General features: G+C 41.4%; 2 protein-coding genes across 2 annotated transcripts in view; both read right to left on the bottom strand.

The window, feature by feature from the left end:
* Nucleotides 1–293: 293 nt before the first annotated feature.
* HORMAD1 (HORMA domain containing 1) lies at nt 294–37,069 on the bottom strand. The gene is made up of 14 exons (XM_030187967.1): nt 37,037–37,069; nt 36,369–36,513; nt 34,834–34,897; nt 32,095–32,131; nt 30,868–30,888; nt 30,755–30,781; nt 23,271–23,338; nt 22,283–22,434; nt 20,291–20,541; nt 16,755–16,818; nt 6,998–7,077; nt 6,771–6,851; nt 3,214–3,303; nt 294–380 (listed from the first exon to the last, which is right to left on the bottom strand). Exons 1-14 carry the CDS (start codon nt 37,067–37,069, stop codon nt 294–296), a joined length of 1,200 nt encoding a protein of 399 aa, XP_030043827.1.
* A 10,976-nt stretch (nt 37,070–48,045) lies between these two features.
* Nucleotides 48,046–60,948, bottom strand: part of CTSS (cathepsin S) — a 17,501-nt gene continuing 4,598 nt past the window's right edge. The window contains 5 exon segments of the mRNA XM_030187880.1: nt 48,046–48,239; nt 52,088–52,190; nt 54,519–54,681; nt 54,771–54,995; nt 56,017–56,169. Of these exon segments, the coding sequence (XP_030043740.1) occupies nt 48,140–48,239; nt 52,088–52,190; nt 54,519–54,681; nt 54,771–54,995; nt 56,017–56,169 (744 nt within the window). The 3' untranslated portion in view covers nt 48,046–48,139.

Below are 60,948 nucleotides of genomic sequence, written 5' to 3'. Positions count from 1 at the left end.
TAATTTTCTTTTGGGTCCGTTGATTTCATCCTTAATTTTGAATAGGTCCTGAATAGATAAAGTATGGGAAACTCTACACTCCAGTTGCCTAGTAACAAATGCACTATTCACAGTATTTCTCAAGGCCAAGGCACAAATGCTTTTTATGTCACATAAATGACATGTATGAAAGTTGTTTGAGAATCCCACCTCACTTCTCAAAGCTACTGTAAGGTACATAAGAATGTCAATCAGTTTTAAGGTCAAAGCAGTTCTACTTAGAATTGCACACCCCAGCAGGAGTGTGTTGGTGCTTAAAACTGCTCCCTTGGTTCACTAAATCTTCTCCTTTTTGGCACAGAGACTTCTTCTTGGCTGCAGGGAATGTCAAACGGTTGGGCCTGTTAAAAGAAAATAAGACAGATATCTGACACACGTAAACAGCATGCTAGCACTCGTACGCCTCACTCTTCCTGGATCTACCATGAAAGGAATGGAGTATTTAGATGCAACTGTCACAACCATATGGAATGAACAAACTTATATTTGGTAACAAAGACATGCTGTGTACTTCAATTATATCCATAACAACTAAGAATGAATGGACAGTTCTTAGTCTCAATTAACATTTATGTGAAATTTTCTTTAGTACATGGAGGGTATTAAATACAGGCTAAGAGTTACATGCAGATTATGCACATTATTCTTTAGAGTAATGGTATTTATGTGCCTATGTGTGCATATATGTGCATAAATGCCAAAATTCATCTAAGTTCTATTCTGTAAATATGCACACAACTTACAAAGTAGAAATTAGGTCTTAACTGCTATTTTTCTTTCCTTGACTTCCTCCAAACCAGTCCAGTTGAATGGATATGTCTTCTGCCAGCAGATGGAAACTGAAAACTACTGAACTAAGGCTGTCATGCTGTAAGTATCCAGTAACTATTTCAATAACAAAGCAGAAAAGTTTATAAAAACCCTCTGTATTCCTGGGAACTAGAAACAACCAAACCGAAAAGAGAATTCAACAATTCAAACACCGAAGACAAGTATATAGTTGTGAGAGCTTCTTAAAAATCCAGAGTTTTCTTTTTCTTCCTTTTTCTACACCACGGTCAGGTTCTGGACTGGTCTGGAGGGACTCAAGGAAAGAAAATTAGCAGGTACAACTTCATTTCTCCTTCCTTATCGTTCCATCAGACCAGTCCAGATCAATAGGAAGTACTAAAACAGTAATTACTGAGGGTACCAGACAAACCTGAACAGTACTTTCCTTTTTGGTGCCACAATGTAAATAGAATAATGACCTCTGTAGGGAATGGGAACAACTGCTCTCACTACAAAAGCCTGTCCAACGTAGTTTCACTGCCATTACCTTGATAGAGGATCAACAAGGAGACACCAAGAAGATGTCTACTACTACTACTACTTGACATTTCTAAAGCGCTACTAGGGTTACGCAGCGCTGTACAATTTAACATAGAAGGACAGTCCCTTCTCAAGGAGCTTACAATCTAAAGGACAAATGTACAGTCAGTCAAATAGGGGCAGTCAAATTGGGGCAGTCTAGATTTCCTGAAAGGTATAAAGGTTAGGTGCCGAAAGCAACATTGAAGAGGTGGGCTTTGAGCAAAGATTTGAAGATGGGTAGGGAGAGGGTTGGGCAAATCTGAGGGTGTAGCCTTATGAACAACTTTCAGGACCCAACAATCAAGTTATTTGGGCCCACCTCCAGTAAACTTGCCTTAAGCATCCCCCTACCAGGGGAAACAGAGCCGGGCCCCCAAAACCTCCACAGCTGGCCTCTAGCTCCAGCTGTGACTGCCATACCAGAGTCATGACCTCCTCTACAACTCCTCCAAAGGGATGCTCCCGGGATGGAAAGCTACGCGGACTCTTCCTGGCCTATACCTTCTGGTATTCCTGAAACAAATCCATAACCAACTGGAAAGACCTAGAGTGGTCTTCTGGAAGTCTGGATGTCTTAAAAACCTGTGCCTTTTCCATGCCAACCGCAAGTACCCCATGGAGAGGCTATGGCCTGATACAATGAGCACTCATAGGATTGCCAACTTGACAAGGCTGCATGGTAAGGGCCACAAATTAAATACTTCCTGCTCTGTTTTCATGCATTCATACATGCTGTGGTCTGAGCCACACTGCCACTGACCACGGTGACCTACCTCACCTCAGAGCTGCCAAAATAAGAATAACATTACTTCAGACCCCCTCCCCCAGAGCAGCCTACATTTGCTCCAGTATTGCTGCAACTGCAACATGCAGTCAAAACAAAACCCCAGACCAGCTGCAGTGGTGGCATTGGGGGGAGGGGGGAGACCCAGACCATTTCATTTTCATTTGAAATGATCTGGGGGCTAGATGAAACAGAATGTGCATATCATAAACAAAAAAACTCAGACTTGGCCTACCTAACTAGCCCAAACTGCACAAACGTTTCACCTACCATCTGAAGAATACTAAGAAATACTGACTGGTAAAGGACTACATTGGATATCTATAGCATGACATCATCAGTTCAGTAGTTCTCAGTCTCCATCTGCTGGCAGAAGGAATACCCATTCATCTGGACTGGTCTGATGGGACAATAAGAAAGCACATATATGACAGATGGATGTACACATAGGTGGAGTCTGGGCAGAGCATGGGCAAGATTCACACACACATAAATTATAGACTATTATAAGCTATGCACATATCACCAGAACACGCTTAACATCAGCTCTACAGCTGGTCTAAGTGCTCATGCCTATCTTATAGGTGTATATTTTTGCTGTTATGCTAGTATTCTATAAAGGAAAGTAGGGGGCCTACATTTCTTTATAGAATAGGTTCCTACCAGGTTCCCTCTGGGTGCCTATTTATAAGTACCTTGTTACAGACTTGCCCCTCTCCATCAGAAACCAACCAATCCTCACTTCTTTTAAGAAACTACTTAAGATCTACCTTTTCCTAGAGTCCTTCCCCTCCTCCACTACCTAGATCTCTGCTCAGCTATATTATGTCTTGTACCTCCTTTTCTCTTAACTCCTTTTTATTGTAATCTGCCATGTTCCCTATGCTGAGGCTAAGGTGAGGTAGATCAAGTGGCATAAATAAATTACCCCTACAGAGTTTCAAAAAGCATAATTTGTGAATGAAATTTACACTATTACTGTACAACTGTGATAAAACATGCAGGATATATTCTCCAGAAATGCTATAACCCCTTACCGGTTTGCTTAGATTGGATCTTTTCTTCCTTGCTTTAGGGGTTGAGGTAGGTTGATTTTTCCCACCTCTCTGAGCTTCATGTCCACCAGCCTTTATAAAGACAGAATAAGTGCAAGTGGACAAAGATTCAGACTGGATCCTTATGGCATACCAGCTATATTACTGCTACATCCTAACTTGTGGTAAAAGTTAATCAAGAAAGGCTTGCCTGTCATCACCTCATGTACTGCGACAAGCATGAACAATATGATTTAACAATATTGTATTTCTACCACATCATGTTGGAAAATCAAGGTTCGAATCACTTCTGGTGTTTCGTGTATTTAAAAAAAAATACAAATTAAATTTATGAACAGATTTGTACTAATAGCTCCAAAATAATATAGCTAAAAACTTTCTCTGTTGTAAGTAAAGAGACTAAGAGATGACATCTTTATAAGGATAAAAAAATGTTTTAGATTGTTGAAGTCCTTTCTCAGTCCTACTAATTGTCTTTCCTTTAGTAGCATCAGACTCAGAACTTGTGGGTTGGTGCCCATCAACCAGCGGATGGAGATGGTACAGAATTGTGCTGTGCCTTATAAGGAACCTGTGCAGCTTAAATAATTAGGTATGTAGTTTTCAAAGCAGTGAAAATTATTAAAACAACAATGAAAATAAACTTCCTTTACTGCCAAGACTAATGAAGAAAAAACACTTGTTCAATATAGAACCCAGAAAACGCAGAGCAAAGAGTGGGGAAGGTAGCTATAATGATCTGGTTCAACTTAAGGAAAGAAAATTAGCAGGTAAGATCTAATTTCTCCTTCCTTGGTGTCAGCACCACACCAGTCCAGGAACTCATAGGATGTAACAAAGCAGTCTGCAAAACAGGGAGGGAAACAAGATGCCCCTGCTCTGATTAGTGAAGCACTGAAAAAAGAACAGAAGAACTAGCTAAATGCCATGACAAACAATTTTGTCTGCAACAATTTCCTAAACTGTGTTACACTACTACATTGCCAAAGCTGACCTGGCAGCACATTCCACAGCATTATCCCAGCAGGAATAAAAGCAGTAGCACATGTTTCTGAACACCGAAGTTGAGTTACTGTATCAGTTGAAAGTCTCAGAGCAGCCTCAGACCGCAATTCACGTCTTGGATGGTAAACAGTCAACATATGTTTCACATAGAATGGAGCAACTGCAAACAAAGCCTGACGTATAAATGTCAAAACTTTAAATTGGATCCTTTGAAAAACAGGAAGTCAGTGTAGTTCTTTAAGCATCAGTATTACATGGGAAAACTTTGCCACCCCCATTATTGTTCTTGCTGCTGCATTCTGAACCACTTGCAATGCCTTGACACTCAAAGATGACAAACTAATGTACAGGGTATTGCAGTAGTCCAAATGTACCATAACCATACACTGAACAATACATCGGAAATCATAAGCGGAAAGAATAGGTTTCAATCAATGCAACATATACAAATGTTTAAATGCCACCTGAATCACATTTGCAACCTGTTTGTTTTAAAAGTATTTGCATATAACTTCATTGAGTGTCGTCCCCTAATCTTTGTACTTTTGGAACGAGTAAAAAAATCGATTCACTTCTACTCGTTCTACACCACTCAGGATTTTGTAGACTTCAATCATATCTCCCCTGAGCCATCTCTTTTCCAAGCTGAAGAGCCCTAACCTCTTTAGCCTTTCCTCATATGAGAAGAGATCCATCTCCTTTATCATTTTGGTCGCTCTTCTTTGACATAGTTATCATGACTGAAACCTTGAGTGAGATTGGAATTACAGGGAAAGTATGGACTTGTTTTAGAGTGTTCCTATATACAAGAACTTATAGAGTTAAAATGTCTGGCTTGGTATCTAAGTCTTGGGATGTAGTGTGTGGAGTTCCCCAAGGCTCCCCAATTTCTCTTCTATTCAACATCACAATGTCATCTTTAGAGTTAAAATTAGATGAACTTGGTGTATTTTCATTTGTTTATGCTGATGACATCACACTGTTGTTACCATTTGTTCAAGACATAGATGAAGTAACATCTAGAATACATCTTGATTTGGTAAAAGACTGGGTTACATCTTATTTGCTAAAATTGAATAGGGAATAAACCAAATTCCTTATATTAAGTTCATCTTATAATGTTCCAGTTTGCTTAGAATTGAAAATTGGTGATAATTTATTCAAATTAGAATGCATTTTAAAAATACTGAGAGTAGTTGTTGATAATACATTATTATTATTAGAGACTCAAGTGCACTGTTTAACTAGGAAATCATTTGAGACACTGCAAATCAGACGAATAAGAACATTTTTCGAATTCGAACAATTTAGATGGGTGGTTCAATCACTAAGACTATTGCAATGTGTTATATGTAAATTGTCAGGAAACACTATATAGAAAACGTCAGACTTTGCAAAATACAGTGGCCTACCTATTACAGTCTGCAAAAATGTCAGAGAATTACTCCTTATTTTGTCAAAATACATTGGCTGCCAGTAGAAACCATTTTTAAATTGTATATGATGCTCTTTATAAAAGTACACGCATAAGCTCCATTATATTTAACAACATTTTTAGTCTTTCCAACTTCATATAGTTGTAGATTTAATAGATAACAAATGCTATTTAGCTGGATCCAAAAGGGGTTAAGTATATTGATAGGGATGAAATGTTTGATTACCAAGCAGCAAAAATATGGAATTCACTTCCAGAAAGTATGAGATCTATATTGAATTAAAAATATTTTTGAAAATCACTTAAAACTTATCTATTTCAGAAATATGTAATATCTATTTCAGAAATATGAAATATCAAGGTTTTAAAATGGTATGACATTACTATTAAATGTACATTCCCGAGTATGCCTGGTTATTCTTATTGTTAAACTACACTGAGCAGTATATAAGAAATGTTATGTACTTGACTTGCACACAGCACAGCTCCCCGACACTGCCTGATGTACTCCACACCGTGGGAGTAGTGTTTAAAATTTGCAGCAGGAGCCGCCATTACAACACAGCTGCAGCGAAGGCACAGCTCAGAAGAACTCCACATGGAGGCATATTTTCAAAGAACTTAGATTACTATGGAATTTTGTAAGTCTAAGTGCTTTGAAAATTAGCCCCATGGTCTCCTCACCAGGGAAAGGATGTAACACTCACCCAGAAATCTTCTAAAAAAAAATACCCTGCTCTTCTGTCAGCAAGGTTATGGCAGAAAAGTATTAAAGAAACTGAATGGAAATAATAATCCTGCTCCCTAGCTAAACTGGCACCAGTCACCAACTGGTCCAGGAACGCCAGAGAAATTCCAGAGTTGTCAGCCACCCACCACCTGCTGGAAAAAGAATACTACTGATTTGAGCTACACAGGTTTCTTAAGGCTTAAAAGGCACAGCACAATTTTGTACTCTGTACCTTCATCTGCTGAGCAATGGGCACACAACCCACAAGTTCCTGGAATGGTCTGATGTTGACGCCAAGGAAATATTAATTTCAACTTGGAATTTAGAACAAAAATTGCTGATGGAATAAAAAAAAAACTTGCTACTAACAGTGTTTGGAAATATTTTACCACTTCTTGTTCTGGGCACAGATACTTCAAGTTCAGAGGTTTTATTTATCAGCTGTTCAACCTACAAGAGGAAATAATGAACTGTAAAAGCCTCAGGAAAAGTAATTTTCATGGAGATCAGAATTAAAGTCAATTAGATCTAACTAAAGAAAGACAAAGGATACTTCCCTTCCCCAAATAAAAAAAGGAATAATCTTTCTCTTATACCTGAAAATTAGAATCCAACTGTAGACTCTGGCTTTCTCCAGACTTCACGGTCATATCTTCTTCACAAGTTAAACTTACTTCTAAAAGATATTCAGTCAGTATAAGAAATTAACACCAGTATGCAGGCAGTAAATAGTGAAATGTAGTCATACCTGTTAATTTCCTTTCCTTTAGTCCAGTCCAGCCATATGAATCTGTATGAATGGGTTATGTCCCTTCTCTACCAGCAGATAGACATAGAGAGCTGAGTTTTTCAGTGACATCACTGGATATAGGCTACTGCTCTGCTGAATCTTTCCAGTATACTACTTCCAAAGCAGCATAAAGTCCTGTCAGCCACCCCAAAGCTCAATCCACCAATGGAGCATCATCAAATAAATAAATAATTCACTAAAACTGAACCTTAAAAACATTAAGGGGCCCTTTGACTACGCTACAGTAAAATGGACCTTGTGCTAGTGGCCCTGTTGTTTTTCTCCACAGCAGGTGAAAATAACCAAAAATGAAATGACCGTACTAACCTGGCGGTAACCGGGCAGCGATTACCACCAGGTAATCCCCTGAGGAAATATTTTTTCAATTTTTCCGCTAGCACTAGAAATGACGTGCACTGGGGATGGAACTACCGCCAGCTTCTGTACTGGGCCGGCGATAGATCCGGGTTGCCACATGGCAACCCTTTAGTAAAAGGGCCCCTAAGTGAATGGCAGAGAGCCCAGGGAGTTCCCAGGCCACTGTCTTCTAGGGCGGGAACACAGATTCAAACGGCTGGAGTAAATGAATGGAAATTAAAAGGGTATGACTAAATGTCACCTTCTTTAGCATCTCAGCCACATGAATCTATATGAATGGGATGTACAGTGCTGTGAAAAAGTTTTGCATCACCTAAGCAAAATTTCACATTTATATGTTTAGTTGGCTCATAGTCAAAGTATGTCACAGAAATATATATGCAGTATACATCATTTCATTCAGAAATTAATATTACATTCATTTTGAGTGGTTTTACAAACTTTTATGGTACTTTATATATGTTATGCCAGATGCATTGTAGAGTTTGTAGAATGCATGGATTCTGTGCCATACTAGGATTGAAACAGATTAATCAAATAATAGGATTGACAAAACATTCTGCATTTCTATTGGAAGACAATCACACTACTGCTAGAAACACAACTGAAGTCATTTTGGTGGGAATTACCAAAACATTTAATGCTTGATGGCCAATATGGAAAGTGATTCAAAGTGCAAGCTGCATTTATCTCAAGAAGACTGGGTTCATGTGGTAATTTTGCATGAGGAGGGGTAGTCCGATCGGGAGATTGCTGCAAGATTGGATGTAATCGAGGTACAGCCTTAAGAATCATACAAAAGCATAAAGAAACTGGCAGCAAGGCTGACTGGAGCCTTGTGCACCGGCACCTCTTTCAAAGAGGAGGAGCGCACCTCCCAGTGCTTCTCAGATACCGGTGATGCCGATGCCCCCAATGCTTATTGGGCTTCCCCCAATGATCAAACTTGTAGATGTCCTCTGTGTTCTGTCTGATGCTAACCAGTCCGGCGACCTACTCTCCCTGCGCCCGATGTCAAGAGAGATGGAGACCTTGATGCTACTTCACTCCCAGTGGATGTTGAAGTCTTGGCAGCCATTGAGGTCGATGCTTCCATAAGTACATAAATGTTGCCATACTGGGACAGATATCCTGTTTCCAATAGTGGCCAATCCAGGTCACAAATACCTGGCAAGACTCCAAAACAGTAGCGTGACCAGCAAGGCAACTTCAGGAACAACAGGACGACGGAGTCCCGTTAAGTTGCCTTGCTGGTCACACTACTCCTTTGTTTGGCTTCCTGTTACGTAGTGGATCACAGTCTTCCACTTCTGCGGCTTTATTTGTTAAGATCCCAAAACAGTACAATACATTTTATGCTGCTTATCCTAGAAACAAGCAGTGGATTTTCCCAAGTCCATTTTATGTTTCAACGGTTTTTATTTGATGACAAAACAAGATATACAAATCAATCTCAATACACTGATTGTAGAACAATAATACAGCACATAAGATAGTAACACCACAAATATAGAACACTGCTTACAGTCATCAAACATTTTTTATCCCTCTCCCTCCTATTTTGAGTGTTTCCCTCCACATGAAGCTTTTACCACACTCAATACATATAAATAGCTTTTCTCCTGTATGGAGTCTCTGATGTATGGTCAGTGTTTCCCTCTCAGGAAAGCTTTTACCACACTCACTTACATGTAAATAGCTTCTCACTTGTATGGATTTTCTAGTGTCTGATCAGTGTTTCCTTTTTATGTGTCAACAATTTTGATTGATGAGTCAACTGTGACAATAGAACCTTTAAATTCAACTGAACTCACACACGATAACCTGTCCTAGTCATGTATGAAAAACATTCACTTATGCCATAGTTTGATATTATATCCCTCCCTCCCCCCAATCAACATCCCAAGTCCATTTTAATAATAGCTTATGGACTTTTCTTTTAGGAAGCTATCCAAACCTTTTCTAAACCCCACAAAGCTATCTGCTTTTACCACGTTCTCTGACAACAAATTCTAGAATTTAATTACACATTGAGTGAAGAAATATTTTCTTTGATTCGTTTTAAATTTACTACTTTGTAGCTTCATTGCATGCCCCCTAGTCCTAGTATTTTTGGAAAGAGTAAGCAAGTGATTCATGTCTACCTGTTCCACTCCACTCATTATTTTATAGACATCATATCTCCCCTTAGCTGTCTTCTCCAAGCTGAAGAGCCCTAGCCGTTTCAGCCTTTCCTCTTAGGGAAGTTGTCCCATCCCCTTTATCATTTTTGTCGCCCTTCGCTGTACCTTTTCTAATTCCACTATATATCATTTTTGAGATGCGATGACCAGAATTGAACACAATATTCAAAGTGTGGTTGCACCACGGAGCGATACAAAGGCATTATAACATCCTAATTTTTGTTTTCCATTCCTAATAATACCTGACATTTTATTTGCTTTCTTTGCCACAGCAGCACTCTGAGCAGAGGGTTTCAAAGTACTGTCAACGATAATTCCTAGATCCTTTTCCTGGTCGGTGACTCCTAATGCAGAACCTTGCATTAGGTAGCTATAGTTCAGGTTCCTCTTTCCCACATGCATCACATTAAACAACATCTTCCATTTGGATGCCCAGTTTCCCAGTCTCATAAGGTCATCTTGCAATCTTTCACAATCCTCTTGCGATTTAACAACTTTGAATAACTTTGTGTGGTTGGCAAATTTAATGACCTCACTAGTTATTCCCATATCTAGATTATTTATAAATATGTTAAAAAGCATCAGTCCCAACACAGACCCCTGTGGAACCGCTGTGAACCTCATGAAAGACTCCAGAGGAAATTGGAGAGTCATGGGATAGGAGGTAGTGTTCTATTGTGGATTAAATACTGGTTAAAAGATAGAAAACAGAGAGTAGGGTTAAATGGTCAGTATTCTCAATGGAGAAGGGTAGTTAGTGGGGTTCCCCATGGGTCTGTGCTGGGACTGCTGCTTTTTAACATATTTATAAATGACCTAGAGATGGGAGTAACTAGTGAGGTAATGAAATTTGCTGATGACACAAAGTTATTCAAAGTCGTTAAATCGCGGGAGGATTGTGAAAAATTACAAGAGGACTTTGGGAGACTGGGTGTCTAAATGGCAGATGACGTTTAATGTGAGCGAGTGCAAAGTGATGCATGTGGGAAAAAGGAACCCGAATTATAGCTATGTCATACAAGGTTCCACGTTAGGAGTTACAGACCAAGAAAGGGATCTAGGTGTCTTCGTTGATGATACGTTGAATCCTTCTGCGGCTAAGAAAGCAACTAGAATGTTAGGTATTATTAGGAAATGAATGGAAAACAAAAATGAGGATGTTATAATGCCTTTGTATTGCTCCATGGTGTGACCGCAACTCGAATATTGTGTTCAATTCTGGTCGCCGCATCTCAAAAAAGATATAGTGGAATTAGAAAAGGTGCAGAGAAGGGCAACGAAAATGATAAAGGGGATGGGATGGCTCTTCAGCTTGGAGAAAAGGGCGGCTGAGAGGAGATATGATAGAGGTCTATAAAATAATGAGTGGAGTTGAACGGGTAGATGTGAAGTGTTGGTTTACGCTTTGCAAAAATACTAGGACTAGGGGGCATGCGATGAAGCTATAATGTAGTAAATTTAAAACGAATTGGAGAAAATGTTTCTTCACTCAATGTGTAATTAAACTCTGGAATTTGTTGCCAGAGAATGTGGTAAAGGTGGTTAGCTTAGCGGAGTTTTAAAAAGGTTTGGATGGCTTCCTAAAGGAAAAGTCCATAGACCATTATTAAATGGGGAAAATCCACTCTTTCTGGGATAAGCAGTATAAAATGTTTTGTACTTTTTTGGGATCTTGCCAGGTATTTGTGACCAGGATTGGCCACTGTTGGAAACAGGATGCTGGGCTTGATGGACCTTTGGTCTTTCCCAGTATGGCAATACTTATGTACATCTGTCTCTTCATCCTGGCCAGGTGGACGGTAAATACACTCCTATCATTACCTTTTCCGCTTTACACATGGAATTTCAATCCATAGGGATTCCAAGATATGTTTTGTGTCCTGTAGAATTTTTAGTCTATTCGATTCAAGGCCCTCCTTAACATACAATACTACCCCTCCACCAATTCAATCAATGATATAATTTGTATCCTGGTATGACAGTGTCCCACTGGTTATCCTCCTTCCACCAAGTCTCAGAAATGCCTATTATATCTATTTTTTCATTTAGCACAATATATTCTAACACTCCCATTTTATTTCTGAGGCTTCTGGCATTCGCATATAGACATTTCAAACTATGTTTGTTGTTCCTATTTACATATTGCTCAGCAGTTGACAATGACGACGTACCAGCCTTTGAGGAGCCAAAAAGTCTCTCTTGTTGGACCTGCCGTACCCTCTGTGTTCTCAACTGCATTTTTAAACAGAGAGAACAAGAGATAGGCTCATGGTCAGGCTCAAGGCACCTGATGCACCAAGAGTGTGGGTCCATCACAGAAATCACTCGATTACATTGGGGAACTTCTGGGACATCAAGAAAAGAATCATGGCCAAATCAAACTCCTCAATTGTTAACAGAAAAAGAGGCAGCATTCAGATTGAGGTTGGTGCTCCAGCCTAAATGGACCTAGCTAGTTGTGTAAAAGAAAGGGAATTTAAAGAGCCAAAAAAAGTACTAAAATTAAAGGGAAATAAAATACGAAAAAGAAAAAAAATTCAAATAAAGAAAAAAAATACTCAGACGGGTAGGCAATGCAAAACACTGCATCCTGGTTTGCCTGAATGTCCAACTTATAATGATACATAAAGCAATGCAATAGTGCCCAGGTAGCTGCTATACTCATTTCCTGAGGTGGAATCAGCCTATCATCCACCAAGGAGAAAGCCATTCCATAGGTCAAGTGCACCTTCAAGACTGTAGGAACCAGGCAACCTTGTACAATGTGGGCAGAAGCAATGGCCTCAATACATCTTCCGCTGGGGTATGCTTCAGTGAGACAGCAGAATACCGTGCCCACACTGAACATCGGTATCCAGAAATCCAGTGGTAATCAATTCCAGACCTCCAATTCAAAAAAATGCCTTCAGTGTGGAACCTAAACTTAGTTTTGACTCAACTTATGGAGCATCCGTTTTGAACCATTCTTAACTGCCCACCAAAGATTTATTTCATTCAAAGCATGTTCCTAGTAGCTGTCACACCTGCAGGCAGGGTTGGTGAACTACAAGTACTAATTCATTACCAAACCTGCTTGCAGATTTACAATGGCCAAGTAGCAGTGGCGTTCCTAGGGGGGCTGATACCCGGGGCGGATCGCCGATGCGGCCCGCCCCCTCCCCCCCTGGTGAAAGGACACCCCCCACGAAAGAACCCCCCCCAGGTGCACGCCGCTGGGGGGGGGGGGGGGGGGGTGCCGCGCGTGCCTGTCCTTCGTTTGTTCCATGCTCCCGCCCTGCCCTGGAACAGGAAGTAACCTGTTCTGGGGCAGAGGGAGCATGGAACGAATGACGGACAGGTGCGCGCGGCACCCCCCTTAGGCGTGCACCCGGGGCAGACCGCACCCACCGCCACCCCCTAGGAACGCCACTGCCAAGTAGTTCTTTTAATTAATCTTAAGTTCTTACCAAGGTGGTATCTTATTTCCACATCAATCAACTCTTACTGCTCCATCTGCCACATAAGGATGAACAAGAAAGCCAGTACTGCACTCTGCACAGTAAGCAAGCACTTCAGATATATTTTAAATATGCCTTTTCAAATACTTCTTTCCAGCTAAAAAGAGAACTTTATCCAGATGGAATTCGGACTACATATAATTGTGTTATGAAAGAGCAAATGCCATACTTCTGGCAAAATTAACAGCTCATCAATTAAAGAAGACAGTGAGAACCATAGCTCAGCTGCATCTTTCATCGACAGAGGAAATCTGCAAGGCATCAATGTGGTCCTCAGTGCACACCTTCACAAAGCATTACTGTCTTGATCAGGCAACCATGACAGATAGTTCATTTGGTCAAGCAGTGCTTAGTAACCTGTTAATATAGAGGACAATTTAGGCGCCCTATTGATTCTACTATAGAATACTAGCGTAACCTGGTATCTGATACACCTTACATTTACACACCCACAGCTGGACCAGCCATAAGTGGGAGTCCTGTTCATTACCTCCCATATATGGTAAAATTAGGTCCTACCTGATAATTTTCTTACCTTTAGTAGCAGCAGATGAATCCAGGAACTTGTGGTTGTATCCACCTACCAGCAGGTGGAGATAGAGAACACTGAATAGAAAGCAGTGACACTGGACGCCCAGCTCCCTGTCTCCTCAGTATAGATCGTATTCCAAAGCAGATGAAAGGAGTCATAACTAGCAGAAAATACTCTCCTCACAGCAACAACAAGTGAACATTCAAGGAAATAACAAAAAAGAATAATGACTCAACAAAACAAAGGAGTCAAACTTCGGAATCCATCAACTTGTATAAGAAGAAATTCCTCTTGGTTTCTTAAAGGCTCCCCTGTAAAGACCAGAAATAAGGCGAGAAATCAATAGATCGAGGGAAGGATCCTGGATTCATCTGCTACTACTAAAGGAAAGAAAATTATCAGGTAGGACCTAATTTTACCTTCCTTAGCATAAGCAGCAGATGAATCCAGGAACTTGTGGGATGTAAAAAAGTAATCCCTAAAATAGGGTGGGAAGCTGCCACTCCCCGAAAGAGCACCGTAGCTCCAAAATGCGTATCCTGTCTCGCCTCCACATCAAATCTATAGTGTTTAACAAACGAATGGCGAGAGGCCCAGGTAGCCGCTCGACAAATGTCATCCAAGGAATCCACTCGTGTCTCCGCCCAAGAAGCAGCCTAAGCCCGAGTCGAATGAGCTCGCAAACCTTCCGGAGAACCCGAACCCTACACCTGGTACACCAAAAAATGGCTTCCTGAACCCAATGCGCTTGGACGCTGCGTGACCCTTTCTAGATCCAGGAAACAGAACAAAAAGATGATCAGACACGCGGAACTCATTAGTCACGTGAACATCTAAAAGATGCAAATGAGCAAAGTTTTCAGGAAAATCCGCTCTCCGAAAGGAAGGAAGAAAAAGAGGCTGAATTAAAAGAAAAGCAGACACCACCTTAGGCAAAAAAGAAGGAACCATTCTCAAAGAGACACCAGACTCAGAGAACTAAGAAAAGGCTCTCGACATGACCGAGCCTGCAATTCTGAAACTCTTCGAGCAGAGAACATAGCCACCAGGAACATCGTCTTCAAGAAGCGATCCTGAACTGAAGCGGAATGCAACGGTTTGAAAGGAGGGATTTGCAATGCACTAAGAACCAAACTCAACTACCAAGAAAAGGACAAGGACGCCGAAGGGGAGGACGAAGATGCAGGGAGCCTCTCAAAAACGCACCACGTCTGAATGGACAACGAGGGAGGCACCAGCCAGACGCCCCTGAAAACAGGCAAGAGCTGCAACCTGCACCCGAAGAGAGTTAAAAGACAACCCTCTCTGAGAAACCCTCCTGCAGAAAGACCAAAATCTGCGAAACAGAAGCCTTAAAAGGAGACCAGGCACACCCAGTGCGCCACGTCTCAAACTAACGCCAAACCCTAGCCTAAGCCGAGGTAGTGGAACGCATACGAGCCCTAAGCAAGGTGGCAATCACAGAATCCTCAACCTCGCCCTCTCAAGAGCCTCTCCAGCAGATCCTGAAACTTCCTGAGAGCCAGACTGACTGCCCTCACTCCAACCGCTTGATGGACCACTTCGTCTCCATTAGAGACCACTGGCCCTGCGCCACCCGCAGAAGACCATGGGCTCCCCATTCCGAGAGACTGGCATCCAACACTACAATTATCTAGAGAGGGGAAGTCAAAACCATCCTCTTGTGAAGGTAGTCAGCACACAGCCACCAGCACATGCTGTCTCTCGCTAACGTAAGCCATGCCAGACGGCAACAATAATCCTGGGACACTGGAGACCAGCGACTCAGCAAGGCTCGTTGAAGGAGCGCCGAAGAGTACTCGCCCAAGGAACAACTTCTAGAGTGGCTGACATCGAACCCAGGACCTGAACGAAATCCCAGGCCCAGGGGCGAGAGGAGCACAACCCAAGAAAAAGTCACAATCGTGACAACCGGCATTGCAGGGAAGGCAAAACACGGAACGGTCACTCTCTGAGGGAGCCCAAACGGCGCTCCAGTCCTCCACTCAGCCTAGCCGCAAATTGCATACCAAAGAGGCAGATCACACAGAAAATAAAAATAAATTCTCTGTTTCTCCTTGGCTGCCTTCCCAAAAAGCTTTGAGGAGAGAAAACTTTTTTTTTTTTACAGACTGCTAGGAAGGAAGAGGGTAGGACAGGGACCTGCAGCACAAGTATGTCCTCAAGTTCGGCACCCTCAGCCAAACGCCCCTACACTCAACTGGCCAAACAGCCCAGGAGCTCCCCAAGAATCCAGGAACTGGGAGAAATCCGTCCACCACCTGCTAGAGATATACTGAGGAGACAAGGAGCTGGGCATCCAGTGTCACTGCTTTCGATTCAGTGTTTTCTATCTCCACCTGCTGGTAGGTGGATACAACCACAAGTTCCTGGATTCATCTGCTGCTTATGCTAAGGAAATGCCCCTTTGCATTTATACACTATTCCACTTACATGCAGAAGTGCTAGCATTCTGTATATTTACGTGCACAGCAGTTACAGAATTCACCATGTACTGGTTCAATTAGCTGCCTTCACAAGCTTTACCAAAAAAGGTTGTGAATTAAAAACGGAAACATTATTAGATTACACAAGCCTCAGCTTGGGAGTCACCATTTATGTGGCTGTGGTGATGAAAGCGTAGTTGTATACCTGTAATGGGTGTTCTCTGTGGACAGTAGGATCCTACAGCCACCTAATCCCTCTTGCCCATTCAAAATTGAAGCATGATAGAAATAAGATTAAGAGGAACACTATCAAGGGAGATAGAACAGGAACAACTTTCCAAAGGTTTATGTGTTCTGGCATCTCCATTTGTGTGGCCGTAGGACCCTGCTGTCCATGGAAAACATCAATTAGAGAGTATGCAGCTACACTTTCCTTCTAGTTAACACACTGTTTTCATTAGTCTATATTTTACATGTCTGCCTGAATAACACTGATATACTATCACAAATGTGGCATATGCTTTACCTTCATCTTTCAAAGATTCACTATCATGTTTCTGTTTTTCCATTTTATCTGAAATGAGATCTTCCTAAAAGGTGATGACATAAAGAAATGTATTAAATTATAAGAATATAGAGAGAATACATATTGTCCTACTATATGTGGGGCCCTACTTAAACTGTGGGATGAAATTCAATAGCTGTGTCTGGGTAGCAGATAAGACTGACAAAATTGTGAGAAAAAAAAGATCAGGAAGCCCCTTCTAAAATTGTGATACTGGGGAAACTTCAAATCCTGCTACATCAGGCCTCTACCACAATTTAAACAGGGTCTTAAATATATGATCCTGAATCTGTATTCTGAAAATGGGCTAACAGAAGACAGGAAGAAGGCTGTAAAAGAATTTCTCTCTAATAATGGCATATCAAGCAGCCTTAATTTGGAATGTACTGCCACTGGAAATATATCTTTGTAAATACGCCTCTATATGATTTTTTCAGAAAAAGTTGAAAACTTATCTTTTTAAGAAATATTTACTTGATTGATTATGTTTTAAATTTTATTTGTTTAATCTATCTCAAAAATATACCATAGTAACACAGTAGATGACGGCAGAAAAAGACCTGCATGGTCCATCCAGTCTGCCCAACAAGATAAACTCATATGTGTATACCTTACCTTGATTTGTACCTGCCTTTTTTTCAGGGCACAGACCGTACAAGTCTGCCCAGCAGTATTTCCCGCCTCCCAACCACCAGTCCCGCCTCCCATCACCGGCTCTGGCACAGACCGTATAAGTCTGCCCTCCACTATCCTCGCCTCCCAACCACCAACCTCTCTTCCCCCACCTGCTCCGCCACCCAATTTTGGCTAAGCTTCTGAGGATCCATTCCTACTGCATAGGATTCCTTTATGCATATCCCACGCATGTTTGAATTCCGTTACCGTTTTCATCTCCACCACCTCCCGCGGGAGGGCATTCCAACCATCCACCACCCTCTCCATGAAAAAATACTTCCTGACATCTTTTTTGAGTCTGCCCCCCTTCAATCTCATTTCATGTCCCTATGGGAAAACAAACTGATATATTGTCAATGCTACAAAACTACTGCCAGTGTGTGTATAAAGCCTATATTCTCTCACAGTTACATCAAGAATATAAATATTAAACAGAAGAAACCTCAAAGCTTCCCAGTGAGGACATTCAATGTTGAATAACAGTACCACTACTGGGTACACCTGAACTGCAAGTAGAGCAAGGTCATATCATTGGCTTCTATAATAGCTACAGGGAAAAAAAGGACCAATGCAAAAAACTCCTACAGAGGAGGAAAAGCTTTGCCCCCCCCCCCAAAAAAAAACCTTTTTAATTCTTAAAAAACTATAGCTCTGAGAGAAAATGCTACAATCTTAAACAATGGTGTTTCACAACTACACTTAGAAATACCCTTACAAGAAACTCACCTGCAGGCCTGCATAAAAAAGCACATTAAGGAAAGGTGCACCAATTAGTACTTATCCAACTTTCAACACAATCACCATCCTGTCCCATCTCCAATGCAATGCCAGCTTTAGCTTCAATCAAAAAAATCTTCAACAAGAGCGCCATGTTTCACTGGAACTCGATGCTTCCAAATATTTTTCTTAGTCACCAAAACTGACTTCAAGATGGCTGTGGATTAAAAAAGATGCCAATCCCAGGATCCTCCAATCAAAACCAAGAATGGACTAGGAATGCCTAGTTTCTATTTTGTGATTCGCATAAGACCACTTTTTGCAGATTATACATTTTATTTGTTCTGTATTGTAATGCCCACTCTTATCTGAGTCAACTATTAAATATACCAGTGCTTTCAAAACTAATTCAACCATGTTGAAAACCATCAGTGGCAACTCGCTTCATATAAGCATGCAGCTCATGACTCGCTTTAATCTTCATCGGTTCAAAAATTACTCGTGGTTGTTATATTATTTTTAATTTTCTTTTGCAATCAATCATGCTTTAATCCCTTACATAACGATCCAAATGCATATTTATATATGTTGCATTTATCAGAAATGTGCGGACCGATCGACATGGGCCATGTTTCGATTCTGAATCAGGGAAGGTCCTGTGTATATCAACACTAAAACTAATTCACTATAAAAAAAAGTTGACTATTGTTGCCCCTGCAAAAAGATCTACTCCAACTATTATAATTTGAAATCTGAGAGCATCCTCTTCTTGTTTCTGCCACCATTCAGCCTCTCACAACTGCTGGACATCAGTAGCTGGTGGGTGCCAGTATTTTTAATACCAGACACATGCCATAAGTTGCTCAGATGGCAGGTGGTCACCTAGCTGTAATCTCCAGTTTTGCTGTGCACATTGGAATGCCAGGAAGCCTGTTCCACTTTAGGCTTTCAGGAGCCTTTTTTTCCCCTGTGGCAAATTTTACCAGTTAAACAATAATAATTACAAATTTCTATGTGCCTTGAAAAACGTTAAGACATGCCTTCAGGCACATGTCACTTTCTCAACATTTTGCTTTCTGGGACAATTCACCTTGCCTGTCCTGGTCTTCTCAGCAAATGTTGTATGGTGATACTCATATAAGACAACACTTTTGGACTAACTTTATAAAGGTTCTTCCATGTGTAAAGGCCTTTTATAAATCTACCCTATACAGCATGCACATGTAAGTACATATGCTAACAAAACAGTACGTACTTGTACATGTGCTACATGTAGGCATTCTCAGGAGGCATAGTTTTTGTGGAGCATGTGTGCATTAGCATTTGCACACTTTCGGGGCTGGTTCAGGTACAAACTTAAGTGTCAGCCCTTTGGGGGACAGAAAAAATACCTACTGTACCTGAATGTAACTGAGCCTTGAGCTACAACTGAAAAGGCAAGAGCTAAATCCAAACTTTCTTCTGGGAGCCTAATTTATACTAACATATAGGCTCCCTGTGTGCCTTTATAAAATAGGCTTTAAACAGATATTATTTTAACTTTCCACATAGGCATCCTATTATAAAATCAGCTCTTTTGTCTCTTACCTATCTATATGTTCCATCTTTCCTTATACCCTACACTGTCTATTAAAATGTTGTTACATATTGTATTGACATTGTAAGCAGTACACTGGGTAGGAATGGTTAATATGTGATGCTGTTGCCAAATGCTAAAAAAGGAAAAATTTGGTCATGTTAGTTTTCTTTCTTTGAGTCCCAGTAGACCAGTTCATACATACGAGTTTTGCCCATCTACCAGCAGATGGAGACAGAGAACATTTTGTGAGCCCTGCCCTGTATTGAGCACCTTGCAGCTCTCCAGTATTTTTATAACAAAGTAAATGTAGACCCCTCCCAATTTATTCAATAGGTGGAGGGGAGAGGGCATGAGGAAACACCCCTGGGAGAACACAGTCCCCATAACTGGCATATACCAATCAACAATTAACCACTGTAATTTCAAAAAACACCTATGTTCTTCTAATTATTTCTGACTTTGTAGGAGCTTGGGATGATTTGGATGTATATTACAGGAAACTGCTCAAGTCTGAAATCACCCTTACATTCAGGTGCTGGTCTTTTGGCTCATCCTTGTCGAGACTGATTGCATTTAGAGGTACTTTGGCTCCTCCTTCTTTTAGTAGAGCTGCATCTAAGTGTTCCATTCTGTCCTTCTCTGTTGTTACTTTGACTTTCAAGACATGAAAAGGTGTGGCCACCTCACCTACATTTAAGTGCATAGGATCCCCTTCAAACATCATACCCTCACAATCCCCCTCTTTAAATCCTGGAGGCTGGTAGTCGAACGGCGTAACTGTAAACAAGATAGCACAAAGTTAATTAAACTAATGCCTGTAGCATTTAAGGAGGCTTTACTTTATTGGACTGAGGATCACCTGGCATCGACCCTTTTCCCCAAAGATCTCGCTAAGATCACTCTTACACCTATTTTGAAAAAGCCTTCTGGTTCTAAAAGTGATACAGCTAACTGTTGACCTGTTGCATCTATTCCCTATTTTGTCAAAATTACGGAGGCTCTGGTAACCAAGAAACTAGTGATATACTTAAATCAGTTTAATTTTTTACATATGTCTCTGTCGGGTTTCTGTGCTGATCATAGTACAGAAACCTTATTGATAGCATTATTGGATTATGTGAGGAATCTCTTAAGTAGAAGATATGGTGCTCTTGTTATGCAACTGGATTTATCCAATGCATTCAACTTGGCAGATCATAAAATACTGCTAGATATCCCTGACGAATATGGTGTATCTGGTAGTGTTTTATCACGATTTAGGGGATTTTTGATTTCTCAATCTTATTGTGTTAAATTTGCGGGACAAATATCCAAAGACTGGTGTATACCTTCGGGTATGCCCCAAGGTTCACCGTTATCTCCAGTATTATTTAATGTTCTCATGTCCTTTCTGGGTAGATATTTTGAGAAAGAAGGTTTACAGGATCTATATGATAATATTTCTATTGTTTTTCAATTATCACAATGTCGATGCCATCCCATTATTTGAAATTGAATAGCAAAAAAACTAAATTCTTATTGATAGGAACAAAAAAGACTCAGAAACTAAAACCAGATCTGATTATAGATGGGGAACATTTTGTATTAGAACAATCCATAAAAGTTTTAGGCATAATTTTGGTCAATAAATTATCTATGGTGCATCAGATAATTGCACTCATAAAGACTTCATTATAAGGAAATTAAGGGCCATTCGTAAAGATTTATTCAGACTTGTGGTACCAGTCGTTGATTCCTAGAAGTGTAAGCCCATAGGTAAGATGGATTATTGTAATGTTATCTATCTGAGGATATCAAAATATTTGTTGAAAAAGATTCAAACAAATCAAAAGGTGGTTGTTCATCTGATTTTGTCGCTTAAGAAATCAGAGAAAATTACAGATTATTTTGTTGAAGTTCATTGGCTCAATGTTGAGGCTAGGATCATTTTTAAATTAGGCTGTTTGCTGTGGAAGATAGTATAGGGAACAGTACCACTGTATATGATTTCCCTTGTGCATTATTCATTAGTGGGACAATTTTATAATACCCATAATTCCTTCTGATTAGGTTATTCAAGTTTTTGAGGCATTAGCTCTGGGAAACTCTTTATGTGTTTATTTGCATTTCAGGCTGTTAAACTTTGGGAATACTTACCATCTAACAAGATTTATACCTAGTTATAATATGTTTAAATTTCACAAGTATGTGATCAAGAAATAACTACTTGTAGTTTAAACAATATCTAGTATTTTAACTCAGGATTATTTTTATTAAATTGTTACATCCTAGATGGTTTGTGTTCTAGAGTCTTGTGTAACCTGCTGTGAGCTATGTAAATGGTATTAGCGGGCTATAAATAAGTGAACTAACTGTAACTGTAAATAAAAAGGAAAGAATGTAGTAATTCTACACAGGCCTCACTGAGCAAGTCTACAGTAGATTCCTTGTGGTATTCTGAACATTTTACAGCTAGAACAGAGAGCAAGTTTTAGACAATCATAATAATGAGATAAATGAAACTGCATGGAAATAGTACCTTCATCGTAGTAAAAAAGTTTCATAGTTAGGCAGACATCATTAGGTAGAGGGCCCAGGTTCTGCATAAGAACATAAAGTTTGCGAACCAGAACAATGCTAGATTTCCTGATGTCCATACACATCATACTGGAGTCATTCTTCTTGTTGCTGCTAAGAATGGATGTTATTAAAATCCTCATAGAAATAAATCACTGCTTTGATGTTTTATGTACATATTTCTGTTGCTTCATAGCTGATAAATACTTTCCATAACTTCACACCAATACATAGGTCAATACCTCTTAAAACAGCAATTAAGTATAAAGGAAAAAATAGTTGTAGGTATTTTAATCTTCACAATAAGCATAAAATTATTAGGAAGTACTAAAATCATTATTTCAATTATTAAAGCAAACCTGTCGTATACAACTTTCTTATCACTCATTTGACAAAGGGTCATGGATTTGATATGCCGCCTTTCTGTGGTACAATGAAAGTGGTTTACATTTATGATTATATGCAAGTACTTCCTCTGTGGGCTCATGATTTAAGCTTTTGTGCCTGAGACAATGGAGGATTTAAGTGACTTGCCCAGGATTACAAAGATCCATGGTGGGAACTGAACCCAGCTCCCTAAGTTCATGACCCATTGCACTAACCATTAGGCTACTCCTCCACTCCTCTATCTGGAGGGTCTGCTCCTCATTGGGACATCAGTGAGAGCCCAATACATATTATAAGGGAAAAAAATAGAAAGACCTGGATGAGACTGAGTTAGGCTTGTGGCTCAATGGCAGTGCTGTACATCACTATGAAGAGGACTTGCGCTCAGTTCTTAAGCCTGGATGCTACGCCTTGGATAAACTAGGTTGGGGATACTGAGGATAGCTGGTGTATCATGTGCTATAAGGTCTCCAAATATGAAGTCAGATATCTCTGTCTTTCAGGCTTTAGCACAGTAAATTGGGGTAAAAAGCAGTTGATGAGACACAATATACAGATATTACCTTGTGAAGTCCATGACTGGCCCATCAGTGGTGTACTTGAATTTAAAGTGGTAACATTCTGTTATAGTCTAAATAAAGCAAAGCAGAGCTTAAATGAGGTCTCTAAAGATATAAGCCACTCAGAGCTGTGTGACATAGAGGAGGTAATTCTATAGCTTTGTACACCACCTAGGACAGTTGGAAAATGCGGTTTAAGAAATGTTGAAATAAATAAATAAACTTTGTGCATCAAATTAAGAACCACAATGGGGCACGATGAGTGCTAATTCTAGGTGCATCTAAGACATTATAGAAAACTAGCCTAAACTTGTTTGGTGTGACAAAAGTTAGGCATGATCACTTATGCCAGGTCAATGGCTGGGGTAAGTGGGTGACCCTAAGTGTGCCATGCAACGTGCACAATTGATAGTATGGTATAAGGTGCACACATCACTTGGCACCACACTCATGGACTGCCCATGCTCTGCTCATGTGTACATCCCCCTTAGCAGTTACATGCCATAGCACTTAGTTAATTTTGCCACAAATCTGCATGGGCGCATTTATAGAATTGCCTCCATAATGTAATAACTAACTTTCCAGGTATCATCCTATTTTCTTTTCAATGTTTTGTTTTATTTCTATTTATTACCAGAATCACATAACATGAGCTACTAGGAAAAGCTCTACAAGATACCAATGTTCACGAAGTTTACCATTGCTAAATAGTAAATAAAATCCGGAAAATATCACTCTTCAGATTCTGCTTCACACTAATAAACTTTATGGGGACTACTTTCAAAAAATTTCCCCTTAGGTGCTATTGACAGAACTCATTTGCAAGGACAGACTCATATAAGCCATGACTAATGAAAAATGTGGTCATATCGGCTAATTTTCTTTCCTTGAGTCCTACCAGATCAGGCCAGGACCAATAAATTATGCCCACCAAACAGCAGATGGGGACAGAGAACAAAAGGTTTTGAACTCTCTTCTTATATAGGGTATCATGCAGCATCTGCTCTTCAGTATTTCTGCAACAAAGCAAAACTGGCACATTTCCTCCTAAACCCTTCCAGAAGAGGATCTGCAAATCTCAGTTGGTGACAATACATGTAACGCCACTCATGAAGTTGCAAATCCTGTGGTCAAGTGAGTCTTGGGGGACCTTAGGTGGAACCTGACCTCCGAAGAATATAGGTTTATTCACAACATCTGATAAATCGCCAGAATTTGGACTAGCCAAATCTCAGCGATGTACAACAAAAAAATAAATTAAAACTAATAAAAGCAACAGAAAAGAATTCCAATAAAAACAGGAAAGCATATCAGACCACAAAAGAAAAAAAGGATCTAAAATGCAGTGAGTGAGATAGCCTCTTTAACCCAGTGCAAAATGGTGGCCTTTGAAGATCTGTCTTTTTTCTCAGTTCCTCCTAAAAGCACAAACAACTTATCTGACTTTCAAATTAATTGGTTACTTCCAAGTAACATGACGACTCTTCAAACATCCAGAAGATGGAGGAGAAAAAATTAAGGTTGAAACTACCTTCAGCAGAAAGGAATTGTTCAGGTGGAATCAGTAAGCTTCATAAAAAGTAAACACAGTTTCCAACAAAATAGAGCTTGCAATTTAGAAAGTCACCCTGCCGAACAAAGAGCCTCAAGGAAAACTGTCTTCAGTGTAAGATACTTCAGGGATGCCCTTTTCAATGGCTCAAAAGATGAAACACCCAAAAGAACCAAATTCAGGTTCCATGTCTGAAAACTGCTCTTAATTATTATTTATTATTATTATGTTACATTTGTATCCCACATTTTCCCACCTATTTGCAGGCTCAATGTGGCTTACATTGTACCGATGAGGCGTTCGCCATCTCCGGTATAGAAACAAACACACGGAGTTACTGTGGTCGGATAAGGATCATGTGTTAGAGACACATTGGGAATCATAGAGAGGAAGAGTTATGAATAGTCTGTTACAAGCTTTGATATCGTTGGGTCGATGGGGTATGCCTTTTTGAACAGGTTGGTTTTTAGTGATTTCTGGAAGTTTAGGTGGTCGTACATTGTTTTCACAGCTTTTGGTAGGGCAATCCACAGCTGTGTGCGTATATAGGAGAAACTGGACGCATAGACTGATTTGTATTTAAGTCCTTTGCAGCTTGGGTAGTGGAGATTTAGGTATGTTCGTGATGATCCGATTGTGGTAGGTCTATGAAGTCTGTCATGTATGCCGGGGCTTCACCGTAGATAATTTTATGGACCATGGTGCAGATTTTGAAAGCAATACGCTCTTTGATTGGTAGCCAGTGTAGTTTTTCTTGGAGGGGTTTGGCGCTTTCGAATTGCGTTTTTCCAAATATAAGCCTGGCTGCTGTGTTTTGAGCAGTCTGAAGTTTCTTTATGAGTTGTTCTTTGCATCCCGCGTAGATTCCGTTGCAGTAGTCTGCATGGCTTAGTACCATTGATTGTATCAAGCTGCGGAATGTTTCCCTCGGGAAGAATGGTTTCACTCATTTGAGTTTCCACATTGCTTGGAACATTTTCTTAGTTGTAGAGTTAACTTGGCTCTCAAGTGTAAGGTTACAGTCAATAGTAACGCTGAGGATTTTCAGGCTGTCTGAGATTGGGAAGGTGTGGTTTGAGGTGTTTATACTAGTGGGTTTGTTCAAATTGTATTGGGATGAGAGGATGAGACAGTGTGTTTTATCTGTATTGAGTTTTAGTTGGAACGCATTCGCCCATGAGTTCATGATCTTTAGGCTGAGTTTGATTTCCTTGGTGATTTCTGTCAGGTCATGTTTGTAAGGTATGTATATTGTGGCGTTGTCTGCATAGATGAATGGGTTGAGGCCTTGGTTGGACAGGGCCTTGGCTAGTGGTGTTATCATGAGTTTGAAGAGGGTCGGTGATAGTGGTGACCCTTGAGGTACTCCACAGTCGGCCTTCCACGGTGGTGATATGTTTGAATTTGCTAGTGGTTAGGAAGCCCTTGATCCAACTAAGTATGTTTCCTCCAATACCGAAGTAATCTAGGAGCCTTAGTAGTATATTATGGTTTACCATGTGGAATGCACTAGATATGTCGAATTCGAGGAGAAGAATGTTTTTGCCTGTTGCTATTTTCTGCTTGAATTTGGCCAGGAGTGTAATGAGTACTGTTTCAGTGCTATGGAGGGGGTGAAAACCTGATTGTGATACATGTAAGATTGAGAATTTGTTTATGTAATCACCGAGTTGTTTGGTTACCATGCTTTCCATCAGTTTGACTACTAGTGGGATAGATGCTACTGGGCAGTAGTTGGTGAGTTCACTTGTTTTTTTCTTTGTGTCTTTGGGAATAGGGGTGAGTAGGATGTTGCCATTTTCCTTAGGGAAGAGACCTTGTCGGAGCAAGTAGTTTAAATGGGATGTAAGGTCTACTATAAAGCGGTCAGGAGCGGATTTCAATAGGTAACTGGGGCACGTATCCAGTTTACAGTGAGTGTTGGAGAACTTATGGATCGCTTGGGTAACAATTTCGGTGGTGAGTGGAGCGAAGTTTGTCCAGATTCGGTCCGATGGGTATTCTCCGGGGCTTGAGTCCAGACTGTCAATGAAGTTTTCAATATCAGTATTGTCAAGAGGGAGTGTATTGTGTAGATTTGTAATTTTCTCGTTGAAGTATTTAGCAAGTTTGTCTGCAGATGGGATGTCTGTATGGGTTGTGGTGACCGTGGTGGTGTCTAGTAGTTTGTTTACGAGTTGGTATAGTTTCTTAGTATCTTGGTAGTCTGGACTTATTTTGGTTCGGTAATATGACCTTTTGGCCTGTCTTGTTGCGTATTTATATTTTCATTGTAACTGTTTCAAAACGTTGAGTGTGTGTTCATCTTTTAGTTTTTTCCAAGCTCTTTCGAGTTTCCTGGATTGTGTTTTTAGTTTTTTTCAGTTCGTCGTTGAACCATGGTATCGAGATATGTCTTTGTGATGTTCTTGTTTGTAAGGGTGCTATTTCATCTAGTATGCTTCTGCATATTTTGTCCCAGTTGGAGAGATGGTGTATGGAATCCGTTTGTGCTGTCCATTCACTATTATATATTTGTTGCCAGAATGTTTTCGGGTCTATTTGGCCTCTTGTGGTGTAGGTTGTGTGTTCTTGTATGTAGTGTGAGCCTTTCTTCCGCCAGTTTAGGGATAGATTTAGTTTGTAATGGTCGGTCCATGGTGTTTCTGTCCATTTAATATCAGTTATCACTAGGTTTTGGTCTGTGGCCAATTTATGTGAGATGAGGTCGAGTGTGTGTCCTTTGGTGTGGGTTGCTTGCATATGTGGCCATTTAAGATCCCATTGTTGGAGGAATCCCTTGCATTCTCGTGCGTTGGCAGATTGTGGTTTTAAGTGCAAAATCCTCTTCAAGAAATGAGCTACATCAGGATGGCAAGCTAAGAGTGCTCCTTTTAGTCAATCTCTGTAACAGGCCAGTGCCACAATCTAGATTTTCAAGGAACCAAATGGCAAATCTCTTCTGAGACCCTCATACAAAAAGAACAGAATATGAGGGGCTGACACATGAAACAGAGAGTAAGGCCAGTCTACGCTTCAACTTTCACAGACCCTCCAGACTCTAGCATATGCTAAGGAAGTAGGTGTCTTATGCACCTGCAATAAGTTCATAGTGATTTCCTCCGTATAATCTCAGTGTCTCAAATGCAATCTTTCAAGGGCCAAGCTGTAAGATAAAAAGTGAGACAGGTCATTCATTGAAACCAGTCCTTCAACCAAGACCTCTCCTACTTTAAGAAGTATTAGATATGCGTATTATGACTTTCTGGGCCAGTCTGGAGCTACCAGAATGACGAGCCTTGTATGAGTAGCTATCCTTTGCAACAACTGACCCAGCAGTAGCCAGAATGGAATACACAGATAACTCCAACCAGTATCAATCCTGAAAGAGGACATCCAAGTCTGCCGATCCTCATTCCTTCTGCCAACTGAAGAAAAGAGGCAAAGTTTCAGGACACTAAGCAGTATCAGTCAGGTAGATCTGGTTCCTTTCAAAGTTCCAAGTTTCAGTCAAAGTCATCTTCCTTTCATACTAACAAGAGAGGTGCAGGCCCAGGTACAAGGAATTCAGGTATGTCCAGGACTGCACAATGAGGTAAGATGGCCCTGTTCCTCGATAGACACAGGGTCACCTAACCAAATTTTAAGAGGAATGAGTCCAAATTACAGTCGGTTAGTGGGCACAGGATGCAATTAGATTTGAATGCAGGCTGATGTTTTCCCATTAATTCACAGATTTATTTTTGGTATCGCATTGTCAGGCTCCTGCCAAAATTCAGAGATATCTGTTCCCAGAGGCAGATTTACTTCATTGTGCCAAAGAAGGAAGGGTCCGTTCACTCAATACTCAGTTTGAAAGTGTGATAATGCGTGAACTGAGCTCAGCAGAAGGCCCTCATAAACGTACAGCCAGACCAAGGGGAAGTGAAACAAAACTATTTTATTAAACTATTACTGCAGCCTGTTATCCCACAGGTACAGTGAACAACAAGTATAGGCTCTTTTATTCCAGAGTCAACTGTGCAGGCTGGATGGAAACTCTGTAGTCCAACATAAGCATGAGCAGGGCAAGGTGACTGTACACACCTGCTATACACAGCCACAGGCAGGAGCTGGACTCTCACCCTGGGGATTTACCCCTGCTGGCTGTGGAGATCAGCACCGTCAACCAGGTACTTCTGAGCCCTGGCTCTGAGTCTGGGGGGGGGGGGGGTGTCACGGTGGCACTAATGGCACACAGACAGCACAGACGGGAGAGAAGCAATGGTAGCTCTTGGGGGGAGGGAGGTCGGTGTCACCCCTGCCTCTCTGCTTTCACTTCCGGAGCACATCTATTGCTCCCTCCTCTCTTACTTCTTGAGTACCTTTAGGCAAATAAATTAGGTAAAACCACTTGGAAACTGAAACACATCTCGTAAGTACATCCTAAATAATTCCAAAGGAGAAAGATAATGAGTCACAGAAAATTTACTAATCTCAAATTACTTGCACGGCCTAAGTTTTCAATAGATTCTATTTGTAAATGAATCAAGGTAATAAACAGAAATAAATCAAAACAGAGAAAAGAAAGTAAGATGAAACCTTTTTTATTGGACTAATTTAACACATCTTTTGATTAGCTTTTGAAGGTAACCCTTCTTCTTCAGATCGGAAATAAGCAAATGATGACAAATATCAATATATATAAATGGCGAGTGTCGTACTCACTCGCAAATGCGCAGTAGAGACCCTCTCTGCCCCGCCCCCGCGTCAATACGTGATGACGGGGGCGGAACAGAGAGGATGAAGTACTGAAAGAGATATTCCCAGCCCTACCAGTGCTGGCCCTACAAGTGTCCTCCAAAATTGCCGCTGCAATTGCCCTGGAGGTGGAGGGGATGGAGTGAGGATCCATCCTCCGACCCCCTGTCAGGTCCCCCCAAGACCAGCTGCCCCACAGAAGACAGAGGGTCCTCTCTCATCATGACCGCTGGGGGGGGGGGGGCTGCTGTACCTCATCCCTGAACCTAGCTACTGGCTCTGGGAGCTGACCAGAGCCATTAGATGCTGTGTCTGATGGCCTAGCCCCACAACTGGGGAATGTCAAATCAGCAGCTGCAGAGAGTCACATTCCCCCACAATGCCCACAGTGGTGCATGGAAACGGCACCTGCTCTCAACACTTACCAGCCCTCGTGCCCCTAAAGGAGACACAGGCAAAAGAGACCTCGGAGCCAAGCTGAGACTGCAGTCCCCACTACTCCCCAACTCTGAGGCCTACCAAAGAGTCCCCTTTTGTTTTCCTTGCTCTTCTTCTTTTTCATTGACCTTTAATGGTGCAAACAGCAGCTTAGTCCTCATAACTTTTTTTCTTTCTTGTGGGGGGCTCCAGAAAAAGGGCACAGCTGAGGTGTGTCACCTAGAGGCGCCCGCAGCACCTCTGGGGCCTGTGCTAGCCATTCCTAGAAGTGCAAGCCCATAGGTAAAAGCTTCGAGCAGGGGAGAGGGGTTAAGCCCTTGATGACCTGGGAAAGGTCTGTAGACCTATCCAGGGAGAGCAGCCACCCAGACAGCAGAGGCCAAGGCCCCAGTCCCAGGGAGGCAGCTTGCAGTAAGCAAAAAACAAACAAACATCTGCACCAGTCCAAACTATACCATCTGCTGAAGGTAGAGAAATACTGACTGGTTCCAGGCTGCACCCTGTCATTTTTCTCTAACTCCATCTTCTGGTAGGGGGATATAATCTATTAGTTTGGATTGGTCTAGCTGGATGATAATGAAATAAGTTTAAGAATGTAATATTGTCCAGTGGAGGCAGAACTGTGAGATGAAACAGGTTAAATTATCAATCTTTTAAAAAGTGAAGCAGAAGACAGACGTGTGAGAGGAAAGAAAACACAGTAGTCATAACTTGTTTTGTTTGTATATTCTCTAATCATTCTAAAAACATTTTAAGTAAAACATATATTTATGCTTACCTGAGGATCTTCTGGATTGGTATAAATCTGCATTAAAAAAGATATATTTAAATCCTATTCTTAAATTAGATTATTTGGAAAGCTTGAAGGTACAATGTCTTCATAATACTTACTGCTAGGACAACCATTCTTAGCTGTGTAAATCATGACATAGAAGAAATAAAACAAATATGGTGTTTACTTATATCTAATAGACAAATACAGTGAAATCCAGCTTACTCTTCATGTAAATTTTTTGGCTGTGAATGCCTTACCATGGTAGTTTATTGCAATTCCAGCTTTATTGTTATTATAGCTGGAGTCACAGGTCTTTGCAGCTATTGGCCAGATGTAGTAAGCATTTTTCCCATAGGAAAAAAAACCCTGGAAATTTCCTTTTAGAAGACCTATTTATAATTTGCACATTTAAATACTGGCATTTACATATGCGTCTCGAATAAACATAGAAATCCCGGGTACGATTTCTAGATGCAAATTGTGAATATGTACGTGTGGAAAAGGGGTGTGGCTTGGGCATGGGTAGGGTGGGACCAAAATATACATGGGTATTCCCTATTTCCCTATTCTGAACACTGTGATTTATAGCTGTCCAGGGAATGTCTAGGGTTTTTTTTTTTTTAGAGTGCTCATTTTGAGCAGTGTTCAGCAGGAGGAATTAGAGGAAGCTGCCCCCTTAATCTCCCTGTTCCCCCTCCCCCCCAAAAAAGTCAAATTCTGCTGAATGACTGCATGCTTTGTTCTTAACTGAGTACATATACATGTTTCTAAAAGTGGCAAGCATATATATCTATATAGTGGTAATATATAAACATACATATGTAAGTGGCAGCACTTAGATGTGTACGTTGCCACTGTTAAAATGAATGCTCCCACCGCATGTAACTGGCACATACACATCTATTCCTGTACGTATTTTAGAAAAAATTCTATATCTGCAGATCCTTTTTAAAATACTAGCAAAAACTGACATGTCCTCTCCTGGATGTTTCAACATTCTGTCTGAAATGGGGTTTTGGGATCTATAGTGTGATACTGCATCTTGAACAGCCAAGACCCATAAAAGCAATACCAAAACCAAACCAGGCATGTTTACATTTACGCCCATCAGGAAGAGTTTTCCAACAGCTGCCCTACTTCTAAAATTTTTAGGATTTTTTTTGTCCTTCTTGAGGTTGTCTAAAATAATTATTTCCTTTTGTAGTTTGATTTGTTTCTGATACAGGCTCAGGGCAGGACAAATTAGAATAAAGATTCACAGAAAGGAAATGCAAAGGAAACAAAACACAATTTGTAAAATAAATTTATGTACAATAACAATAAAATCATATGAAAAGACTTACATATTTTTTCTGCAAAGCATCATAGCATCCTAGCATCCTGTAAAAATCAGCAGCTACTGTTTATTTTTTGATTCATTCCAACTTTTTATGTTCTTGAAACAAAGGCTGCGTTATGACACAAGTGAATCTCATCATAGTGTTCTCATACACTTGAAACAAAGGCTGACATATTATGAAACTATGGCATCACATAATACTGTTTTATACTATTCTGTGGCTAAAGAAGACTGACTGCTCTAATTAAGCGGTACTTTGTCAGTCTATGATTAAACCATCTTGCTTTTTTTTTTTAACATTATCACACTTGATTATTATTGCGCATTCTTGCTACCATCTAATAGGTAGGATCTGCTGATGGTTGCATTAGAAAAGCAGAAGAAAACAATTTGCTAAAATTGTAGTAAAAATAAGTAAAACTCACAACCTTAGAAATCCCATTGTCTTCAGCTGGTGAACAGATTTTGGTACAACCACAGCCCCCAGCCTCCTACAGCAGATAGGGGTAGATTCCAGAGCCACACGTAAAACATTCTGTGGCAAAGTTTCAGAAATTCTGCATCAATTGTGCAGTGCATGTGCATTATGAATTATCTACTGTTAAGATGTATTATTTTACCACTACCTTGTGTTATTTTGGCACAAGACCCATTTTATGCAATGAGACCTAGGGCCCTGTTTACTAAGCCGTGCTGTAGGCGACGTCGAGGGAGGTAGAGACCTCCTCAATGATGGCTGCCCAGTAGCAGATGAAGTCTGGGCAGCCATCAAGGACAATGCTTCCTGTGCCAATGTCGATGGACCAGCCTTTGAGGAGTTAACATTTTCTCCTGCTGGACCTGACGCGCCCTCTGTGTCCTCAGCTGTATTTGTAAACAGAGAGAACAAGGATCAGGTGGTCAGGCCCAAGACATCTGATGCACCAACTGAGCGGGTCTGAGGCAGAAATCACCCGAATATATTGGGCACACTTTTTGAAGCCAGTGAGGGTCTTCTTAGACAGCGGAAAAAGAATTGCGGCTAAATTAAATTCCTCAGTCTCGAGCATCAAAAAGGGGCAAGGCTCAAATTGAGGTTGGTGCTCAGGCAAAAACAGGGCCTAAAGGGCCGCGTGAAAAAGAAAGAAAACTTTAAAAGTCAATAATTTAATAAAATAAAGGGAAAGATACTGAAAATAAAAACAATGAAAATGAGAGAAATTAAAGAGAAACCCACATGGAAAGGTACTGAAAAAAAATATCTGTTAATATGCGCTGAAGAGAGACCACAAAGACATGACCTCACAGCTCTGCGAAAAACAAACAAACTGAGGAACCTGTACGTGCGATCGGGCAGGAAGGCACCTGAGCATGCACGGTGGGATGCTGCTACAACTTTCTACTTGCTGTATACACTAGGCAGCATCCGCAACGGGCTCCGTTGGATGATGTTACCCAGATGTGAGAATACCAATGGTCTGCTTGTCCTCGGCAAATTATATTACAATAATCCAATTATGGAAACCTTTTTCACTTAGAAATGGATGTAGGCTACACAGTAGAAGCCAAAATGATTGGGGATGCTAAACAAAACATAAATTAACCTCCCCAGGACATAAAGCAAGAGCTTGCTCTATATTTGGGGGTACTATGCAGCCACTGAGCTGGCACCTATGGCCAACACAATATTCTCATCTTATGGAAGACTGCTCAAATAAGCCTATGTTAACTGCCATGGGGTTGATATTAAATACTGAAATACTGGTCTGTAATTTGTAGTTTGTATTTAAGCATGGGGGTATTAATGATGTACAGGCTGAAACACTGAGTTATTGAAACTGTTTGAAGTATGTTTAATAAATTTCATAAATTAAAAAAAAAAAAGCCTATGTTAACTGCGGATCTAGGACTACACCTAATTAGAGAAGTTCTGACTTAGCTGATAATTCCATATCCTTTATATTTTACACCACTGCAGGAACAAAGAATCCTGGGAAACAAACAGCACTTGAGTTTTTTCACAATTAACTGCAAATCTTGGGGAGGAGTTGGTGATGGAATCACAGAGGGATATAGAGGGGTGAGAAAGGTTCTGAAGAGAGGAGACTGAGTTGTCCAGCCCTGCTCTTGTTCATATCTCTACTTTTCACCCCATCTTTTCTCTCCCTTCCTCTTTCCACATTCCAGGTGCCCATACATACACAGTCCATTCCCAAGTTCCTATGTCAATCAATCCCCATACTCTCTCTTCAAAACGCCTTGATATGCCCTTTATCACACCATATCCCACATCTTTTAACTCTTATTTTAAATAACCCCACCAGCTCTCTGTCCCAGTTCCCTCCTTCCACATCTTAATTCCTCTGCAAGAGGAGAGCAGCTGCAGCTGGGCTTGACTGCTGCTGCCAGCCTCACAGAGTTGGGGTCCTGGGCGGCAGAGGAGGAAGATGGAGACCGGTGTACCACATGGTCTCTTCCTTCTCCTGTTGCATGATCAATTGGGGGGGGGGGGGGGAGAGAACTAGGAAGAGTGAAGGAAATGGCCTGGAATCAGTGCTATGGAAATACTGTAGATGGTCCCTCAGCTCTGGGGCCTACTTGGATTTACCCCCCTTGTTTCTTGTGGTGATACTGTAGGGACCAGGGAATTCTATGGAAGGGACAGATTTTGTTTCCTTTCCTGCTGCAACGGAATTGCAGGACACTGGATGCCCTGGCTATAACTGCAGCTCATAACTCTTTTAAATTTATCTGTGCATCATACCATTTCACAAGTTGGGTGGAGCCAGGACAGCTTTTGTCTTCTCTCAGAATTTTTACACAAATATCTACAAGATAAAAATTGCAATTTTCTAATAAAGGAAGATATAATTCTTACCTCATTTTAAGAACATGTTAATCTACAACAAACTGAAAGTCAGTTATGCAATGAGCAGAACAATTTTCAAAGGCATTTATTTAGTTAAAAGAACCTGACGTATCAAATACAGCTAACAATATGCATGGATTCCACAGTGTGGCATTCCTGAGGCTGTCAGATTTTCAACTGTACATGCACTATTTTGCATGCTTCTCTGCCACTAATACAAGTGGCAACTGTCACATATGCAGATGCTTTTAATCTGTGTAATTTTATAAAACATTTCAGGGTGTAAACGTTTTTCATCTGGAAAAGGGCTCTTATCCAACAGATGGTGCATACTAATACATGCAAGTCACGTAGGCATTCCTACGTGACTCATCTCTTTGATAAAACTTACTGCAAGGAGCAATACACATGAAGTCCACACTCACTATTCCAGAAATACACCAATACATTCTTTTCTGAACTCTAATCCTCCGTAATCCCATCACACTTAAACCTTCACTCACAGAAAATGTTATATCGAATGTCTTTTGCTAAGGTTTTATCACCCTACCGATTTCCAGTTGTCTCTTTCCATTGTTCTTTTCCTTGACCTTTTCCCTAACGACACCTTGACTTTGTCTCGCTTAACTTCTCACAATGGAATCCATAACTGATTGTAACAAACTGCATTTCCACGATTTACAATGTATTGTAAGCCACACTGAACCCGCAAATAGGTGGGAAAATGTGGGATACAAATGCAATAAATAAATAAATAATTTTATAAAACATTTCAGGGTGTAAAAGTTTTTCATCTGGAAAAGGGCTCTTATCTAACAGATGGTGCAAACTTATACATGCAAGTCACGTAGGCATTCCTAGGGGTAAAGTTTGGGTGGAACTGTGATGTAAATGCATATTTTCTAAAAATAAACAATTTCATAATAGAATATATGCATACAATTACATTTTCTTTGAAGCAGGTGTAAATCTGTGCGCTACTGGATGTTATCATACCAATCTATGTTATGATAGTTAAAGAAACTCTAAAGGATTTACAAGATGTATTTATTTCTTTTATAAGATTTCTAGCTTGCCAAACATGGAATTCTCAGTGGGTAACAGTATCACATAGAGAGCACAGACAATCATAGCAACATAGTAGATGACGGCAGAAAAAGACCCGCATGGTCCATCCAGTCTGCCCAACAAGATAAACTCATGTGTATACCTTACCTTGATTTGTATCTGTCATTTTCAGGGCACAGACCGTAGAAGTCTGCCCAGCACTAGCCCCGCCTCCCACCACCGGCTTCAGATGCCAATAAAACATTTTCATCACTAATTCTACACTTATACCCTTATACATTGCTAACATAAATACAAGACATCAAAACAAATCTAAGAGAACACATACCAAGCAGAACAAGCTAGAAAAACCAATAAGTTACCATCTAGATATCTTGTTCCATAGGCACATTCTGGAAAGAGTCCTCTAAGGTATGTGATGCAGGACACTGAAATGGCTAGAAGTCGTTTCACTAGAACCAAAGACTGCTGCTCAGTAGACACTCGATTAGGAAATGTCACTGCACTCTAAAATATAAGAAATCTAAGTAAATATTCTCCTCTCCATGAAGAACACAGCTAATTTGACTCTTGGGACAATGTAGTTAAGATCTGATATGTTGTCAAGTAGATATTTTGATCTAGTACTATGTTGTTAAGTGCATCACTTATTATGGTCTTCTACGTTTTGTAATCTTCCGAGGCTATGAACATTCATAAGAACTTATCTATAAAAGATCCCACATTTCAAATGTTTATTCTTATAGTCCTGCCAATAAAAGCAGTTTCTTTGAACAGATATTTTTGGGACTTGAACAGTTGCTTGTGAGCGCATGCTAGTAATCCATTATTTTTGTTATCACCAGTCACTAAACTGATCTACAACAGCACTATTCAAATATTTACCATACAAGGCAGTGTACTTGCAACTGAAGGTAATGCTTGGACTCATACAGCCTATTCTGTCACCCTTACACCAAGTACACCTACAAACATATAAGGCTGATGTTAAATAAACTCCAAGAAACTGTGTGATTGTGCAGTAAAGTACCATAGTTTTCCTTTGCATCTGGGCAGTTGCCATTTTCATCACGCTGATTCCTGTCTAATAATAAAAGATATAGTTTAGCGCTGAATCCTGCTTTGCAAAACAAACAAAATAAAATTTTAATAGGTTTTACAAAGTATTTACCTTTGTTTCTTCAAAAGCAATGCTTGTCTATTAAAGTAGCCAATAGCTGCCCCCAAAATGTGCCTCTACAAGATAAAAATGCATCAATATTAACAGTAAAAATAAGCTTTACAAAGTTCAACAATTTATGATCCTTATGACTCCATGATTTCCCCTAAGAGGCAGATCAGCCCTGAATCCTGTATCCACGGAGGTTGCCGACTGGCTCCATGTCACTAGAGGGGGGCTGTGTTAGCACTGGTTTTACTACCCTGCCACCCATGGACTTTTTGTTTTCCTCAGAGTTATTACTAAGTAACTCCCTCCAGTTTAAAGAGGGAAATAAGAACCTAAGAGCAACCATGTTGGATCAAACAAATGAATCATTCATTCACTGAGCCCATCATCCTGTTTCCAACAGTGGTCAGTCTGGGTCCAAGTCAGAAAGTCTGTTTCATATAATTGGTGTCTTCCAGAGCATTTGATGGGCCAGTCCTAGATTTATCATGCATGCTGGTGTCTGCAGTGGCAATGTCCCTTTGATTTCCCGAGATGTCAAAGAGTGAACCATCCCAAAAGATGAGATTTACTGCCCCAAAGAGTGAGACTGGAGATCGAAGAGTGAGATTTTTCAGAAAGTGCATCTAGGGAATAAATCTAGAAAGATTTAAGTGTAGTATGACTGAAAAATCAGCATAAAATGATATTTGCTTTTCTTTAAAGCTTCTGAAAAGAAACAGAGTGAAGGCAATATGGGTAAATTCTCAGGGTTGAAAACTGCCCTCCACTCAATGGCTAAAAGTATGTGCAGAGGTTTCAAACCACCTGTTCTTTTTGATTCCGAAAAAAAGAAACGGGGCAATGGGAGGTAAATTATGCAGAAAGGTGTGCTCAGATTTCTTGGCATGATGAAGATTATGAGACAATGAAATGGATGTGACACACTCCTGCATGAGAGAAGAGCCTCAAAGGCAACGAGAGAGCCATCAAATCAGTGTGACACATGCCTAATGAACGAGAGGAGATGGAGTGTAACATTGAGAGAGCCTTCAAATGAGCATGACACAATCCTGAATGAAGTGGCTCAAAGAGTATAAGACAGGGGCGTAGCCAGACAACAGATCTTGGGTGGGCTTAGGCAAGAAATGGGTGGACACCAAGTGTCCCCCCCCCCCAAAAAAAATATCTCAGCTGGTGGGAAAATGCTTCTCTCCGCCTTGGCAGTCTGCAGTAGGCATGCGCTAAAAACTGAGCATTCGCAGTTACCAGTATTGTGGAGAGCAGCATTTTCGTTACCATCAGGGGGAAGTCTTCAGCTGGCAGAGCTTGGGATCCCCACCAGCTACTGCTAAACGTGTGCTACTTTTGGGTGGGCCTGAGCCCTAAGTGGGTGGGCCCTGGCCCACCTGTGGCTATGCCACTGGTATAAGAGAGCCTTCAAATGAGTCCGGCAGACTCCTAATGATGGAGCAAATGGGGGTCAAACAGTGCGAATGGCCTCAGATTGTGAGATCATAGCATTCAAATGAGTGTGGCAAACCTCTGAGTGATGGAGCTCAAAGAGTATAGGAAAGTCTTCAAATGAGTGTGACAGATTCCTAATGAATAAGTGAAAGGAGTCAGAGCGTGAGAGAGCCTTCAAATCAGTGTGACACATCCAGTGCTGGCCTTAGCAACGGTAGGCCCCTATGCAGACCAATTTGGCTTCCTCCTCCCCCACCCAGGGACTTAAGATTTCAAATGAGATGTCAGGGATTTATTTATTTAAACAAAATCACCAGCTACTATTGTAATCTTAGTGATTTACAAGTATGGGATAGCCTGGACCCCAGCGATAGATACAATAGCAAAAATAGAAAACCACTGAACAAAGAATTGTCATCTAGTTTACATTGTTACACTGCAAAGCTCATTTTCAAAGCACATAGAGTTACATAGGTTCCCATATAACTTTGTAAGTCTATGTGCTTTGAAAATAAGCACCTGTATCACCTACTTATTGCATTGTATCACAAAGAGTGTGAGAGAGCCTTCAAATGAATGGCACACTCCTAATGAGTAAGAGAAGAGGCTCAAAGAGGCAAATCCTTCCAAAAAGTGTGACATACTCCAAATTAAAGAGAATGGGCTCAAAGAATGTAAGAGACCCTTCAAATGAGCATCACACAATGAGTGAGAGAAGGGGCTCAAAGAGTGTGACATTAAGACAGCCTTCAAATGAGTGTGACACATTCCTAATGAGTGGAAGGGATTAACAGAGTGAGGCAGTGAGAGATACTTCCAATGAGTATGAAACACTCCTAAGGAATGAGAGACAAGGCTCAATGAGTGTCAGAGTGAGAGAGTCTTCAGGTGAGTGTAACACACTCTGAATGAGAGAAGGACCTCGGGGAGTGTGAGAGAGCCTTCAGATGAGTGTGACACAATCCTGAGTGAGAGCTTTCAAATGAGTGTGACACACACCTAATGAGAGAAGGGGTTCAAAGAGTATGAGAGAGCCTTCAGGTGAGTGTGACACACTTCTAATAAGTGAGAGAAGGACCTCATAGAAAAAGCCTTCAAATGAATGTGACACTTTCTGAGTGAGAGAAGACCCTGAGAGAGAGAGCCTTCAAATGAATGACACACTTCTGAGTGAGAAGGACCTGAGAGTGAGAGAACCTTCAAATTAATGTGACACATCCTGATAGGACCTCATAGAGTGAGAGAGCCTTCAAATGAGTAACACACACTCCTAATGAGAGAAGGGGCTCAAAAAGAGTGTGAGAGAGCCTTCAGATGAGTGTGACACACTCCTAATGAGTGAGAGAACCTCAGACAGTGAGAGAGCCTTAAAATGAATGTGACACATCCTGAGTGAGAGAAGGACCTCAGAGAGTGAGAGAGCCTTCAAATGAGTGTGACACATTCCTAACAAGTGAGAGAAGGGACTCAAAGAGTGTGAGACATGAGAGAAGGGGCTCAAAGAGTGTGAGAGAGACATCAGATGAGTGTGACACACTCCTGAGAGGTCCTCAGAGAAAAAAAACCTTCAAATGAGTGTGACACACTCCTGAGAGAAGGGGCTCAGAGTGTGAAAGAGCATTTAAATGAGTGTGACACACACCAAATAAGTGAGAGAAGGGGCTCAGAGTGTGAGAGAGCTCTCAGATGGGCGTGACTAACACTAACAAGTGAGGAAAGGGGTACAGAAGCTGTGAGTACCATCAGATGAGTGTGACACACACCTAATGAGAGAAGGGGCTCAAAAAGTGTGACACGCTCTGAAGAAGGGGCTCAGAGAATGTGAGAGAGCCTTCAAATGAGTGTGACACACCCTTGAGTGAGAGAAGGATCTAAGAGAGTGCAAGTCTTCAGATGAGTGTGATACAGTCCTAACGAAAGAAGGGGACTCAAAGAGTTTGAGAAAGCCTTCACATCTTCAGGTGAGTGTAACCACTCTGAATGCAAGAAGGACCTCAGAGTGTAAGAGTGAGCGTCTTCAGATGAGTGTGACACACTCCTAATGAGAAAAGGGGCTCATGAGATCCTTCAAATGAGTGTGACACACTCCTACTGAACGTGAGAGGGAGCGCACCTTCAAATGTATGTGGCAGTAAACGAGAGAAGGGGCTGGAGCAGTATGAGACAAACAAAAAAACAGGGCCTGCTATGAATCTCTGCACTGTGATGCTTAGCTTTTGAAAAACAAAACAGACCCCTTGTACACAGTGGTTTGGGTGATGCACAGGGCAGAAATAAAATTAGACCTGGCTTGGCCTGACTCCAGTGGCAGCCACCAGCTCTCTATCCCTACATTACAGGTTTCTTTATCTCTACTTTTCATTTTATATATATATATTTTTTGTGATGGGTGGGAAACAGGAGAGCTCTCACCCCTTCAATAACAAAATCATACATTTCTTCCCCCAACCGTAGTGGAAGGATAGCAACAGTTTACTTTATTCCATGTTTTTTTCTAACCACCTTAGGCGCTAGCAGAGCTTTTATTTCCGGGTCAGGGGGGTTATGGTGCCCCTCTCAGCGGCTCCGGCCCCCTACCTTGATTTTTCTCAGCTTTTTTCTACCTTCCCCCTCCAACCAGTAACTAAGCCGAAGTTCCCTTAACTCTGTGATTGAATGAGAGCGAAGAAAAAAAAAACCCCAAACCGTCACCCGCTTGATTTTCCCGCCTTTTTTTCAGTCGGGATTTTTTTTTACATTAACTTCCCGCCGGGAGGAGCCGCGCAGGCGCACAGCGGCAGAAAACCATCTCGCGCGGGAGCGTAACGTAATCAGTTTTTGAGACAAGAAGGAAACCATGGAGTTTTTATTATTATTTTTTTGAAAATTATCTTTATTGAGGTTAGTTAATAATAATAAGAAGAAGGTTAAAACCTCCTCGAGGAAAACTTCGCTGGAGGCAAGCCCCGCCCCTTCATTATCCACACAGCCTTTTTCTTGTACGCCCGCCCCTTTTTTCCTCCTCGTGCTGCTGCCCCGCCCTGCACTCCATTACGTCAACAGGCGTACCGCTGAATCCCTGCTTTGGGGGCGTATCTACTTTTCCCGGCATTTAGCGTCAGCACACACGCGCGCGCGCGCTACAGCCGCGAAGACTTATGGGAGATTGGGCTGGGGCGGGAGATTTTGAAGGCGGCAAAAGCTGCAGCAGAAGGGGAGAGAGAGATGACGAGAGTGTATGACAGTCCTATATAGGGTTGTAAAGAAATGTATAAAGATGTCTCTAAGAGGCAGCATTTGAATCATTGCACAAAGGAATCTGTAAGAAGCAGAACAGGGGGAGGAAAAGGAGGGTAAGAAGTCCACACACACTGCTGGTAGACAAGCTTCAGGCCCCAGAGCTGAGATAAGCCAGGAAAGGCATCTGTGGGAACTCAAGGTTATAACTATGAACAAAGAAACTACAGAGAGCTGCTGTTACACAGACTGTAATTAAGATTTAGGTGCCAATAATCATACATATCCTGGGAAAAGATTGGAATGAGAAAAGTAATTTATTAACCAATAGAGTATACAGAATTAGAAATAAAATTTCTCACAGGAGTACAGTTCTGCTTATACAAAAGTATTGGCTGAGACTGTCTCAAACATTTACTGATCAGGCTGCTGTTTCTACACAAAGCCTTTTCATAAAAGACATGACTTAATTCTTTTCGCTTTTAGCATTTGTAAAGCGCTACCAGACGCACGCAGCGCTGAGCACCTGACACAGAGAGAAGACAGTCCCTGCTCAAAAGAGCTCTAATCATCTTTCTCTCTTACGTTCTTACTACTACTACTATTTAGCATTTTTATAGCGCTACAAGGCGTACGCAGCGCTGCACAAACATAGAAGAAAGACAGTCCCTGCTCAAAGAGCTTACAATCTAATAGACAAAAAATAAAGTAATCAAATCAATTAATGTGAACGGGAAGGAAGAGAGGAGGGTAGGTGGAGGCGAGTGGTTACGAGTCAAAAGCAATGTTAAAGAGGTGGGCTTTCAGTCTAGATTTAAAGGTGGCCAAGGATGGGGCAAGACGTAGGGGCTCAGGAAGTTTATTCCAGGCGTAGGGTGCAGCGAGACAGAAAAACTTCAGCCAAAAACTCCCTGCTACTTTATCTATTACCTCATGTTCTGTTTCCTGAACTCCTGTTCACATACCATTCTTAACTACAGTCATGTCTTTTAGTTTGGTCAGCCTTCACCTTTAACAACATCCCTTGATCCATAACTGCTGCTATTTCTTCAAGAACCCTAGCAGACAGGCAGGGGTCCATTGGCCAATGAGAAAAACTTAGGGTCAAACACTTAAATGTAACTATAAAATCTGTAGAATCTTATAGAAATCTGTGTGTGTGTATAGAGGCAAGCTCCAAGTTAGAGCTGACGTAATGCACACCCATTCTTGCAAGGATGATTTGAATAATAAATTCCTTAAGCTTTGATTCATCAATCTGATTTTATGAGTCCTATTTTTGTATAGGTTCTCAGGTTATCTGGGCGCTATATAACAGGGTTACCGTATTTGTGTACACAAAAAAAGAGGACAGAAAAAAATAAAAATGGTTGCTACCTTTGCTAAAAATATATATTTAATCGTAGCCTTTAGTTAATGAACACAAATCAAATAGTGATTTACTTACAGTACAGCAGTAGACAATCTACTTTTCAAAAAACTTCAGGATTTCAGTTTGACCGAGTCTGAGCCCAAGTGTACTTAATCAGAAGAGTTCATATCCCTTAACAAATTTGGCTGGCTTCTGTGATAGGTGTGAAAATCTTTGCATGACATTTGCTTAAAGTTGTGCTGCACAAACAAAATTCCTTTGGTAGATTCAGCCAGCACGGGAGCAGAGAGGGGATCAGCAATGCCTTTCTCTCTTTTTAGCACCCCCAATGACTAATAGGCCAAATATGGCTTCTCTGTGGTCATAGGCACGCAAGAGAAAAAGACTTTTCCCTAAAAAAAATAAAAATCCTGGAGGACATATCTGAAGAAGTCCAAAAGAGGACATATGGTAACCCTAGTCCTGGGGAGGGGGGGGGCGCAAGCTGAAAACAACCTTGGAGGGGATGGAGAATGCTGAGAGAACCTCCATGGCTGGGAAGGAGGGTGTTTGCAGAGAGCTTTCAGTCAAACAGTGCGTGAGGAGAACCTTTCACGGGCCGGAAAGGGCGGGGATAGCAACCTAGAAAATGACGACAGAACCTCCTTGGCAGATCCAGTCTGCTTCTCCATTTGTGTCAGTTCTGGGGATCACTGTTTTTAATTATAATTTTCAGATAATATAAATGACATTTATGAAATGTGTGACGTACAACAGTGTAACAGTTGCAAGAACACTACAAGAAAAGCATGAGTTAAAATATTACTATCTAGTGTTGGAAATATAAGAGACTCAAAATTGTGTTACTGACCTTCCCCAGCTGATCACCCACTATAACAAAACATTCTCCCCATTTGTTACAGGGGCGTAGCTGTTACATAGCCAGACACCCAACTTTAAGTGGGCCTGGACCCAAGATGGGTGGGCAGAAGAACCCCTCCCTGTCCCACAGGTGATTTGGTCTCTCATCTTACCTACATGCCATCTGCTATTTACAAGGTATGCATGAGGGACAGTTGTTGGGAGTTTTCAGCTGGTGGGGTGTGCTGCTACTGGGTGGGCCTGGGCCCACCCTTGGCTACGCCACTGATTTGTCATGATCTCACTACATCTATATGACCCTGCAACAGGGATGTCCCAATCAACACCTGGCATGTTTGAAAGCATTTTATTAGTACTACTTCCCTTTTCATAGCTATATTGTGGATGTCTTCAATTAAATCTCTGTCCACTTCTGTCTACGAAGGAGCCCTATATGTCACCCTAGTGTAAATAGATTTTCTATTCCATCATTCTAGACTAACCCACAGTGCTTTTTCCTTACCCCACATGCATTTGTTGGCCAAATGAAGTGCATGCCTTATTAAGCTGAAACCCAGATCCTTTGCATGTTTCTGAGAATTTTTATTGGACCAGCATAGAATAATAAAATACATCATAAATTTGAGATCACAGAGGTCCACTATGCATGCTGACAATTTTGAGTTTCTCTTTATGTTGGTCCAGTGACTAGTGTCTTGCCCAGCTAGGAGTGTGGTATTTCTAGGACTCTGCACATCTGAAGATAGAGCAATTTACAATTGGTGCTTCACAGCTTTTGCTGGATTTACTTCCCGCATCTGAGCTGACCAGTGAATTTTTGGTGCTGCAGCAGCACTTTCAGACACTTTCTTTAACTTTGTGTGTGTTGGATGATTTGAAGAACACTGTTTGTTTTTCAAGAGTTCTTTTCTCACAATGACACCTGAAGCAGGCGTATACACGCCGAAACACGGCCCCTGTCAGGTCCACTTAGTAAAGGACTCTTGATTGTTCCACTCTTGAAGACTTTTTTGTGCTTTTTCTTTTGCTGCTGTGAAATGACAGATGAAATGTTGACATTTCCTATGCTGTTTCAAATGACTGCACAACCATAATACCCTTTAATACCCTTGGGTGCTCATTCTACTGCCCCTTTCTTTGCTGTAATACAGCAACACCATAGTAGATGATGGCTGATAAGGAACAATGGCCCACCCTATGTGCCCAATTGTTTCTCATTTTCTTTAACATTTTGAGTAGATCAAAAAATAATAATTTGGAAATTGAGCTCGTCCTTCCAAAAAATGCTCCAAGTGTTTTACAAACATCAGTAATTAAAAAATATTAAGTTTCTTACTATCTAAGTGGGTGCCTGGGGAAAAGAGAGATAGTGACTTGCCCAAGGTCACAAGGAATGTCTGGGGAGAAGTCACATTTGAACCCTGGTTCTTAGCCCATTACTTTAACGGACTAGGCAACTCCTCCTCACACCTTGAGTGTATTGATTTCCATACTTCAACCAGCACTTTACAAGTTTCGAGAAAAAAATCAGGGAAGGCGGCAAACAAAACTTTGCAGATACAAGAAACTTACACCTAATAGGGTGGAGTGGAGGAGTAGCCTAATGGTTAGCGTAGTGGGCTGAGAACCAGAAGAACTGGGTTTGATTCCCACTGCAGTCCCTTGTGCCCCTGGGCAAGTGGAGGAGTAGCCTAGTGGTTAGTGCAGTGGACTTTGATCCTGGGGAACTGGGTTTGATTCCCACTGCAGCACCTTGTGACCCTGGGAAGTCACTTAACCCTCCATTGCCCCAGGTACAAAGAAGTACCTGTATGCTATGTAAACCACTTTGAATGTAGTTGCAAAAAGTCCCATTTCCCTATTTGAGATTCTACATGGAATGTTGCTAGCGGAAGAGTGGCCTAGTTGTCAGTGCAGCGGGGGATCCTGGGGTTCAATTCCCACTGCAGCTCCTTGTGACTCTGGGCAAGTCACTTAACCCTCCATTGCCCCAGCTACAAATAAGTACCTGTATATACTATGAGGCTTATTTTCAAAGCACTTAGCCTCCCAAAGTTCCATAGAAACCTATGGAACTTAGCCTCCCAAAGTGCTTTGAAAATATGCCTCCATGTAAACCGCTTTGAATGTACTTGCAAAAAAACCCCACAGAAAGGCAGTATATCAAGTCCCATTCCCTTTTCCCCCTTCCCCATTCCATATATGAGGTGTCCAGTGTCTTCTTAGAGGCCACCATTGAGGTAATTGAGTGAGTCCAAAATTTCATTTCCCTTAATTTCATCTATAATTTTTTAAAGATTTTTGTGTCTTTTGTTTATTACACTTAGCAGACACAGCCACAAAACAGCCCGTACAGACTTACATAAATAAATGCAAAACATCAGTTAAAACATTTATATAATCATAATAAAATTTTATTATAAAAAATCACATAAAATTGATTTAAAACTGCAGCAATCCCCCAGCCCCCCTCAGGGTCGCCAAGAGGAGGGGGGGCAAACTTCTCCAGGCCTGGCGCCAGCAAACTTCTTCCTGCCTGCTTCTGGGTCTGTCCTCCTGCATGCCACCCAGGAACCAGATGATTGCGTTAATGCAATCATCCAGGTCCTAACTACTGTCACAGACATGAGCCACGCAGGAGAGGACAGAGCAAGGGAGCAGACAGAAAGGTGTGGGGGAGCGGGGGCGTGCAACGGGGGCACATATGGCAGTCCAGTCCTACCCCGGCTGTATCTCTCGGCAGCCCTGCCCCCCCCCTACTTTCTTCTTCATACCTGACCATAACACTGAGTAAAAGTCAATGCTTCAAATTTCAGTGGCATCGAGGACATGGAGAGAATGTATTAACAGATGAGGTGATAGCTGAACCTGGTCAGAAGTGCTTATCCACTGCCCTGGTCTCCTGTTGACAGAATTCTTGAGGTGCCCGAGCAGCTGAATATCTGGCAAGGTGGTCTTTGTGGCTTGGAGAGTTTTCTCTGAGCATTTGCAGAGACTGTGAGGCGTATTTTCAAAGCACTCAGGCTTGCAAAGTTACATAGAGGGGCATTTTCGATATGACGTCTCTTTGGACGTTTTGTTCAAAATGTCCAAATTTCAAGTGGGGAATATAGCCATTTTCGAAACTCGTTTTACATGGTATGTGATACTTTATACCTGAGTTTGATTTGTCCTTGCCTTTCTCAGGGCACAGACCATAGAAGTCTGCCCAGCACTGTTCCAGTACTAAAAGTTCTGAAGATTCTGGAATCCTAAAGAGTTACAAGATTCCAGAATCCCAATTAGTAGAAACATTCCATGTAGAACCCCAAAGAGTAACACAGTAAATGACGGCAGATAAAGACCTTATGGTCCATCCAGTCTGCCCAACAAGATAAACTCATTTTACATGGTATGTGATACTTTATACCTGAGTTTGATTTGTCCTTGCCTTTCTCAGGACGCAGACTGTAGAAGTCCGCCTAGCATTGGTTTTACTCTCCAATTACTGGCGTCGCCACCCAATCTCCGCTAACATTCCGTAGTAATGAGGGGGTTAGTGCCCACTGGAGGCGTAAGGGGGGGGGGTCATCCCTGATTCCCTCCAGTGTTCATCTGGTCATTTAGGGTGCCTGTTTGTGCCTTATTCATTCTAAAAACAGTCTAGACCAAAACATTGAAGTTTCAGTCCTGGACGTTTTTGTTTGTTCCATTATGGCTGTAAAATGTCCAAGTTTTAGGAACACCCTAATCCCACCCCCGATATGCCTTCTTGTGATCTGGATGAACTGCAGATGAATTACATAGATAAACGTTTGCAAAACAGGTTTTGAAAATACTGATTTGGACGTTTTTGTGAGAAAAATGTCCAAATGCTGCTTTATGCCACTTTTTAGATGTTTTTCTCTTTTGAAAATGAGCCCCATAGTAACCTGTGGGACTTTGTAAGTTTGAAAATGAACCCCTGTGAGTCTTAAGAAAACACATGGCAACACGGTTAAAAATCTTGGTTGATATATTGAAGTTAAACATATCAAAAGGAATGAATGAGCTCAGTAGTAAAGAGCAGTTGTCCGTTTTCAAGCGGTGTCTTACAGTTCTGCGTAAGAGCAGTAGCTGGCGATTCCGCATAGGTTCCCATGATTCCTTGCTATCCGAATGAAACCTTCGTCTCCAAAACTGATGCCCCAGCTTTTCAAGCAAAGAGAATAAACACAACATAAGATACAGCTTAAAGAAAAGAGAAATGATGATCCAGTTACTTAGAATATATTATTATTATTATTATTATTATTATTTGTAGCATTTGTATCCCACATTTTCCCACCTATTTGCAGGCTCAGTGTGGCTTACAATACATTGTAAATGATGGAAATACGATTTGTTACAACTCAGTTATGGATTACATTATGAGAAGTTATGCGGAGACAAAGTCAAAGTATCATTAAGGGAATAGGACCGAGGAAAAGAACAATGGAACAGTGGAGAGAATGTTATCTAGATTAAAAATAATTCAGGAGAGGCTGCTGCCCGGTTAAATCGTTTGTGCAGGGCTAGATTCAACAAACGAGGACCACAGTTAGGTCACGGCAGGAAAACAGAAGAACCGTAACCCTTGTAGACACACAGACGAATCAGTCACAACATGGGTGATGAAAGAAAGGGCAGCAGAAGATGTCCGAACTAACACCTTTATTAAACTAACCTAAACTAGGTATCCTGTTTTAAAATTAAACCCCACCCCATAGTTCCTATGGATTCTTTTAGATGACATCTTGAGAAAGTTAAACAATAATCAGAGTCCCTAGATTTTACAGGGGAGGGGGAAAAAACACTTTTGGGCATTCATTGCTGACATCCTCTTGTATTTTAGATGTGAAGAAAATTCTGTACAGTGCTGTTGACTGAAGACCTGTCTGCAAAGAACATTTTTTCTTTGATCATTGTGATAAACGAAGGATAATCTTATTATCCAATTATTTTTGGATAAATTGAGACACAATCGTTTATTATATTTGATATACTGTTTCTCTTGTAGTCAAATCAAAATGGTTTACAATAAAATCAAAATAGAGATACATAGTACAAGGAATTCCAGTATGGATAGTAATGCTCAGTTACTCAGGCCAGACATTCAATAAACAGGCATTCAATTATTCAGACAGACCAAAACAACTAACTTTGATACAGATATATCAATTTCATTATCATTATAAAACATCAGTTATTTCCTTCATGTCTTCCCCCCCCACCCCCTCAATTGCAGTAATCTATCCAGTGCGTTTTTTTGTAGCAAAAAAGGTGTCGGTACTCAAATGCCAGGCCACCCTTCAGGGGTGGAGTGATCACTGAGGGACCCACCCCACAATAGCCACCCCCCTCCTGCAACCAGTCACAGAATCTATGACAAGGCAGAATTGGTGTGTTGAGCCTGAGCTCTTTCATTAAAACTTGGGGTCCATGGGTCAATTTTAGCAGACAATGGAAAAGGTGCCGGTACTCAAATGCCAGGCCACCCTTCAGGGGTGGAGTGATCACTGAGGGACCCACCCCACAATAGCCATGGCCCCTGCAACCAGTCACAGAATCTATGACAAGGCAGAATTGGTGGGTTGAGCCTGAGCTCTTTCATTAAAACTTGGGGTCCATGGGTCAACTTTAGCAGACAATGGAAAAGGTGCCAGTACTCAAATGCCAGGCCACCCTTCAGGGGTGGGGTGATCACTGAGGGACCCACCCCACAATAACTTGGGGACCGTGGGTCAATTTTAGCAGGCAATAGAAAAGGCGCTGGTACTCAGTACCCCCTCAAAAAAAGTCCTGAATCAGTAGACTAAAAAGACATCCCAGAGCTAAATCAAAGCTCCTTTCATAATCCAAAGGCCAGATTGAAAAAAATATGTTTTCAGGACTGTACGGAAAGTAGTATATGAATTCTCTAATCTAAGATTTTGAGGAAGTGAGTTACAAAGGGCCAGGGCAAGGGGAAAAAAATGCAGAGACGCGTGTGGATTCCCATTTTGCCCTTGCTGGTGGTGGCAGAACAAGCCTATTCATTAAAGAGCGAAGTTTACGGGTAGGTGTGTAAGGGATGGCCTGAGTTGCGAGATAAGAGGGGATAACAGTATGCAGTGCTTTGAATGTCATCGCAAGAATTTGAAATTTAATCCGGTATTCAATTGGAAGCCAACGTCAGCGTTGTAACAGCGGAGAGACTTGATCACATCGTTTAGCCTTACAGATAAGACGAGCTGCAGTATTTTGTAAGGTTTGAAGATATTTGATATTGGCTTTAGTAATACCTGCGTATATAGCGTTGCAGTAATCGTAGCAAGAGTTGACATAGGTATAGACAAAACTGACACCAGCGCAGGGTCCCCTTTTGCCTCAGCTTGTTAAAAGGGGCCTTGAGATCCCCAGCTTTGGCCTGAAAGCCACATATTAAAGTGATCCATACAAAGCTTATGGTCTACTGATTTTACCGCTCCTCTGATAAACAACAGTCCATGTTTTGGACCAAATCGAATAGGCCCCAACCTTTGGCTTCTCTGTTGCAATCTTAATTTTTTTGTCTCTCTAATTTATGTTGTTTCTGTAAGTCTGCTCTTGGAGCTATAGAACATATGTTCTTTACTTGTCCTAACTTAGTCTTTTTGGAGCTTGGTTTATTTATTTATTTGTTGCATTTGTATCCCACATTTTCCCACCTATTTGCGGGCGCAAAGTGGTTTAGAATATAAAAAATGTTTAATTTATCTTTTCCATTAAAATACAGAATTGTGATTCTTAGGTCAATTGTATGTCAAGAACATATTTCCCATGAACACTGTAAATTATTTGATGTCATGTTATCCCTAGCCTTGAAAACCATATTAAGCGGGGTACTGGGCTGAACGGACCATTAATCTGGCCCAATGTGGCTACTCTTATGTTCTTATGTATTTTGAAGCCTGGTATCTCCTATCTAAACTAACCTTTAGTCCTCTTGGTTATTTTGTTTTTGGATCTCAAGTCCTTTGAGAGGCATTGGTGAGTTAATCTGTTGTAATAGTATTTTGATTGTAAAAATTAATCTAGCAAATCAGAGGGTACAGATGATACAAAAGTGAGGAGGAGTGGCCTAGTGGTTAGAGCACCGGTCTCGACATCCAGAGTTGCCCGATTCAAATCTCACCGCTGCTCCTTGTGATCTTGGGCAAGTCGCTTAACCCTCCATTGTCTCAGGTACAAAATTAGACTGTGAGCCCTCCAGGGACAGGGAAATACCCAGTGTACCTGAATGTAAGTCGCCTTGAGCTACTATTGAAAAAGGTATGAACAAAATCCAAATAAATAAATAACTAAGTGAATGGAAGTATAACACAAAGGTATCCTATACTTTTTGGTGGAACTCGTTATGTTTGGTCTACAAATATGAAGCCAGAAAAGCAAATTATGTTGATACTTTTTTTAAAACCTCTTAAAAACTTTTTGCTCTACTGAGTTTGACTAGTTGGCTAAGTTACACTCTTTAGTGAAGGTATCCTCCTTGTCAACAATGTTGATGACACTGTTGTTGATTTTGTTCCCTGCTTAATTTCTCTTTTTGTTCTATATCCCTTATCTCTTATTTGTCTTGTTTGTCTGTCCTAATTAGATTGTAAGCTCTGTCGAGCAGGGACATGTTCAAGTGTACAGTGCTGTGTACGTCTTGTAGCGCTATAGAAATAAGTAGTAGTAGTCTTTGGGATTCCAGAATCTCGGTACTCTTTGGGATTCCGGAATCATTCTACTCTTTGTCCTTATCCCTTATTTGTCCTGTTTGTCCTAATTAAATTGTAAGCTCTGTTGAGCAAGGACTGTCTCTTCATGTTCAAGTGTACATGCGTACGTCTAGTAGCGTTATAGAAATGATAAATAGTAGTACTATATGCCTCTGTGTTACTGTACTGTGTTATCGTACTCTGTTGTACTTTTTTTGAAAAGTTTCAATAAATATGATTTGACCTTAAAAAAAAGTGATCCTGAAGACGTCACTGCACAGGATCAGTGGATCTTACCTGTTTTTCAGTAGCCAGTACTCTTGTCCATTGAGGGTTCCATAACCAATAGCAAGGACCCCGTGGTTTACCTCTTGACTGCAGGACGTGTCGTCATACACACCTGTGAATGAACAGAAGCAAACCAAGAGTGAAAAAGAATGAAGTCAACAATTGAGGCGTGTAGGCATCTACGCGTGCCCGGATGATAATTCCATTTTTTTACGCACGGCAGAAAATATTTTTTATTTTCTACTGCGTGGCAGTAACCGAGCAGCAATTTTCAGTGTAGACGTGCGGACAATTATCACCAAGTCAATGTGTGGCGGTAAGGTCTCAGGCCCAAAATGGACGTGCGCCAATTTTTATTTTGCCACACATCCTTTTTGGCAAAAAAAAGGCCTTTTTTGCAGGCGTGCTTTGCACATCTGATACACACTTCTACACCAGTGCAGGCCATTTTTTGGAGCATCTTAGCAAAAGCACCCCTCCATCAGCTTGGGTAAGACTAACGGTTTGCATAGAGAAATAAGTCAAGGCTGAAAGGAATGTAACAATGCTCTATTATAACTTTTCAAACTGTTATCACCTAGTTATTATCGCTACAAATCAAATGTCTGGTATTCAAAATAGCTCAGCTCCTAAATTTGTGTTCTATTTTCAGTCAAACTTGGGAGCATAAATTGTCAGCTGAAAATTCATTGTAATGCAGGAATTTAAAGTTATGCTTATAAATTTAGGTTGCAAGTCTGTCTGCTTAAGTTAAGTACGTAAATATTGCCATACTGGGACAGACCGAAGGTCCATCAAGCCCAGCATCCTGTTTCCAACAGTGGCCAATCCAGGTCACAAACACCTGGCAAGATCCCCAAAAAGTACAAAACATTCTATACTGCTTATCCCAGAAATACTGGATTTTCCCCAAGTCCATTTAATAATGGTCTATGGACTTTTCCTTTAGGAAGCCGTCCAAACCTTTTTTTAACTCTGCTAAGCTAACCGCCCCTACCACATTCTCTGGCAACTAATTCCAGAGTTTAATTACACGTTGAGTGAAGAAGAATTTTCTCCAATTTGTTTTAAATTTGCTACTTTGTAGCTTCATAGCTTACCCCCTAGTCCTAGTATTTTCGGAAAACGTAAACAGATGTTTCACGCCTACCCGTTCCACTCCACTCATTATTTTATAGACCTCTATCATATTTCCCCTCAGCCGCCCTTTCTCCAAGCTGAAGAGCCCCAGCCGCTTCAGCCTTTCCTCATAGGGAAGTCGTCCCATCCCCTTTATCATTTTCGTCACCCTTCTCTGCACATTTTCTAACTATATATACAAAAGCCAAGAAATGTTTATTAATAAAAATAGAGTTAAGAAAAGTGTGAAAGAATGATCCCAATGTAGGTAAGTCATAGGACTGATTTCCTATGTGAAACGAGTTACCACCAAAGTCTTTGAATAATAATGATATTGAGTGATTTTAATACTGCATTTTCAGCCTTTATAAGCTTGACTTGAAGATTGTTACCAGCGCTGAGCATATTATTTGCATAAATTTAGGCCTGCCGTTCATTCACCTAGATTTATGAGTCTAATGCTGAAAGTCTGTACTAGACTCCTTTTTTCCCTGCCCCAACTCCACCCCTGTTGCCACCGATTTTTCCTGCTCCAAAATTACGGATTTAGTGAAACTTTGAGTATAAATTTAAGCATTCAGTCCTAGTAAATTTTCAGAGGCCAATCAAGGAGCATAACTCTCAAAAGTTACAAGCAGACATCCTTTGAATATCATGCCTGTTGGAAGTTCAGCCATTTTAGAAAGTCAAATGTGTTTTTGGAGCTACCAAGAAGTGTTGAGATAGGGAAATAAGACAGAAGCCTACAACTCACCATAGGCACCGACTCCGTGGGTGCTCGAGCACCCCCAATATTTTAACCCACCGGAAGTTCCCAGCCAGCCCGACCTGCCTGCCCTCTTCTTCCTCAACAGTCCTCCGTCCTTGCCTTCCTGCCGCCCAGAATTTAAAACTCATCTTACCTCGGGTCCTGGCAGCAGTGAAAGGCGTGCAGGCTCGGCTTCAGCCTTCCCTTCTCTCTGAGCTCTGGTCCCGCCCTCATTTTCTGTTTCCGCAAGGGCCGGAACCAGAGCTAAAAGGGAAGGCTGAAGCGCTGAGCCTGCTCGCCGTTCACTGCTGCCAGGACTGAAGGTAAGATGAGTTTTAAATTCTGGGCGGCAGGAAGGCGAGGACGGAGGACTGTTGTGGGAGAAGAGATCGGGTTGGAGTTGGGACTGGCACTCGGAGGAGAGGGGGGCCTGGAACTCTGAGGAGAGGGAAGGGGGCCTGGAACTCGGAGGAGGGGGGAGAGGAGAGAAGGGGAGGGGGAAATGCACCACCTGTTAAAAAAAAAATTCAGCACCCCCAATCATTTTGAAAAGTTGGCTCCTATGCAACTCACCACTCTTGTATAAGAAAAACGAAATGCGGGATGCATCTAGGGCAACAGATATGGGTCCCACATTGGCGAGTGCTTCCTGGAGAGCTTCCTCTGTGGGTTTGAGCTCTGTGTACTTGGAACTTGTAGCTGCCTTGCCCACAGGATTATAGCGGCACGTTCCATCCTGGCAGAGCAAGCATAGGTCAGAAATAAAGCCTTCATCTCCCTCTTCCTGTAAGCATGAATATACGAGTCTGAAACCCAGCGACAAACCTTGGCTTCGTACGGATATGAAGATTCCGAATCGATTCCCTGATTGTCAATCACATATTGGAAGGCTCTGGTCATGAAGCCCCCATTGCATCCGTGGTTACCGTACTTGGTGGAGCAGTCAACTAGATTCTGAGGGCTAAGAGACACCAGTTTCCCTGTTTTCAGTTTCAGCTGCCCTTCTAAGGCCCCCACCGCACTGAAGGCCCAGCAGGAACCACAGCCGCCCTGAAAATATAGAAGAATGGAGGGAGAAATCCTGAAATCAAGAAGGAGCCTCACCCTCACTAATTCCCAAGTCATACAGATTCATTGACATTTTAGAGCAAATCCGTGAGGTAAACCAGTAATGTGCTGCCTCCTTTCTAGAGCTCATCCAAGCTCAGGATTAAATTAGCATTATTTCTCTGGTTCCAAGAACAGCATTCAAGAGCTTGTAGGAGGTGATGAAAGTAGAGGAAAATGTGGGTAGAGGGCCATGGGCTCCATAGACGAGAAGGACAATCTTAGGGTTAAGAAAATGTATTGGTCAAGGACTTGACACAACGGGTGTGTTTTGGCCCAAAAGGCCTGCTTCAGGAGTCTCTTTTTTTTTAAAATAAACTTCAAAATCTCTTGATGTTAAGCATTCTTGTCTCTGGAGCCTGTGGTCCTCTACCCACCTTTTTCCTCTCCTTTTGAGCATTTCCGTAGGGTCATAGAGTTCTCTGCATCTGCGGATTTCTGTTGGAGGTGAAGAGAGCAGTATCAAATTTATGGGAAAGGGAAGTATTTCCACATATGGAAAAGTGCTCACCTATATATAAGTAATTGCGTGTTGGAGAAGTGTTTCCCAGGGGAAACTGAGAATGCATTTACATTCATATGTTTGCATTTCCGAAAGTCTGCATACAAGTGTAAAGGGAAAACATACCCTGACAAACAGGTGTGCCTATTTTTCCCAAATCAATTTGTAAAGGAAAAATGTTTATCTTTTGAAAATTACTGTAACGTCTGTGGGTAGAAATTAGTCACAGGCTTTTACTGCTGTAATTGTCTGTTGCTCATGTTTGATTTATTCTTACTGTACACCACCTTGAGTGAATTCCTTCAAAAATGCGGTAAATAAATTCTAATAAATAAGTGAAAGCTTAATTTGAAAGTTACCCCCCACAATAAATAACACCCCTGTGAAAGGATCGTCTTCCCCACCTGTTTTGTTGACTCAAATCGCATTAAGTCATGGGATTAGGGTGACAAAAGTGCTTACCTGATACTTAACTTCCGTAACACAGCCTTTCTCTCTCCAATCCACTGTGTCGGGCAGCTTTCCAATTGATTTTACGCGGTGGGTAGCATTCATTCTTTCATAGTGGGGAGGAACTTGCAGTCCAGTTAGCTTTAAAGTCACTTCCTCGCTAGTCTAATATTGGGGGGAAAAAAAGAGTCATTTTCTCAGTATTTCCATGTATCTGTGGTGTGCTTTTCCTACCTGAACGCACTGCCAAAAGTCGTAAAAACAACGTACGACCACCTAAATTTCCGGAAATCACTAAAAACAAACCTGTTCAAAAAGGCATACCCCACCAACCCAACATAAAAGCCTGAATACCTGCAACACAACGAAACCAAAGCTCGTAATGGACATAACTTAACTCTTCCTCTCTAAGATCCACTATTGTATCTGTCACACATGAACCTTATCCTGCCACAATATCACCTTGTATTTGTTCATACCGGAATTGGTGAATGCCGATACAGTACTTGTAAGCCACATTGAGCCTGCAAATAGGTGGGGAAATGTGGGATACAAATGTAACAAATAAAATAAAAAATGTATTGGAAGTCATCAGGTCTCTGCTTGATTATAAGTGTAGGTTGTTGGGCTGCAGTGATCCCTCTGGGTGGGACTGCTCTGCTGCAGTTGGTTTTCATCAGGCTTGCATGGCAGAAAGGAATCTGGTCACAGCTTTAGGTGCCAAGGGTGAGGACGAAACCTCTTGGATTTGCAGTCCGAAAGAGAAGTTACTAAGCAAGGGCTGTCTCATGCAGAGGTGGTAGAATCTCGGTCATTAGAGATTTTGAAGAACTTTGGTGTGATTTAAGCACAAGGGAAGGACTGGGTGGATTCTTGTCATCTCCTCCAGCTGTAGACTTTATGAGGTAGATATTCAGCCGTAGTAATCAGTGGTTTTTAAGCTACATACTGCCGTGGGCTGCACTATGTCCAGGCGCCGGTGCTGAATATCTAGAAAAAGGCAGTCACCTGGAAGTTATCGGGCACCAGTTATTCTTCAGACTGGGGCCTGGTTAGTTCAGTGGCTTTATACTGCATCCTAAGGGGCCCTTTTACAAGGTGTACTGAAAAATGGGCTGTGGTAGTGTAGATGCATGTTTTGGGCGGGCGCAGAATCATTTTTAAACGCACCTATAAAAAATGCCTTAAAAAATTTTTTTTGCCGAAAATGGACGTGCGGCAAAATGAAAATTGCCGCGCGTCCATTTTGGGTCTGAGACCTTACTGCCAGCCATTGATCTAGCGGTAAGGTCTCGTGTGGCAACGGTTTACGTGCGTAGAATGCGTATTATTTATTTATTTATTTATTGCATTTGTATCCCACATTTTCCCACCTCTTTGCAGGCTCAATGTGGCTTACATTACATCATGAATAGTGGAACTACATAAGAAAATAGACATTTAGTATTACATAAGGATCTTGGGTAGCATGATAGTGATAAAGCATGATACTAGTGTGTCAAGTAAATATCGTAAGGCAATTCTGGATATGTGTGTTGGAGTTCACATTTGTTGATCTTTGTGGTATGCCTTGTTAAAGAGATGTGTCTTCAGTAGTTTGAGGAAGTTAGTTCGTAGATTGTTTTTAAGTTGCGCGGCAGCGCGTTCCAGAATTGTGTGCTCAAGTAGGAAAAGGTTGACGCGTGCATTAGTTTGTATTTTAGACCTTTGCAGCTGGGGAAGTGAAGATTACATGCATCAATTATAGAATACACTTAGTTCTGTGCGTAAATTCTAATTAATGCCAATTAGTGCTTAAGTGGTAGTTATTGGCGCTGATTGGCTTCTTAACTAATTAAGTTGTGCGTGCAAATCCAGAATACAACCGGATTATATGGAATCTGTGTAGGTTGCTAGTCTGAAAAGGCTTTATATGGCATTGAAGTTACATTTTAAACTGCAATGATGTAGTAAAGCTTTCTCTTTTGTTTTTCTTTTTTTTTTTAATTCTACATTTTATGTAACACAACTTTCACCCAAAAAACATGGGCAAAATGTCCAAAATCCTATCTGTATCAGACAGACCCCAAACTGACCCTTACATAGACTTCCCCCCTTTCCTAAATGTTCCCTTACCCAGCACCTCCCTGTCTATACAAATAGTAGTTAATTATCCTCATCCTGGTTCCCACTTTCCTTCCTTCCCTCCCCCTAGTTTTACCGCCCAACCACTCTTTCTCTAACCATTAAGAATCTCATGTACCTCTCCAAAACATGCACCCCATACCAGACAAAACCAAACACACAACCTACAACTCTGCATGTCCTGTGATTTCTTTCTTCTCCTTACCTACTAGAGAGGTATTACAGTCAGGCCAGGGATATTCCCCCCTTCCCATCCCCTGAAAGGATGCTCTCCTCTGAAACATATCCCTCTTATTCTTCAGCGAATATGTAATCTGCTCAAATATCATCATCTTTCAAACCTTACAGATCCATTCCCCTCATGTAGGGCTTCCAGTTTTGAGCTGTTGTGATTTTTGCAGCAAACAGCAGCTGTAGAATCAACTCCTTATTTCTCCCTACTTCTTTGCTTCTCCTTCTGTTCCTAACAAAAAGCCATAGGAGTCCAATAACTAGCCCACATATTTTCTCAGTATCCTCCTTACTCCTCCTCCTCCTCCCTACTACTACTACTTGACATTTCTAAAGCGCTACTAGGTTACGCAGCGCTGTACAATTTCAACATAGAAGGACAGTCCCTGCTCAAAGGAGCTTACAATCTAAAGGACAAATGGACAAAGGACCTCCTCCCAAAAAGCCCTAAATACCCCACATTCCCACCAAAAATGATCAAAGGTACCATCAACTTATACCCTTTTCAGCATACTGGCTGGTTCTCTCCCACCTGGATTACTGTAGCGGAATTTATGCGGGCTGCAAGATCTCCTTACTGAAAAAGTTCCAGACAGTCCAGAACACTGCTGCGAGACTGATTCTAGGAGAACATCGTTATGCTCATGCAGAGCCTCTGCGCTTCAGGCTCCATTGGCTACCCGTAAAGGAGCGCATCACTTTTAAGCTCTGCTCCTTAACCCACAAAATCATCTATGGGTTGGCTCCTGAGTACATGCTCCCATTGATCGACCTTCCACCCAGGAATGCCACGCCTGCTGCACAGACATATCTCCACCTCCACTTCCCAAATTGTAAGGGTGTCAAGTACAAAAGGATTTTCACCTCATCCTTCCGCCACTGGTGCCCTAAATCCTGGAATGCTCTCCCGCAGCACGTTAAAGCACAAATGGACCGCGGCCTTTTCAAGAAGCTGCTGAAAAACCCACTTCTTTACCAAAGCTACTCCGCAAATTGATAACCCCCTCTCGCTCCCCACCCTGCTCAGCTTTCTGTTGCTAGTTATTTTTTCCCACCGTCTAGCTTCTGTCTCCTCTGCACTGTATTTTAACTTGTTTGTATATTTGCCTAGTTTTTGTAAGTCACATTGTGCCTGCATGAGTGGGAAAATGTGGGATATAAATGAACAATAAATAAATAAAATAAAGTTTGAGGAATGTGCGGGATGATTTTGTAGTGTTCCTGGGTGGTAGGTCTATCAGGTCTGACATGTAGGTTGGGGCATCTCCGTGAATGATTTTGTGAAGTAGGGTACATATTTTGAACGTGATGCGTTCTTTGAGTGGTAGCCAGTGTAGCTTTTCTCGTAGGGGTTTAGCACTTTCATATTTTGTTTTACCGAATATAGGTCTAGCTGCTGTGTTCTGGGCTGTTTGAAGTTTCTTGATTATTGCTCTTTGCAGCCAGCAAAAGTGCGTTGCAATAGTCTAGATGGCTAAGAACCATTGATTGTACCAGGTTACGGAAGACGGTCCTTGGGAAGAAAGGTCTCACCTCTTTTTAATTTCTACATTGAGTGGAACATCTTCTTGGCTGTGTTTTTCGCGTGATTCTCAAAATAAAAAATATTTTCCAGCTCGCTTAGTGGACATGGCATCAAAAATGAAATTACCGCAAGGGCCACACGTTAGCTTGGTGGTACCTCAAAATTGACACGCGTTGGGCTTAGTACATGGCTTAGTATAAGAGCCCCTTAGCCGGTTAGCAGACTGAATATCTCTGCCAACCAGTTAAGCTCCAGCTCTTTCCAGTCTCCACCCCCCGGATCACCACAGTATTAAGCAGACCGTGCGGTCGTCACATGCAGTATTCGATGGCACTAAACGCTTGAATGCCAACTGAACATTGCAGATGGCCAGCTCAACAGGGTTGACCCAGGCAGGAGCTTCTCCTGCCTTGTTAATCCTTTTTGAATACCAGGCCCTATGACTTTAGATGACCTCTTAGCTTGCTCAATCTTTCTATGACAGTAGGTGACTGTTTGAAGTACCTTTCAGCCCTATCTCACTTTGTTGGGAACATCCTGCAAAAAAAAAGGAACAATTGACAATCTAGAATAGATGTAAAATCATTAACTGTACTTATTTTATGCAGTGAGACAGGCCAATGGTCTTTGTCATACACGTATATGGGGACAGACTTAATGATCTCAATATCTCATATACTTGGGAAGGGAGACAGGAGATATGATAGAGACATTTAAATACCTCAAAGGCATAAGTGCACAGGAGGTGTGTCTCAATTGAAAGGAAGCTCTGGAATGAGGTGTATAGGATGAAAATGAAAGGGGACAGACTCAGGAGTAACCTGAGGAAATACTCAATGGAAGGGTGATGAATGTATGGAGATGAGCACTGTATCTGAGTTCAAGAATGCATGGGGTAAGCACAGCGGATCTCTGAGGAGAGGAAGGGATTGTAGGTATTAGTAGTTGGTCTGGATGGACAGACTGGATAGGCCGTTTGGTCTTTATCTGTGTCGGTTTCTCTGTTTCTATGTACAGAGGATCTCTGAGGGAGAGGAAGGGATTGTAGAGATTAGTAGTTGGTC

This window comes from Microcaecilia unicolor, chromosome 14 (assembly GCF_901765095.1).
Source record: "Microcaecilia unicolor chromosome 14, aMicUni1.1, whole genome shotgun sequence".
Lineage (NCBI taxonomy): Eukaryota > Metazoa > Chordata > Amphibia > Gymnophiona > Siphonopidae > Microcaecilia > Microcaecilia unicolor.
Note: the sequence above shows the minus strand (reverse complement) of the source record. Positions and strands in the feature narration are given on the sequence as shown.

What these genes read in the sequence shown, in the direction of transcription:
- HORMAD1 (XM_030187967.1), bottom strand. Translation starts at nt 37,069, where the DNA reads ATGGCAACTGCCCAGATGCAAAGGAAAACTATG. An exon ending in ATGCTTTGCAGAAAAAATAT is followed by an intron (nt 30,889 to 32,094) that starts GTAAGTCTTTTC and finishes TGATTTACACAG; the next exon opens with CTAAGAATGGTTGTCCTAGC. An exon ending in TAAGAATGGTTGTCCTAGCA is followed by an intron (nt 30,782 to 30,867) that starts GTAAGTATTATG and finishes TTTTTAATGCAG; the next exon opens with ATTTATACCAATCCAGAAGA.